Source organism: Phascolarctos cinereus, unplaced genomic scaffold (assembly GCF_003287225.1).
Source record: "Phascolarctos cinereus isolate Bilbo 61053 unplaced genomic scaffold, phaCin_HiC Scaffold_3;HRSCAF=262, whole genome shotgun sequence".
Lineage (NCBI taxonomy): Eukaryota > Metazoa > Chordata > Mammalia > Diprotodontia > Phascolarctidae > Phascolarctos > Phascolarctos cinereus.
In genome coordinates, this window is record NW_027555736.1 from 243468892 (window position 1) to 243540980 (window position 72089).

The 72089-nt window shown below is 38.3% G+C and overlaps 1 protein-coding gene across 1 annotated transcript; it reads right to left on the minus strand.

Annotated features, from left to right (window-relative positions):
- Positions 1-2837: 2837 nt before the first annotated feature.
- SGPP1 (sphingosine-1-phosphate phosphatase 1) lies at positions 2838-49393 on the minus strand. Its single transcript, XM_020986517.2, has 3 exons — positions 48611-49393; positions 13157-13246; positions 2838-5200 (listed from the first exon to the last, which is right to left on the minus strand). Exons 1-3 carry the CDS (start codon positions 49289-49291, stop codon positions 4649-4651), a joined length of 1323 nt encoding a protein of 440 aa, XP_020842176.1. The 5' UTR covers positions 49292-49393; the 3' UTR covers positions 2838-4648.
- Positions 49394-72089: the final 22696 nt, after the last annotated feature.

A 72089-nucleotide genomic window follows, 5' to 3' on the forward strand; every position in this document is an offset into this window, starting at 1 on the left:
TCATTTGGATAGAAACCACATTTTGTACAGTGGATATATAGTACTCACTACATGCAAAGCTTATTTTTAAGTACCTGAATCACTATCAGCCCTTAAATATTTACATACTCAAAGTGACAAAAATCTTATACAGAATTTGAAGTATTTGTTTACAACTGAAAATCAGAAAAAGCCAACTATTTAGACTAATGAATAAAGAAAACTGAAATCTGAAAATACTGCTGTGGTTATTTTTTTTAAACCTCCCTAGTATATAGCGAAATCGTTCAGATTCTCAACAGAAAAATATCAGAGTATAATAAACAAACTTGAGAAAAACCGAAACACTCTGGTTGATTAATTACCTTGAATTTCTTTCTTAATTTGTTAATAAAGTGTGAGCAGCTAATAAAATGTGAATTACCTTACACATATTACAGAAATTTCTTAAAAGTTTAAGCTGCATTTGTGCAACTTTTAAAGAAGAAACATGAGTTTATAGACAATATGAAACTAGTTACCAGAATCCACTTTTGAAAAAAAGATCTTGTTCCTATGAGGAAAGTGGCTGGGAAAAACAATTATAAAATTCCCTTACAATTCCCAGAGGATATGTTCTACAGATTCCTGAGATTATAGTGAGAATTCTGCAAAGGGAAACAGCTAAAGCTCCTAAGAAAGGTTAGAAAAAGCAGAAACTGTCTAGTCTACTTAATAGGAAACTTTAAGCAAAAATAACTTCCCAGCAAGGAGATTCAAAAATGAATTAAAAATATTAAATGGTAGTTGTTATAATAGCAAAATTAAGATTCTGCCTGTCTGTACCTTTTAGCTACTAGCTGTTTGGTCCCTATGGGAGAAAAGTACAGGTAGTAGCCATGAGAAAGTTGGTCCTAGGGCTTATTAGGAGACAAAAGTAACAGGTGACATCTCTCTAATGGCAGATGGGCCTCAAGTAACCAGAAGACCTTCAAGGGGTACTTTTTAATATGTAGAAGTTCTATGTACAGACAGTTTTGAAGAAGGAGAAAGAAGGAAAGAGAGCATCCAAGCATTCTAGTCTGGAGTTCCATGGTACAAAAACAATCATATTCTTAGTATGTTATAAAAAGTAATGTAACAATGCAATGTACAGTAGAGTCTACTGAATGTAAAAGTATACAAAGTTACTTTTTTAAAAAGTCTCCTTATACTGAATGGGAAAGGAATATAACACACTGAGATTATTTGAAACCCCAGAGGGTTTTCTATTCAGGGTTCTATAGACCTTTCCAAAAGTGCCCGTTAAAATAGCATGTTAATGCCTTTTCTTTTTGTTGTGCTAAATTATTTACATCTTATGTAATCACTCAAAATTGGGTGCAGAAACTCATTTCAATTTGAAAAACTAAAAACAACTTATTTTACTCTGAATGGAGATGTAATAGTTTAAAAATCTGACAAACTGTCCAGCTTAGCAACCTGGAAATCTTTCAGACTGCCTCACAAGTTTCTTCAGTTTTTCTTAAAATGTCCTCTAATCATGTTTTCTAAAAAATTCATCAGCAAGAAAGCCTCAGAGCACTACTTCACCTTTAAAGCTATATTTAAAACATTTTTGGTATAAGCTGACCAAAACATTTTTATATATGTTCACTAACAAGAATAAAAGGGCTTTGAGTAATTTTTTTAAAAAGCTCAATGTATTTCTAGTGATAAGCATTAATTATAAACAGCATGTACTAAGTAATTTATGATGTTTGGCTGTGTTTGAATTAGGTTCACCATTTGTCAAATACTTTGTTGAAGATTTTCATTTTAATTCTGTACAGATGACTGGATCACTGGATGTATATTATGTTATATTGCCCTTAAAAGATACGTGTTATCTTTTATAATTTAAAAGATCTTATAATTTTGCTTGTTATGAAGTAGACAAGATTAATAATTTACATAAGATCTTAATTTGAGTTTCCTGCATTTCTTTAAAAAACACAAGACTCTAGAGTCATAAAATAAGAGTTTGAATCCTAGCCTTGCCACTTGCTTACTGGGTACACTTGGGTGAGTCACAGCCTTTGTGAGCTTATATTTCCATTAGTAAATGAGGTAATACAATTTACATATGCTATCTACTTTCACAGGGTTATTGTGAGGAAAATGCTTTGTAAACCATAGAGGCCTACTTTGCATTGAGTTATCATTTTTCAATGATTATAAGGAACTAAAAATTTTTCTAATTCCTCTAAAAATCCACCTCGTTATAACTTCATTCTATTTGCAAAAATTCTCTTTTCTCAGCATGCTGATTAATTTGGGGCATTCACAGAATGCTAGTAATATCAACTACAAATACCAAAACCACAATTTTGGAAATCAATCCATCTTCTTTATTCCTGTAACTGTTAGCTATAGATCTAACAATTTTTTAAAAGGGTACCTCTGAAACAATACATTTCACTATAATGCAAGACTGTTACATAAGAATAAAAGGAAGACCCACTGGATTGCTAAGGAAGTGCTTCACTTCCCACCAAAAAGATGGTTACTACCTCTGTGACCTACGACAAGTTCACATATCCTTACAGGGTCAGGCCCTCCAATGCTTAGCATAGTACCTGGCCCAAAACAGGCACCACATAAAGACTAATTAACTAATTGACTAATAAGTTTCCTTAACAATAAGAGGAGTTGGACTAAATCACCAGAGGTCTCTTATAGGTACAGAACTAAGATCTGACAATGACAAAAACTAATGGTTTAATCTTGAATGAGCTACATATAGGCTGTTCAGGGGAAAAGCCTTTTTGAATGAAAATTCTAACCATCTATTCAAGATGTCTACCAAATAGTACAGAAACAAATCTGTAGAAGGAAGAAAATCTTAAATGTGGTTTTTATTTTTAGATACATTTAGCATAGGATAGAAAAAAATAAAACACAATGAATATGGTCAAGCTAACGTTTTAAACTCAACATAAATGCATTGCATAGTACAGAACTGAATTGTGGAAAATATTCCCTTGAATTCATTCTTCTGAACTCCAATTTGGAAAAGAAAAGTTACTTTCTCATCTTTAAAAGAACAGATATCATTTAGTGCCTGTAAATTTTAATGCTTGAATTGCAATTAACAGATTGAATGTAGGCCAGCTGCCATAAACCCAAGCTCCCAATTAGAAGACTCTGTTGCTGCAGTAGCTATTATTTATCAAAACAAAAACATTTTTAAGGCTACTCTTGGGTCTACAGTACAGATATTACAGTAAAATCACCAATATGTTACCCTGATGTTTATGTAGTAATTCCTCATATATGAAATTTAGTTCTAGGAAACAGTGTTAGCCTAATTTCAAAGGAAATTAAACCTCAAAGTATGAAAAGTAAACAGAATAAATGACAACCTAATACTGTATCCACGTTTTATAAAGAGAAAAAAATAAAACTGAAAAATTGTAGGATCTGGAGATATAACTACTTTCTTTTAACTTATTTATTCTGTCTTAAGTCACTAGTAAATGGTTAAACCAGAAAGATTAAATTAACACTGTCAACTATAAGCTTCTGGAAATAATTTAAGAATGTTATAGATGCACGCTGAGTTAACATTCCATCGTCCCAGTCTAGATTCCAATTATGTTTCCAACTGCTAGAAATACTAACCTGCAATATGATCAAGACAATGTACAGAAAAATCATCTTCTTCCTCTAACTTATAATGCAGCAACAACCAAAAAATCCTACGGACCTCACAATCCATAGCTGTTAGGTTACCGAGAAAGTTTAGGTCATTCTATTTATTAACATATAAGCTACCGTGTAGAGTTTACTTCTAAACTACTCAGAATTCTTCTCAACATAAATTAAAAAAATATTTCCCTAATTATGTGTCTTTGAAGATAAATTATCAGTCCTATTTTTACATCACAGTATACATGGCATTTCTTAATTCAGCAACAGAAAGGCACAATTAATAAGCATTAAAATACAGTACCTGAATCATTATAGAGATATCTAGAATGAATGCAAACCGAAGTATTTTACACTGTACACAGAACTAAATAAAACAAAAAACAAAACATTTTGAATGCACAAGTTAATTTTACTTCAAATTTGGTCCATTAAATGCCTCCTATACAAATCAGTAAGTATAGCAAGAAAGGTGGTAGGAGGAGGCAATAAACAGATAAGTGGTTTGCATACTAATTCTGTTTTCATTAACTGTGTAATTAAATTAGGAAATGGCTCACATTCTAGGTACAGGAAATTTTTTTGTCAGGTAATCACAACATACCTGGGTTAAATCGAAATACAAAGGCATAACTGTATGCATATTATTTGTTTATTTATAGAGCTCCCATAGTTCATTAAGACTTACATATAATATATATTAGGTACATAAGTATCTATTATGTACCTAATATATATTATATGTAGATCTATAACCCGAATTATACATAGCAATAAAACACCCCAAAACATCATACTTAAGGGATATCCATGACTTTCTCCATGTTGAAATTGCTCAGCATTCTCCAAAACAATATCCAGATGCAGTGGTAAAAAGCACTGTATGTTTCAGGTTCACTTAAATACCTATTTAAGTAAAATTCCTGCAAAAGCATTGATCTGACTTTTGCCTCAGAATTATTCTCACATACTGCCATCCTTCCTCGTAAGGGACAGGCCATCAAGAAAGGCCAATGAAGGAAAATAAGCAAGGAACCAGAAACGTGATAGAGAAGCCAACCATTCCATAGGTTATATAACGATAAGTAAGTTCAACTTCCATGCACTGTCTTGCTTTTCGAACATCATCACTTTTTATACCAAACATTTTACAGGCTAATGGGATAGTGATCTTTTTCATCACAATTCTCATTAGTAGCAAAAATACCATTCCTATTAGAATCCGTAATATGACTTTTCCAAAACGAGTCACAGTGATGGAGGGAATAGTTAAAGGTAATGTATCAAGAGGAGGATCTGACATCAGACCAATGTGGTAAGCAACATGAGATCCACATGCAATTCCTGCACCACTGCCCAGGATCTGAGCTGTATCTCCTCGTGATGTACTCCAAGTATCAAGGGTGAAGGAAAAGATCCCCAGGGCTAAATGCAAACTGATGATAATTAGTGGAGAATATTTATAAATCTGGTTGAAGTTATCAATCAGCTCCACATACGGGTAGAAGACAGCTAAGATAAAAATAGCATACAGGAATCCAGCAACAATGTCCTGAAGATAGAAAGAAAAAATAGTTTTAGTCATGTGTAATTTTGCTCTTTTAAAGTTAAGGCTTTTTAAAATTCAGAACACTGAAGGACTATTAACTTTAAGAAAACACTAGTGAACAAAATAAAATCTACACAATGAGTGTAATGAAGAATAAGTAAAAGATAAAAAAAATTCTGCCATTTTTATAATTAATCAAAGCTTAACAGACATAATCTCAAATAAATGAAATTATGTCTAAAATTTAGGATAAGTTGTCACAATAAAAGAAAAGTCTGATATATGAACTGTTAAAGGGTTTCAAAGAAAATTTCATTTTCATGTTTCAAATATAAAAGCATGAGCATAGCAAAATCAAATAACCAAACAGTTTTTTACTGTTATTGGGGGGGGAAAAAGATGATATTTAGAAAATATCCCCATAAAACTTCAACCGATATTATTCTGACTGTAGTATGCAGTAATTAAGAAGGGACTGAATCTTTGGGCTACATACTGCCTGGAGGAGGGATTTGGCTCCTTCTTTGTCAGAACTGGTCTGAGGTTCAGTCCTGCTATAACTGTATACAGCCTTAACCTCACTAAAAAATTTTAAGAGTTAAAAGTGAGAGGAAGAGGGAATAATTACTATAATTATTCATCATCTTATACTAGAGTGATGATTTCTGCCATAATTTTTTCTTAAAAATATATCAATTTCCTTTTTTAAAATTATCACTTTAAATTTCCAGTGGTCCTCCTCTGTCCCACTAAGAATTCTCCCTCGTATAGCTGAATAAAACAAGTCAAACATATGGCTCATCATTCCCCAAATGATAAATGGTTAAGGAATATGAATTGCAATTTTCAGAGGAAGAAATCCAAGCTATCAATAGCCATAAGAAAAAAAATACTTTAAATCAGTAATAATTAGAGAAATAAAAATTAAAATAATTCTGAGATTCCACTTTACACCTTTCATTCAATGAACATTTATTAAGCCTACTATATGCCAGGCACTGTGCTGAGATCTGAGGATACAAAAAGAAGTCCCTGCCCTCAAGGAGCTTACTATCAGATTGGCAAAGGTGACCAAAAGAAAAAAAAGGGAAAAATAACAAATGCTGGTAGGGCTATGAGAGAATAGATACAATAATGTACTGCTGGTGGAGCTATGAATTTATCTGACCATTTTGGAAAGCAATTTGGAAATAGGCCCAAAAAGCTATTCAACTGTGCATACCCTTTGACCTAGCAATACCACATTAGGACTACTGTATACTAAAAGGCTGGAGGTAGTTAGGTGGCTCAGTGGATAGAGCTTTGGGCCTGAAGTCAGGAATATGTGAGTTCAAATCTGGCCTCAGACATTTTCTAACTCTGTGACCCTGGGCAAGGCACTGAACCACTGTTTGCCTTAATCCACCAGAGAAGGAAATGGCAAACTACCCCAGTATCTTTGCCAAGAAAACCCTATGGACAGCCCTGACTTGCTAGGGTCCATGGGGTCACAAAGGGTTGGACAGAACTGAACAATAAGACCAATGTTTAAGAAACAACAAATGTGATGAATACAGAGAAATATGTAAAGATTGACACGAACTGATAAACCATGATGTGGACGGAGAAAAGAAAACAACCTACACAATAATGACAATGTAAAGAACAACCCCAAAATAATTAAAGACCAATGTTCAGAGATCATAAAAACAAAACGAACTGAAAACATTTTCTTTTTTTCTGGCTAGGCAATGGGGTTAAATGACTTGCCCAGGGTCACACAGCTAGTAAGTGTTATGTGTCTGAGGCTGGATTTGAACTCAGGTCCTCCTGAATCCAGGTCCAGTGCTCTGTTCACTGCGCCACCTAGCTGCCCCTAAAAAATACTCTTAAAGAATGAAAAATTGTGAAAAATTCACAGATGCTCATATCCTTAAATTGCCTAAAGGTTTCATATGATTAAATTCCAGACTTAAAGATTTCACGGTTATAATCGTTGCAAACACTCATAACAGTTCAATCTTACAATGTGCTTTACTTATATTACCTCATTTATTACTAATAACAACTCAGTAAGGAAAGCAGGCAACTATGAAGAGGACTAATGGTCAATCTTATCCAATTATATCTACTTTGTAGATGAGGAAACCAAGGCTCAAAGAAATAAAGGTGACAAGTCCTAAGACACACAGCTAGCACTTGTCACACCTGCAATTTCTGGGCTTCTAAGTTCAATGGTCTGGTTTCCACTACACCACGCTCTCTATCTGTTGTTTCAAACAGAACTTTACCTGACTGCTACAGTGGTCTGAGAAGGAAATACTGGTAACATGGAGCTCTAGCTTTATTCTTTAAATCTCAGACTCCAAATACTAAAAATAAATACATAAACAAAGACCCCAAAGTTTACTCTTCTACAAACCCATGTGTGACTGTCTTTTGTTTACCACTGTGTTCTCTCCTACCCACTACGTGATTTTCTATGGAAGAAAAAGAGCCACAGAGACAGGCAAATGTATCTGAATATTTGGTTATAACAACAGAAAGCTGTTATTAACTTCTTCTTTTCACCTTTAATGATGTTTTAGACTTAAAACCCTGGCTTAGTTACCCGGCACTCAGCTTGGAACACAAAAAGTTCTAGGCACCTCTCTTAAGGCTCTGAAGTACAAAGCAGCTGCACATCTGCACCAAGAGAGGGTATTTCCTTACCTAAGTTTTACATGGCAAATATCTAATACCTAGTTCAGCAGTGGGGAACCTGCAGCCTCAAGGCCACGTGTAGCCTTCTAGGTCCTTGGGTCCGGCCTTCTGACTGAGTCCACGTTTTACAGAACAAATCCTTTTATTAAGGGGATTTCTTCTGTGATGTTTGGATTCAGCTGAACTAGGCCCTAGTTCATTCTTCACATACTAGCTATCACAAGGATTTATACTTCCATGAAACTACACTTTTTATAAAATATATGTTTTATAAGATTGATACAAATGAAATTAACTATATTAAGAATTTTTTAAAATTTAAATGCCTATCTTAGGTAGTATGTATTTCCTCTAAAAGGTTTGTTTCATATTACCTTAGTAAAATAAAAAAAAAAACTGGACTCATTGAAATGTCTTTAAAAAACTTTTTTTAACCATTGAACTTTACCATTAGAAACTTTCAAAACTGAAAGTTACAGTCAGCTGAGTCAATTTGTACTTTAACAACTGCATTTTTCAATATGACAAAAAAATTCCTTATTTCTTTTCCTTACTTTAAGTTTTTTATGGTTTCATGACAAATTTTCACAATGTAATGTTATATTCAGTATACTACAAAAGCACTTTACATAAAAATATTATCTGGTGGCAATACTGGTTAAACTATTTAATCATTTAAGACAGTGTCCCTCCCTGCCTGTGAGAGGAAAGTAAACTTTGATAAAATTGGCCTAGAACCAAGGAATAATCAAGATCATGTGATGAACATGAGGGACCCTGTATTTGAGCCAGTAAAAGTCCATCTGACAGCAAAAATTGGTGTGAAAATATAAATTAATAATAAAAAGCTCCCTATTCTAGTTAAATTTAATAAGATTTCTACAAATGAACACTCCAACAATCAAATTTATGATAAAAAAAAGTTTTTAAAAAGTGAAATTTATTGTATATAGTTAAGGTAAGTATTGTGGAAAACTTTTAAAAACTCTAAAAATGATCAAAGGAGGTCACAGGATAAATGAGCTGGAAAGCTTCAGAAATCATTTGTCCAAACCATGAATCATGAACCTTCTTGTGTATGATTTCCCTGACAAATTATTCATCTAGCCTCTGTTCAAATGCTTTCAGAACACTATTGGTGCATATACTGTTTCCAAAAAATATCATATCATAGATCTCCAGAAGATTCATGGAATGTTAAGGCAGGAAAGGACCTAAAAATCATCTTATTTTATAGACAAGGAAATTGAGGCCCAGTGTTACTTTTCTCTATCTCTAGGAATGCAATTGCTGATAATAAAGTATATTGTTAGAGGACAGCTCTTTTATTAATAGAGGTACTACCACAGCTTGACAGTTGCAATAATCATAGCTATTTTCCTAAAACATTTTTTCTCTGCTGCAATTATATAAAAACTTTTAATATGCTGTAGTTATAGGCCCAATGTATAATACATTAACATGTAGTGTTAATGTCACAAATGCAGAAGTATAAAATAATTCTTTGGAGATAACTTGATTCAAATAATTTTAAAATAAGATTTGTTTTTTTTTTAAGGAAATCAAAGTTTGAAAGCTTGCTTTAAAAAAAAAAGTTATACTAAAGCTCTTCTACTACTTTCCCATAGACTATGGAAACTGTTACAACTATCAGCAACATTGAGGAAATATAATAAATGATTATGTTGTTTCCCCTCAAAAAATGTCCTTAAGGACAAGAATTTCTTCATTTTTGTCTTTGTATTTCCAGTGAGCAGCAGTACTACTTAGTAAGAGCTCAGTAAATATTGTTGATTATATTTTAATAAAAAAGACAGCACCAAATAAATGCTGAATAAAGCTGCCATTGTGGAATTGAGAGGAGATTGCTACAGCTCCTTCACCACTGAGCTCAGATGACTGCTTTAAAAAGTCATGTAGCCATTCATTAACAAATTATAGAAAAACCTCTGCTTGCTCTTCTGAGTTAATTTTTGAGTAACCATTGAAGAGAGTAAAAAAATATACCAAAGAAACTGGTCTGAATTAGAAAAGATGTTAAAATTTAAAGCACTGGCAATTTAGGAAAAGTTATCATTTGTAGTTCTGTCAAGTGCCATAATGTAAATAAAAGGGCTTATCAGTAATAACTCAAATATCCAGTTATAAAAGTGGTAAGATACAGAACCTTGATGACTTTTCATAGTCATGTGTATACTACTATTATTCTTAATACTTTCAACTTGTCCTTGATCTAAACTTTTTAAAGTCAAGAAAACAGAGGACACATTCCACTGGTGATAACACACAAAGACCCAAAGAAACAGTAGCTCTTCTGACTGATAGGCTGTTCTGTAGAACCGACCTTGAACAGTCAAAGGGGGAAGATGGTCAGAACCATGGGTGATGCTATCATATATTCACTTCATTCATACATCTTTTTCAACTTGTTCAAAGACTTAACATCACTGAAGATGTAAAAAATAGAAGAAAAAAAGATCTTGGATCACAGGATCAGAAATGTCTCATTATTTCACTACAATTATGTACATTAGTACACACAAAGACAGCATAATCTTTGGGAACCGTATCAATGTCAACGCATATTTCCCTTCTACTAGTTGTTGACCCCGTCTGAGTCTCAGTTTTGCCACTTGTAAATTGTGGATGAGATTTACATGACCTCCTTCACACAGTTGTGAGGAAAGCCCTTTGTAAGTTCTAAAAGTCTAAATCTCAATATGCTATATAAAAATTGGTTATTATAACTATTACCTTCTGATTCAAAATTTAAAGGAGAACACAAACTTTTGAGGACACAGATCATTTAATTTTCATATTCCCAGCTTCTAGAATAGGACCTACCATATAATAGGTGCTTAATAAATGTCCATTAAATTTAAAGAGTATAATAACCACTCAATCCACAAACATTTATTAAGCACCTACTTTATGCCAAGCACTGAGCTAGGTGCCTGGGAAACAAAGACAAAAATAAAGCAGTCCCTAGGCAGCTAGATGGGGCAGTGCATAGAGCACCAGCCCTGGATTCAGGAGGACCTGAGTTCAAATCTGGCCTTAGACACTTGACACTTACTAGTTGCGTGACCCTGGGCAAGGTCCCTTCACTCTACTGCCTCACCAAAAAAAAAAAAAAAAAGAAAGAAGCAGCAGTCCCTACCCTCCACGGATTTTATGTCAGCAGACATATACAAAGACAGGTAAATGAAAAAACATATACAAAACAGAAGGTAATTTGGAACAAAGGCGCTAGCAGCTGGGGGATCAGGAAAGGGTTCATGTAGAAGGTGGCGCTGAGTTGAGGCTTGAAGGAAATAAGGCATTCTAAGAGGAGGAGGAGGAGGAGGAGACAATGAACACATTTCAGGCATGGGAAACAGCGACTGCCAAGGCACAGAGACAGATCTACCTGAAGGTGAGTGATGTGTCATGAGGCTTGAAAGAGAAGTTGAACAAGTTGTAAAGGGCTTTAAAAGCTAACAGGTAATCACCTGATTTTACCATGCTGGGGAGTAACATGGTCAGAAATCACTTTGACAGTTACGTGTAGGTTGGAATGGAGTGGGGAGAAACTATACTTAAACGTGGCAGTTACGGGGCCGCTAGAGACAGGCACAGTGGATAGAGCACTGGACCTGGAGTCAGGAGGCCCTTAGTTCAAATCCGGCCTCAGACACATAACACTTACTAGCTGTATGACTCTGAACAAGTCATTTAACCCCAATTGCCTCACCAACCCCCCCAAAAAGTGGTAGTTATCCTTGAGAATACGTAGTGTTATGTGTCTGAGGCCACATTTGAACTCAGGTCCTCCTGAATCCAGGGCCGGTGCTCTATTCACTGCACCACCCAGCTGCCCCTATAGTTGATTTTCTAGAAATATATGCAAACTTTGCTAATTTTCAGAGAGAAACTAAAATAAGGCACACAGGGCATTCAGATTACACATTCACCAGTTGAAACATATATACGTGATAAAATTATTCTGACCATAAACTTAAGGTTAAGAATCAGGAAGAAAAAAAAAGTATACCTGAAATAAAATGGCAATTCAGAGGATTTACAGATAACTTTAATTAAAAGCAAACAAAATTGTCATTAGAGTAGGTTTTGATGCCTTCTAGAGATCCCTAAGTGACAGTAAATGCTACCTGGGAGTAAGGAATCTGAATGAGAATTGATGATTAAAAGGGATATTTTTTATGGGAAAAAAAGTAATAGAAAGTATTAAAAAAAAAAAAGAACACTATTAGATCATTAAAAGTAAAGAAACACTGATTATGGCAAATAAAAATATCAAGGATCATATATTTAACTCCTTGGAACACAATCTCTTCATCTGCAAAATGAGGGAGCTGGGATTCAATCTAAAGTCCTTTTCCTTTCTAATGTTTTATGATTCTAACTAAGCACAGCCATCACCTGATGCTCTGTGTGATGGTTGGACTGCATGCAGTTGCACAGTCACATAGGAGCTCTCACCTACTACAGAAAGTACTGAGCTACTGCCAATTAACAGGACCTGAAATGAGATATTTTTAAAGTATCAGGATACTTTGGGCTCACTTTTTCAGCTAATCACTGAACTCAGGACTTTCCTTACATTGCAACTCTCAGTCAATTGAACCAGAACAAGGCTTGAATAAAAAAGAGAATTAAAATCTGGAAAATTTGGGGGGGATTTCTGTAGGGGGAGGGAAATTTGAAAATATCATCCTCATTCTCAGGCATTACCCTCCCCCAACTGATATTGGCTGATTGTTACTAACAAATACTTGGGTATCCATAACATATAAAAAGCTAAAGTCTTTACCTTTGAGAAGTTTATATTCTAAATGAGACAAGGCAGATACACAAGTATCAAAAAAGTGCTTTTTCTTCTGTTCCTATTTTTCCTTTTCACTTTAAATTTTCATTCAGTTGCTTTAACCTACAAAAAAATTTGGATATCCAAGGATATGTTTCCATTAGATTTATTTAAAATTATATAAGTCAAATTTTCTTTAAAACTTTTGGCAAGGTTAAAGTATAATTACGGATTGACTTAAAAGGTATTTCCATCACTGATTTAGAAGTCTATTTGGTGAAGGGAAAAGATTTTAATTACTGTATATAGATCTTGGCAAGCTGCTCTACATGTTGATATTTTTGGAAAACAAAATTAGAAGAATTTCAAATTATTTTCCCATTTAGATTTCACATGAGTTTATCATCATGACAAAATTACTTGTTAACGTTACAAGACATAAGAGGTATGAAGGGAAACATTTTCCTTACCAGAATGGAGTGCATTCCCAAGTAAATTCTACTTAGGCAAACCAGAGAACACCAGCAGGTGGCAATAACCAGTCCATACACAAGAGGATACTAAAGAGGAAAAACAGAGAAAAGATTTACATTTGAACTGAGCTTAATACAATAAATGTTCTGGTATTCTAAGATGTAAATTAACTGGGAACCACTCCTTGTCAACATTTGTCCCTAGAAAGGGCTCCAGACCATGCCAGCTCACCAGTCCTCTGAGGGGACAGGGCAAATAAATACGCCTAATAACAGAACGGAACTCTGGGGGCTCCTGTAGGGATACGACATCAAAACGACTCAGTTCCTGGGTGCTCGTGGAATCTTGGCTTCCCACCTCTGACTTCTCAGGTCCGAACCCACTAACCAGACTGCATGCCCATCTCACTCAGCCTTTGGATCCTGGTGCTCTCCAGATAAGCTAGCCTGGCTCCTCCCTTTATACTTTCTCTCTCTCTCTCTCTTTTTTTTTTTTTAACACAGATGCTTTCTCCTTGCTTGCAGGCAAAGATGGGCCCTCCTCCGACCTCTGAGATTTGCCTAATGACAAGCACTCGTCTATAATGCCTCAGGTGGGATATGACATAAGTAAACCATTGATATTATCCATGATTACTTGCACAGCAGAAGAATCATAAAACATATCATTAAAGACATGCAGGAGAACAGAAGGATTAATCAGAGCAGTCCTTGTTCAATGTGAAGTGTCCCAATCAATCTGACGAGACTAACTTTGTTAACTGAATTTGTATAACTATGTCTGAGAGTAAGTATCATCTTCTTCAGCTATAGGAACTCTGGGTCTTCAAAATATCCTGTTAATTTGAATTGAGGAGTTCCTAAGAACTGTGTATCTTATAGACAATGGGGAAGGCAATCAAGAAGAGGACAAAGGCTGGAGCCTCCCCAAGTCAATAACAACAACAATAGCTAGCATTTCTAAAGCCCTTCAAAGTTTGCAAAGACTTTACAAATATCTTCTCTTTTCTCACAACAACCCTGGAAGGCAAGTGCTAGTACTATCCTCATTTTACAGATGCAGAAACTGAGGCAGAAAGAGGTTAAATGATTTGCCCAGGGTCACAAAGCTAATAAGTTTCTAAGGCCCAATCTGAACTCGGGTTTTCCCGATTCCAGGTTCAAAACTTAACCAACTCTATCATCTAAGATGAAAGAGAGCTACTCCAAACTGTCTTCCCCATGGACCACTCTGCCTCAAAGCACCAAAGTTTGATTTTTTGGAACAGCAATTATTTAACAGAAATGACAGTATAAAGTGTAGTGGGGGAGGGGTGTTAATCAGTGGAGACTCTTCAATTTGATGAGTTTCCTAACCTAACTGATGAGATCAAGGGATGTGACCCTTTTTCTGGCAGCATCGGAGAGGCACCTTACCAAGGAATACAAGTATAAGTCCTGGAGCTTTAAGTGATTGGGTTTCAACGAATGGGGCAGCCTTAGAAGTTTTGAGATTTTGAGAGAAGACTTGAGGGTTGGGAGGATGAATTCCCCTCAGAGGAACCTCCCCTTCCTGTGCTCCATAAGAGTGAGCTAACAGTTGGTTCCTATCTCTAAGAGTCAGGAAGTAGAAGTTTAGGATTTAGGCCAAAATGGTGCCTTGCAACAGAAGTATATGCCTGAGAGGAAATATCCTGACAATAGACTCTCCCAGCTCAATAGCTGGTAGTAATCGGGAAACACGGATTTCAATAGAAGCACATGGCAGAGGCAAACAAATGTGTGGTCTTTTCAGCATATGAGAAATTCATGAACAATGTTTGTAGCAACCAAAGACGGAGATGGAGGCTTTTGGATTCCCTAGCCAGTATGATGATTGTAGAAGCAAGAATTTTAGCTGAGGAGGGAAATTTTTTGAATAGCACTAGTTTTGGTAATTACCTTGTGGGCAACCCAACTTCATGAGTTAGAGGATCTTATATTCAAGAGAAAAGAAAAGTTTCTGATTCAGAAAGCACCTCAGAAAAAAGGAAGACATCCAGAGTTACAGCATGGCGGCCAACATGGGTAGCAAAGCCCATGTGTTACTCTGACAGTGCAGTCCAATGAGAAGGGAATAGTTCAGCAGTCCCTCAAAGTATGTTTATGGTGTGGTCCAACACTTGGCGAGACTGTATAAGTTGGATTTGGTGGGAATGAGGGCTTCACTGGAATGTCTTCTTCTCCTTGACACTTTCTTCTCTCTCTAGATTTTCAGACCACCACTCTCTCCCAGCTCTCCTCCTGCCTATCTGATCACTCCTTCTCTGTCTCTTCTGCTGGATCCTCATCCAGATTATACTCTCTAACACTCTCAGGTGTCTCTCTGGGTTCTATCCTGGGTCCTCTTCTCTTCTTCCTCTATACTTCTTCATTTGGTGATCTCATCAACTCCCACGGACTTAAATCTACCTATCTTGCCCTCTACCTGTCTCTGCTGACCTCCAATCTTGCATCTCCAACTGCCTTTATAAGACATCTCAAACTGGATGTCCAGTAGACATTTAAAACCCAATGTGTCCAAAACAGAACTCATTATGTTCTCCCCTAAACCTTCCCCACCCCCCACTCCTAACTTCTCTATTATTAAGGCAACATACCATCCTCCTAGGCCCTCAGGCTCACAATGCCCATGTTACCCTGGACTCCTCACTATCGCTTATCCCCCATATCCAATCTGTTACCTAGGCCTGTCAATTTTATCTTTGTAGCATCTTTTAAATACACCCCCTTCTTAACTCTCCCACAGGCACCACCCTGGTGTAGGCCCTTATCACCTCATACTCGGACTACTGCAAGTGTGTGCTGGTGGTCTGCCTGCTTCAACTCTCTCTCCACTCTAATCCACCCTACATTTAGCCACCAAAATGATCTTTCTAAAGCTCAGGTCTGATCATGTACCCTTGCCTCTGCTCAACAGATTCCAGTGGCTCCCTACTGCCTTCACGATCAAACACAAAATCCTGTATTTGGCATTTAAAGCCCTTCATAACCTGCCCCCTTCTGCCTTTCCAGTCTTTTACACCTTACTCCCAGCCAGAACTATCTGATCCAGTGACTCTCGCCTCCTGGCTGCTCTACAAATACAACGCTCTTGGCTGTGGGCATTTTCTCTGGCTGTCCCCATACCTTGAATGCTCTCCTTCCTCAACTCCACTCACTGACTTCCCTGGCTTCCTGTAAGTCCCAATATATTTTTCTCAACTTTTCTTAATTCTAGCACCTTCCCTTTTGATTATTCTTTATTTATGCGGTATGTAACGTATTTGTATATATTTGTTTGCAGTTATATTCCCCCATCAGCTTGTAAGCTTTTTGAGGACGGGGACATTCTTTTGGCTGTTTTTTTTTCCCAGTGCCTAGCGCAATGCCTAGTACATAGAAGGAGCTTAGGAAATGTTGATTAATTAGTTGATGTCAGAGGGGTTTCCCAATAAAAACCCCAAATTCAATTCTTTTCTTGGGGGGAACTGATGGGTTGAATACTAAATGTGTTTTCCATATATCTATCTGTTCCTGGGCTCCTGTGGGTCTTCTGCATTTTAGGCATTTTCTGTGAGATAAAATAAAGACTATGCCATACCCAATTTCTTTATTGTACTCTGGTTGTTTATATGGGAGCTAGAGGTCCCTTATATCCACATTTGGAGAAAACTAGAAATGAGCTATATACCCTGAACAAACCTCCAGTGAATTCAGTAGCTCTTTTATGAATACTATCTAGAAAGCCATGGATAAGAATTTAAACAGGAGAAAAAGGAATTATGGATGAGATGCACCTGTGGGGAATGGAGCTCTTCCAATGAAATCATTAAACAAGTTACTTGTATACATGCTTACGTACACTCTAATTGCTCTCCAAAGGTAAATTAGGGTCCAAGAAATCTTACCATATGAAAGTGGCTATACAGTCCAGTGGATGAAAACTTTGGACAATGGGTCTGTTTAATAAAAAACCAGCTATATGACACTACCCACAGAAGTGGGTAGTGAAGAACTTAGAACTCAGGAAGACATGAGTTCAAATCCTGCATTAGGCACATATTAGCTGTGTGACTCTGGACAAGTCATTTAACCTCTGACTGCCTCAGTTTTCTCACCTGTGAAATAGGGAGAAAATGGCACCTAACCTGCCAGGGTTGTTGTGAGGATCAAATGAGTTAACATGTATAATGTACTTTGCAAACCCTAAAAGTGCTATATGTTATTATTTTAGCTATTCATATTATTACCTGAGTTAGGATAAAATATGATAGTTAAGATAAAACATAATAATACATGTAAAAGTATTTTGTCAAATATTATTACCAGATGAGAGAGAACTCCAATAAGTCTGTCACTCAAGAAGGAACTTTTGATACCTGAAAGACTTGAAATGCTGTATGCTAATGACCCGATCAGCTCTTTTCTGAGAAGATCTTGACATTTCTAGTCGAGGACAGTTCAACTAGAAACGAAATGGACAAAGAGCATTTTGGCTCTATCACATCACTTACAAAAAAAACCCTTACTACTCTGTGGTCTGATGCCAATCTCGACATGACTTGAATAAAAACTAACAGCAGTAATCCAATTTCAGTTACGCAGTTTGACTTTAACGCTCCTTTTACTTATTCTTTGGGTCAATTAGAAATTGGATCTTCTCTAAAAATGTATTTCATCATATATAATATTGCTCAAAATCAGGAGAGCTGTAAATTCCACAGAAGAATAGATTTAGAACTTAGAGGAAAAGGAAGCAAGAGTAAAAAGCTAAACTTGAAATAACATCAGTTAATCTTTCTTCAGTGTTTCTCCACTTAGAATGTGTTTCATTTAAGACAACTAATCCCTACTAAAGGATGTCTTTCCATCATGCGTAATGAAGTGGCAGCCTCTTAGTGAATTCATGATCACCTTCTGCTGTTTCTTCTACTACATCTGTGTACTAGTTCTGTTGATCAGGTGATAGAAGAGAAATCTCAGCCTGTGCTACAGAAACATCATTACTTAGGAACCACTGTTCGCAGTAAACTAGAAATGAAATATAGGAAATTTTTACACACAACAAAGATCAACCATGAAGAAAGCCTAAGAAATGTGTCTTATTAATTATAAAAGCAACTGAATCAACTTAAATAAATGTTTGATTACTTCTCTGTTTCTCTCCTATCAGTCTGTCCCTTCCTGATTTTCCCCTAGATCTTTACTTGAATGACAAAATATTTCTGGGCTAACTGGTCCAGTTTTATATTTATTCAATAATTAAACCAGGATTTTTTTTTTTAGTTGCTGGTATCATACTCAAAGCATTCCATGTAGTCAAAAATCTATCACAGCTTGTGCTATACCAGTTTAAGTATTCAAGAATCCAGGGTCCTCCCCTTACAGTCATGAGGCACAGAGCACAGTCTGCTTTTCGACGACCAGCACAAATAAGTATAGAAAGGCTCATCACCAATAGGCTACTCATGACAACTTACAAAATGAGGAAAAATAGCAAACAGCCCACCCTGAGGGCAAAGGGTGCTCAGAATCCCACCTATAAACATCAATTTAGCTGTTGCTATTCTAATGACCAATGACATAACATAGCATTGCAATTTTATCAAACTTGACATTCTCAGTATAAATGAAAGCAATCAACTGGTCAGTATTAAGTGCTTACTATGTGCCAGGCACTGTGTTAGGTGTAGAAGAAAAAAGAGCTAAATGGTTTGCAGACTCCATTTAGAGAAGTAAATAAAAAAGACTTGTGTTCAAAGACAACAAGAAACAATTTCACTGGTCACTTGGTTATCTCATATGGTAATGCTTCTTATGATAAGCAATTATATAAAGGCCACTGTGAAGATAATTGTAACATGAAGATAATTACCAGTATCTATGGCAGAGGATGAAGAGGTAAAGAAATACTTTGAAGAAATCAGTAAGACCTTCCAAATTAAATTAACAAATATTTCAATACTTGATGATTTCAGGGGATATTTGGCATAGGGGAGGAAAGCAAAACATAATCATTACCTTTATATAGTGCTCAAAGGCTTACAAAGAGCTTTACACATGTTATCTCATTTGATCCTCACAGCAACCCTGTGAGGTAGGTGCTATTAGCATCCCCATTTTACAAATGAGGAACTGATGTATCCAAAGACAAAGGTACTTGCTCATGAGCACAGAGTAGAATTTGAACTCAGGTCTTCCTAACTCCAAGTCCAACACTTTATTCACTGTGTCCTACAGTGCAGGAAAAAGAAACCATAAAGAGTCCAAGGACTTGTGAACTATATCACGCAATTATAACAGGAATATTTTCTACAAGAGGAAAGTCAGGAAGCGCTGGACACGGTGGACACCAAGTAACACTGTCCTTCCCCCACTGAAATAGCTTATATTTTATTAGATAGGCAACAGTTGGTTACTCATATGAGAGTCATTTCTTCACGAATTCATTCATCATTTAGTACATGCCTGTTATGTACCAGGAGTTATGCTATGCTGCAAGGACCACAGAGATCACAGTGAAATAATCCCTCTTCTCAAGAAGCTTACATTCTATGGTGGAAACAATACATACAAAGAAAAGTGAGCATAACATACATAAAATGTAACAACAAAGTAATTTCTTGGGGCTTCAGTACTGGGATGGGTTGGGTGGGGAGATCAGAATGGGCTTCCTGTAGGAGGTGGCACCTGAACTGAGGATGGAAGGAAGCTAGGAATCATTTTTAAATCAGCTATTCATGTAACATTCACCCACTGAGCTGTTAGAGCAAAAGCCACAATCAATAAGAAGAAATAAAAATGAGAAGCTATGGCACACAACTGAGGTAACCAAGATCACCTATTTAAAAACTGATGGCAAAAAATCTGTAAATTGTTAACATAATGAAAGTCACAAACGACCACTTCATCATTTTCTAAAGAAATTTAGCCAGTGTGAGTCAACTGCTGCAACAAAGACAGCAGGAATAGGCAGTCCTCATCCAGCAGACAGCTGGTCTTCCTGCCAAGCAGGATGATGTATGGCCAGAGCAATACTGCTTTAGAATAATGGAAGAAGTATGGGTGGAGTTAATTACCTCATGAACAAAGCATTAACTGATAAGAAAACAAGTCCAAAGAGAGCTTGATGAGAAGCTCAACTAAGCCAAAGCATCTTTAAATCGTTGAAAAACGAAGCTAGAAGGTAGATAACGAACAGACAAAAAATGGCAAAGACCTTAAAACATTCCTAACAAACTCCTTTCACCATCAATGTCAACAGAGGTACCACATTTGGTCTCTAAGACTGCAATCTGTGATGTGCTGTATGAAGAAGGTGAAATGGCACTAAAGAAAGATAAGACTGGAAGAACAGCAGAATGAGACAAAACATATGCAGAAGAGGTCCATCCTGGTAATAGGATCATTGTGAAGATGTCATGGGATCAATTCTGAAAGCACTGTAGAGAAAAGGAGACCAAAAAGTAGGAGGAAAAAATCTTACACCTAATCGCTGCCACACCCACACACACCCACCCACACCCACCCACCCACCCACACACACACACACACACACACACACACACATACCCATAGAGCTTCAATGACTTGCATACAGTCCAATGGCCAATATGTGTGCCAGACTCCAATCTAGTCCTAAATCCAGGCTAACTCTAATCACATCTCATGCATGGTACACAAAATATTTTCTTGATTAAGAAAATCAAATTAAGTATTTATTATACAGATTCTAAAAAGATTAATTAGCATGATGAAGCTTTTTGGGAAGAATTGATTTAAAAACTACTAAAAAAAGACCTATGAACCCATGAAATCTAAGAAACTAACAATAACAAATATTCTGCTTATCTTTTAAAAAAATTAGAGATACTTTATCTTCCCATCATTTTGTTCTTATTTGTATCTCTAGTGTTCTTATGCATATATTGGGGGGGTAATGCTATTTTCTGTAACAAATTTTAAAATCTGGTTCGCTTGCAGGTTTCCCACAGCAATATTCCACAATAGAGCACATCGCTGTCAACACACAACTGACGGAAAGATGTAAAGAATACAAGATCCCATTGTAATCATTTATTTATTTTTTAGAAAAGCTTTAGATTTATCAGAGCAAAATGCCATCTTAAAAATTTACTACTGGGGCAGCTACGTGGTGCAGTGGATAGAGCACCGGCCCTGAAGTCAGGAGGACCTGAGTTCAAATCCACCTCAGACCAAACACTTGTTGCTTACCAGCTGTGTGAGCCTGAGCAAGTCACTTAACCCCAATTGCCCCCCTCCAAAAAAAATTACTTCTAACAAAATATTTCTTCACCCAGACATCAAGATCATTCAAAATTCCTTGAAAGATTTTTTTTAAAAAAAGGAATCTTGTTCACTAACTCTCTGATTATAAGCACCGGGTGAGATATAAAACGTATTTGTCAAAAAGTGTTCACTATTGTGATTCTCTTATTTGCAGATGACATCTGGCTGATCTCAAACTCTGGAAATCTGCTGAACCTCAAGGAAAGGTAACCATAACCACTCAAGAGTTTAATATGCTTATCCACAAAGGAAAAAAACCAAGCAGAAAAAGAATGTCTGTTGCCTAGAGGGATGCAGTTGTATGGACAACCTATCAGGCAGGTTCATCAGTATTATATCTGGGACAAATTACAAATGGCAATGAACTGAACCCAGAATTAACCTTATGGAAAGCAGACTGGATGGCCTTCAGGAAATTGCAAAGTTCCTTTATTAACTCCAGACTTCTCCCAGAAATAAAGGGCCACCTCTTTAATAGCAATATTCTTGTAATGTTCAAAGATGATTGTGGGACATGAAACACAATGGTTTTTAAAGAACTGAAATTGAGTACTATATGGAGGAGAGAGGTACGTGATGGGTGGGAGCAGGTAGAAATATATTACAAATAAAGAAATCTGATTAAGAACAGCATATTAAGGGATGTCAGCAGGGAAATGTATGATTGAGAAAGAAGATGGGTGGGTCACACTGGGTGGAATGACAAGTAGATAGTCTGAATGTTCCACTGGTTATCTTTCAACATCAGGAGAAAACCAGTATGGCCTCCAGCATGTTCAGTATATCTCCTGGGATGAATTTATGGGAAGACATGGGCAAGAACTAGGGAAGAAAATGGCAAACCACTTTAGTATCTTTGCCAAGAAAACCCCAAATGGGGTCACAAAGAGTTGGACACAACTGAAAAATGACTGAACAATAAGTGGGCAAGAATATACGGGCTGGGCCGACATTGCTGGGTTGTAATCTGCATCCCAATCTATTAGATCGTATGCCATTTTACACCACAGCCTATTCAAGTATTAATTTTGTCAACTTATTTTAAAAGTATTAAGATAAAGGGGGAAAAAAGTGGAATTCATGAATGAAACAAAGCCTATCACCACAGTAACTGCAGTCTTTGGGCCATGACTGCAAAGCTGCCAAAACCCAAGCTCATTTTTAGCCAACTCTCTGCTTTAAGCAGCTTGGTCACTTGCAGTATCTGACCCACTTTTCAAAACTTTCTTTTCAATTTCACAATCTGAGAATAACTAAATGACGTATAAAGATCCCCTCTATCAACAGCTACAGAATTTTTCTCAAAAGTAAATGAGTAAGAATTGTTTTATCAGAGGATGATGCATAAACTCATATAATTACATAGCGAGAGGTTTTAGTATCATAACTTTACAACTGGGAAGGATGTTAGAGATTATCCAGTCTAACCTGATCATTTTACACCTGAGGAAACTAAGGCACAACGACTTTCCCAAAGTCAAACAGACAAGTGGGAGAGTTTGTACTTGAAGCAGAGTTTGTGATTCTAGCCCTGGTCCTCTGATTTCAAATCTAGTGCTTTCAAGGTTTTAACTGCTGAATAAATTTTGGTTTCTAGGTTATTCCAATACTTCCCAACATCTAGGAGTAATCCTACTATGTGCATGGAACAGGAAAAAACAAGAGCAGGATCTTGGATCTGGAGTAGTTGTGAGAGTTTCTAATATAGCTTCAGAGTAGGAAGGCCTAAGCCTGGCACTTCCTTGTAGGCCTAACCACTGAAATGAAGTTAAACCAAGGGTACTGTTGGTCACTAGGGGGCCCCAGTTCCACATATGCTAACTTGGGGGACAAAAGCCCCTCAGGACCTTTGATTCCTTCACTCAGACTTGTTATATTTTATTTCTAATAATACAGAAACATAACATCACAGAACGTTATTACTGAAAAGGATCTTATAAGGATCTTTATTAGCCATAACTAATTACAGTTCAAAATAACTTCCAACAAATTTTGAAAAATGTCTAATTCTTGTAAAGTTGCAGTAGATATTAGCAAAAGATTTTTAGAATTAGCATTTCCAGGTAGGATTTAAATTTATAGTAATTTTAAAACATATTCATTCTATGCATGTAAGAAAAAAAAAATGAATCCTGGTCACTGTGTATTAGTGAAAACAGAATTTCCTTGAATACTACTAAGTAAATACTTACCTGTTCATATATTGTACAGGTTCCTATTAGAATGCAAGCTCCTTCAGGAAACAGACTTTTAAATTTTGTTTCTGTGCCCTGGCACTTACTTATAAGCGCCCTTCACTTAGTAAGTGGATTAAATTATGTCAAATATTACCAAATTTCCCGTACTAAAAGCATAAAACAAATGAAATAAAGAGATATAACCTCAATTGAAAACTTTGCTGATAGTACTTTCTATGCCACTAAACTCAGACATACAGTTTTTCCATTATATTTAACAGAGTTTTAAAAAGAATAGGTGGGACATTTAAGTCGACAAAAGTAGGAAAGTCAAATATTAAATTTACTGAGAAAATTTGGAATGAATAATTTAGTCAGCATAAAATAAGAATTCAAAGTAACATTTTTAAACTATAGTCCTGAAAAATTATAGTTTTGATCTATGCATTAGCCTGGCTCCCTTTCAAACAAGTAAAAAAAAAACCCCAAACTACTAGTCAAGTAGTAGGTTAGATTCTGCAGGAATATACAATATAATTTTATATGAACTCTACAATGTGAGGTTACAGATTGGTAAGTATTAGTCTAGCAGTGATACTTGTTGATATAGGTCATGAGGCCTTCTTTAATAAAAATTACTGAGAGGTGGGGGAAGGGTATAGAGAGGGAATCCCATGCCTCATAAGCATCTTCTATCCCAAACTGGAACTGTTGTTTCCCATTCAGTACTGACTACTTCCGCAAAGGAACCCTGGCAGATTTCCTGGCTATAAGATTAGTGGTCAGTTTCCTGAAACAAGCTTATTATGGGCTCCTTCTTGATCTACCCTCCCTGGTCAACCCAAAAAGACAGAGAAATAGAGACTACCCCAACAGGTCACCATTTTACCCAACGGTCCTACATGCTACTACTTAACTCCACCTGCAGTACAGTGGTAACAAATCTAATCTGAAGCTCAGAAAGCAGCACTCCAGGCTCTTGGAGTCCTTGCTGGAGGGGATGGACAGGAATCGTTAATTACTTTTCAAGGTATAGAAATAGTACTATAGAACAAATCTAGCTCCTTCCAGAATAGGAAGTTTGGATGTTCTAAGAGAAGGGTGCTAAGGGAGAAAGGCAGAGTTGGTTTAATATGTAGTGAGCTTTCATCAACCCTTTTTTCCTCTCTTTGGTCTCATCTTTGTTGGCCACTCTCATTTCTTCTCTGTCACTTGGCAGTTTCTTCCTTCAGTTTTTTTTTTAAACTAATCAAATGTTTTATTCTATTTGTATTTAACAAAAGGGTCATTAATGCAGGTCCCATAGGAGTAAAGACAAAATTGCCTGTAACTTTTCTTTGCCCAAAAAAAAGAGGGAGGAGGGGGAAAATTTAGGCTTAACATCTAGGAGAATGAACTACCAATTAGAGCTGCCTAAAAGGCAGAAATGTTTAAAGAACACAAACCATCTGGAGGTTTACCTAGAGAGATGGTGGGTCCCCCATCCTGGGAGAGCCTGACACAGGGGCTGAATGACAACTTGTTGGGTATGCTATAAAGTGGGGAATCCTTTCAGATATGGCTGGCTGCAGAGGTCCCTCTTCTAGCTCTCAAATTCTGTGATTCTGGTTTATGACCTGCCATCACTGGAGGGACTATCTATATCAGTGTGATCATGTATTCCTGGAGTAGTGGAATATAAAATTACTCATTCATTTATTCAACTGCAACTAATTAAATTCTTCCTGTTGGAAGACTATAAAGTCAAAGCTCCAGAACTGGAAGGCCATCTACTCTACTCCCTCATTTTACAGATAAGGAAAATTGAGGCCCAGGAAGGTCAAAAAACTTACCCTCAAATCACAAGCGCTAATGGTTAAAGGCAGAATTTGAACGGAGGTCCTCATTCCCAGCCAGTGTTCTTTCCACTGTAGAACTGGAAGGGACCTCATGCCATCCAATGTTCAACATAACTTGTCAAGTGGTCATCTAGCCTTTGAGTGAAGAAGAACGTATTAACTCCCAAAGCAACTACTCTGCTTTTGCAGAGCTCTCGTTGTTGGGAAAACTTTTCCTTATCACAATCCTAAATTTGTCTCTTTGTAGCTCATTCACATAGCTTCTTAGAGCCACAAGTGAGAGTTGGGTGACACATGGACACCAAGGGTGGATAAGGAGCCCTGAAAAGGGCTTGGCAAGCCGTCATTACCAGAGGTGCTAGGCCTCTCTGGACACCCCACATAACCCAAGAAGTTGTAGTATACACAGCTGCCACACCCCAGTAAACTGTCTTGGCAGAGGGACTAAACTAATTTGAGGGTAACCAATAGGCCTCAAACCTGCCTGTGAGTTAGGGGAATGTCTACCCCAAGCATGTGAAGACTTCCCTGGAAGAACGGGCAGATTAAAACAATTTGTTTCAACTGGTGAAGGTGACTGAAACAAGATCTGTGAAGTGCTAAGATCTTGATAAGACACTGAAGACGCCAAGGTCACTAAGATCTTGATAAGACATTGAAGACGTCAAGGTCACCCACTGCCTCTCAGGCCATCATCAGCCATTTTGACTTTTGAATTGCCACTGAACTTCTATGACTTTGGAAGAAATAGTGAGGCTGACAACTTTGTGTAACTCTGCCTCACCTAAATCCAATTCACTCAAAAATCAAGACATCACCCCATGATGTCACTGATCCTCTTTGAAAAAGGAAGGGTAAACAATATTGCTCCTGCTTCTGCCCTCCAGAGCCAAGGAGAACACATCTCTAATCCCTCTTCTACAAAAAACCCTTCACATATATGAAAACAATTGCTGCATCCTTTCATTAGTCTTCTCCCCAGGATAAACATCCTCAGTTTCTTCAACCAGGCTTCAGATGGTATGATCTCAAGGCCCTTCATCACCCTAGTAATTTTCTTTGGATGTTCTCCAGCTTATCAATGTGCTTCCTAAAATGTGGTGCCGATAAATGAACGTGATACTCTGGCTAATTAAAATATGGCCTTTGCTTTCAAATAAAGTTAGCATACAACATTGGATATTTTTAAATGTTAGTATGTTCAGCTTAATGAATAGTCATTCTCTGCTAACAAATCATAAAAATGTAGCAAACAGATGGAGATTATTATCCATAATAGTTTTTGTTTACATAACACTTCTAAAACACACATATTTTATTAATGTCTTTTGCTTGTATCAGTTATTTCTAATATACCAAGTTCCCCTCTCCCATCCCCCATGATTGAATCCCTTTTTGTAATAAAGAAATAGTTAAGCATAAATTCACAAAATATGTAGCACTTCTTAGAGCTAGAACCTAGAATGTTATTTGCAGAGCTGATCAACAAGTATCTAGAAATCACACGAGAAACTGCAGTGCCTCTTACCACGGGTGACACTGAGTGACTCTGGGTATTGTATCTGTTGATATAATATATAGTAAAGCCTTGGAATAGAGAAGGAAGAAGTAAGAAGGAGACAACAGATCAAATCTGGGTTCTCACACCTACCTTCAAAATTTGACTCTTTAGTATGATGAAGACATAAAACTAAAACGGCTAGAGGTAAGAGGTAGAAATGTTTTAAAGAACACAATCCATTTCACTTGCTGCCTGTCTCCCCCAATACCAGTAAGAAATTGAGTATTTATAAAGTGAACATTGGAGGGGGAAGGGTATCTACAACAACTGGTACTATCAAGAAAAAATACATAATGTAAACATAGCCACAAAAGATAAATGTAAAGCCTATAGTCGGTGCCAGTGAGTAACTTTAGAAGAAAAAATTCTAACCATTTATTACCCTAAGCTAATCATTTGAGAGTTTGAATTTACATCAACAAGACACAACTTGGTCTCCAGTCAGTCAGTTAACAAGCATTTATTCAGCCTCATGTGTCAGGCACTATGCTAAATGGTAGAGATACAAAGAGAGGCAAAAGATGGAGTGGCCCTTGAGGAACTCACAATCTCATAGGGGAGACAACAAAGAAATATGTACAAGCAAGCTATATATATAGGATAAATCAGAAATAATTAACTGAAGGAAGCCATTAGAATTAAAAGGGATTGGGAAAGGCTTCCTGTAGAAAGTGGGATTTTAGTTGGCTTTTGAAGGAAGCCAGAGGAATTAGGAAGCAAAAATGAATTCCAGGCATGAGGGACAGCCAAAGAAAATACCTAGAGCCATGAGATTGAGTGTCCTTTTTTCTGAAACAGCAAGGTCAGTATCATTGGATCAAAAAGTAAGAAGGGGAGGAAGTACAGTATAAGAAGATATGAAAGACTGGAAGGATAGGTTAAAAAGGGCTTTAAATACCAAATAGATGATTTCATATTTGATCCTAGCGGTGACAGGGAGCTGCTGGAATTTAGTGAGTATCCAGTTAACATGGTTGGACAGAGCTTAAGGAAACCAGAACACAGCCTGGTAGAATCTCCTGTTTTATATATATGTTCTAGTCTCTTTATTAGAGTTCTTTGGGGAGCTTTGTAGTACTGAACTTCAAGTCCTTGATTCAGAGAATGACTCACTTTCTACTCTATTTCTTTCATAATCATGCCATGACTAGAACTGTGCCCAAAGCCTTTCCTCTTTGGTAGCACCAGACTGAGATCACAGCCCATAGGCACAGTCTTCCAGAACTCAGGCACATCTCTGTGCCACAATGAGACACCAGAGAAACATACACTGGGAGCGTGGGAGAAAAACATGACATTAAAATTGTAAGGTCTGCAGAAGTATAAATCAGCATCCACAGTACTTACAATTACTATGCTGCTCAAAATACTGTGGAAAGGGAACAGATTCCAGCACTTTGGATAGGCTCTCTTTTTAAACACATTTTCCCATCAATTCCAAACTAATTCAAGAAGCATTTCATTAAGTGCAAGGTAGACAAAAAAAAAAAAGACTCCTGACCCAGAGCAGCTTAAATTCTACTAGGGGTGGGATGGGGATACTAGTAAAAAGATAAATTATACACATGATAATCTGAGAAAAAGAGAGTACTAACAGCTATGGGGAACAGAAAAGCCTTTCCATAGATGGCACAAGAGGATGAATACATTCTAGGTATGAGGGATCTCTAGTGAAAGAGACAGAAATGAGGTAGAGTGCTGAGTTGAATTCATCCTAACAGAGAGTAAATAACCTTTATTAAATGTAAATAAGCCACGCCTCTTTCCTTAAACTCTGAACTCACACTTCCCCAACTGGCTGATATACTTATCTTGCAACTGCTACCAAGAGTCCAAAACAGTCTAGATCCCTCCCATTCCAATAGTTCATTCCTAGAAATCACACAGTCATGTCTTACTCCAAGCATTTCATCTATTCTGAATAGTTGCTCCACATGTAGAACACCCTACTGCACCTAAACTAATCTACCTCATACTCACTCCAGCAACACCTTGCTATTCGTTGTTTAATAGTTAGTTGGTAAATTATAGTTACTGTACTTCTCCTGAACTTTTTTTTTAATCTCTCCAGTCTGCTTCTTTTTTTTTCCCAGCGCTTCCAATTTTCAGTGAAAATGTAATCAAATAAAAATCTGACTTGGGGTTTTAAAATGTAATCTTAATTGTACTAATATGGAAACAGTCACAAGTTACAGAGCAAATTGGCTTCTGCGAATAGTGAAAAGGAACTGTGGGTTGAGTCACTGTTTTATCCTTAACAAAAGGATTGCCACACTCAAAGGGAAGCATAAAAGATGAAAATCCAAGGAGAAAAAATCTGATCCACTGTGTTTCTTCTCAACTTCCGAAGCTCAACATTACTACTTGGGCGATGAGGACTGTTGAGTACATAGGTCTTATGCCCAAAGAAGAGGGTCCAGAGGCAGTTAGGCAGAGAAGTCGATAAAGTATAGTTCCTGTAATCCAGAAGACCTGAGTTCAAATTAACACTTATTAGCTGTGTGACCTTGGAAAATTCACAAGCTCTGACTGCTTCAGTTTCCCCATCTATAAAATGTGGCTAATATAACACTTACGTGGAAGGCTGTTGTGAAGAAAAAATGATTTAATATTTCTAAAGTACTTTGTAAACCTGAAAGTGCTATGTAAATGCTAGTTACCTTTCTAGCTTCTCAAGCTGCTACTGTGTGGAAGAGAGATGGTAAAAATGAGAGTTAAGGAGAGAACAGGTTATTGGAGAGCAAAGGTGAATGAAGAAGAGCAGAAAGGAGAAGAAAGGAAATAGGAAAGGTCTTTAATAGAAGATAAAAACTCAACAATGAAAAATAAAGAAATAATAAGGGAGAAATAAGGGGAGGAAAATATGAGAGAAGGAAAATATGAGGAGAAAGAAAATATGGCGGTGAAGAAATGATAGAAAATGTGAAAAGATCCCCATATGTTGGTTTAAAAAACTGGCAAACTGAAGGGGCAGAGTCAAGATGACAGAGTAAAAGCAGTGACTTGGGGCAGCTAAGTGGCACAGTGGATAGAGCACTGGCCCTGGAGTCAGGAGGATCTGAGTTCAAATGTGACCTCAGACACCTAACACTTACTAGCTGTGTGACTCTGGGCAAGTCACTTAACCCCAATTGCCTCACACAAAAAAAGAAAAAAGAAACCAAAAGCAGTGACTTGCTTGAACCCCTCCAAATACCTGTAAAAAGTGATTCTAAACAAATTCTAGGGCAGCAGAACCTACAAAAAGACAGAGTGAAAGAAATTTCCAGCCTAAGACAACCTGAATGGATGATAGGATAGGTCTGTTGCTCTATGCTGGGAGAGAAGTGCAGTTCAGTGTGGGCTGAGAAGGCAATGACAGGGCCCCAGCAAACCTGGAGTAGGCCTCAGAGGACTGAATCATGAACAGCTGTGGCTGTTTCCAGATTTTTTTTTTTTTAATTTACAAACGCCAAACACAGCTTAGAAGTTCAATGGAAAAGGTTTGTCAGCCCTGGGGGAGAGAGGAGTGTGGCCCAGCCCTAGCTCTAGCACAGCCCTGGGGCGGTGGCCAAAGACACTGGGGGAGATGGAGAGGCTGATCAGAGGGGGACTGCAGGGATCTCTTTGCTGGTGCTGAGGCAGGATTCCCTTGCTTTGCCTGTGCTTGGATCTGGGTCACAGTCCCAGGTGGTGGTACTGGGGCAAGGAGAAGCACTGGCATGGCAGACCTTACGGCATCAATGGAGAGAGAAAATCCTCCTCACAGTTCCAAGGCAGAAAAGAGTGCTTGTGATCACTCACAGACCAGAGCACAGGCCAGGAAAGGAGTAAATACCTCTCCTTTGATCACACCACCTTGGAAGAACTGAAAATTTACAGGTCCCTAGAAGTATCTCTGAAAACGGCTACACAAAATCCCTGAAGCTTGGGACAGTACACCCTCCACACTGGAAGCAGAGCTCTACCTTAACAAACAGTTAAAAAGTCAAGTAATTGGCTGAGAACATGAGCAAACAGTGGGAAAAAAGTCAGAATACAGAATCTTACTTTGGGTGACAAGATCAAAATATATAACCAGAAGGAGACAACACAGTCAAAACTTCTACATCTACAGCCTGCAAAAAAAACCCAGGAATTGGTCTTAGGCCATGGAAAAGCTCAAAAGGAATTTTGAAGATCAAGTAAGACAGGTAAAGGAAAAATTGGGAAGAAAAAGGAGAGAGATATAAGAAAATCATGAAAAATGAGTCAACAGCTTGGTAAAGGAGACACAATAGAAAATAATACCTTAAAAAACAGACTAGGCCAAATGCTAAAAAAGCTCCAAAAAGCCAATGAGGAGAAGAATTCTTTAAAAAGCATAACTGGCCAAATGGAAAAGAAGGTCCAAAAGCTCACTGAAGAAAATAATTCCTTGAAAATTAGAGGAACAAATGGAAGAGAAATTAAGAAACAATAAAACAAAGCCAAAAGAATGAAAAAGTAGAAGACAATGTGAAATATCTCATTGGAAAAACAACTGACCTGGAAAATAGATCCAGGAGAGATTATTTTAAAATTATTGGACTACCTGAAAACCATGATCAAAAAAAGAGCCTTGACATCATCTTTCAAGAAATTGTTAAAGAAAACTGCCCTGATATTCTAGAATCAGAGGGTAAAATAGCAATTGAAAGAATCCACAGATCATATCCTGAAAGAAATCCCAAAAGGAAAATTTCTAGGAATATTATAGTCAAATTCCAGAGTTCACAGATTAAGGAGAAAATACTGCAAGCAGCCAGAAACAATTCAAGTAATATGGAAACACAAGATTTATCAGCTTCTAAATTAAGGGATCAGAGGGCTTGGAATATGATTTTCTGGAGGTCAAAGGAGCTAGGATTAAAACCAAGAATCACCTACCCAGCAAAACTGAGTATAATCCTTCAGAGGAAAAAAATAGACATTCAATGAAACAGAGGACAACTTTCAAGCATTCTTGATGGAAAAGACCAGAACTAAATAGAAAATTTGGCTTTCAAATACAATACTCAAGAGAAATATGAAAAGGTAAACAGGAAAAAGGGACTTATTAAAGTTGAATTATTTACATGCCTACATGGAAAGATGATATTTGTAATTCACGAGACCTTTCTGAGTATTAGGGTAGTTGGAGGGAATATATACATACATATATCTCTCTCTCTCTACATACACACACACACACACACACACACACACACACACACACGGAGGGCACAGGGTGAGTTGAATATGAAGGGATGATACCCCAAAAATAAAATTAAAGGGTGACAGAGGATTGTACTGGGGGGAGGAGGAGAGAGAGATAGAATGGGGTAAATTACCTCACATAAAAGAGGCAAGAAAAAGCTCTTACGGTGAGGGGCAAGAGGGGGGAGGTGAGAGGGAATGAGTGAATCTTATTCTCATTTGGGTATAGAAATCTATCTTACCATATAGAAAAACAGGACGGAAGGGGATAATAGAAGGGGAGATGATAAAAGGGAGGGCAGATTGGGGGAGGGGTAATCAGAAGCAATCACTTCTGAGGAGGGACAGGGTCAAAGAAGAGAACAGAAAAGGGGGGGGCAGGATAGGATGGAGAGAAATATAGTTAGTCTTTTACAACATTACTATTATGGAAGTGTTTTGCATGACTACACATGTATAACCTATATCAAATTGCTTGTCTTCTCAATGAGGGTGGGTGGAGAGGGAGGAAAGGAAAGAATTTGGAACTCAAAGTTTGAAAAACAAATGTTAAAAACTTTTTTACATGCAACTGGGAAATAAGATATACAGGCAATGGGGTATAGAAATCTATCCTGCCCTACAGGAATATAGAAGGGGAAGGGGATAAGGTCGGGGGAGGTGATAGAAGGGAGGGCAGTTTCAGGGAAAGGGTATTCAGAACGCACATCATCTTGGGATGGGGGGAGGGGAAAGATGGGAAGAAAATTTGGAACTCAAAATCTTGTAGAAGTAAATTCTGAAAACTAAAAATAAATTCATTAATAAAAAAGATAAACTGGCAAACTGAATTTTGAATACGGTAAAATTTTGTTTCTTACATGAGCCAAAATGAAATAATTTATCAAAATTTCAAAAATAATTTCTAGTTTTTAAAGTAGAAAACTAACAACCATTTGTCAAATAGAGATATTACATACTTTAAATTTCTGATAAATTTTCTCATTTGACAGATATTTTATAACTATCTTTTTGCTCAGGGAATTGAATCCTTTAGCCTGCTAAATTTATTTATACACACTCTGAAGCCTTTGCATAACGAGATTGGGGGGGGGGGCAGTGGAAAGAAAGAAGAGATTCAGGACCTGTGATTTTCATTGTCATAGGGAATTCCCAACAAGGTAACCAAGACCAGGGCAGATGTGCAAATGCTTTGCAATTTACAGACTTACACAGAATGCATGGACTGCTAAGGTCATGTGACTTGCCCTGAGTCACACAGTCAGTTCGTGTCAGAGGTAAAGACTTGAATCCAGGACCTCCTGACTTTGAAGCTTGCTTTCTACTCACTAAGCCAGACCACTTCTCAATGGATTTTATCTTTTCCCCCCAACAAAAATCTTCTGTATAAGTGTAAAATTATTCAATTATTAATTCACAGAATATTAGGTAATAACTATTTTAATAATTTAAAATTTGTAAAATATTGTCCAAAGTGAAACCAAAATTGTCAGTATCATTCCCTGCTAATTAAAACCAGCTAAACCTAAATGAAACTAGTTGGATACTTTCAACTTTTTTAACCGCTATCTAATCTGCACAGAGCATATCCTATAAAGAGTGGGGACTAACTTATCGAAACATTTCCTTCAGTTATTGAACTAAACAGTTTTCTTATCCCCATGTATTCCAAAGTATACTATGTTTTCTACAAATATTTGCCATACATACTTGGGATTCACATAAGCAGCTTCCACTTTTGATTTTAAAGGTAACTGAAGGCTATTCTTAATTTCTAATTATCTACCTTGCATAATCACAACGAAATTATTCATAACATTTTAAACAATTATGATAAATAGCTATGTTTACTGAGGAGTCCTTTGTACCTCAACCCATATTGTACCAAAGCTTATACTGTATATTGAGTGTTGTGTAGGATATGGGGAAACTTTTACCTGTATCTACAGAAGCCTTTTAGAATGAATTTCCCATAATGATTCTAATATTAAAATAGCCTAGAATGTAAACTTCTTGTAAGTAAGGATAATTTCATTTTCTATTAATCTCCAGGACCTAGAACAATGCCTTCTTCAGTAACTTTAAAAGGTTATTGCTTAATTAACCTATCTAACCATTCCCATTCTATTTTTTAGTGAACTGCTTTATTTGACTTATGTATTACAGGAGTGGATAATATAGAGATAATAGAAACAAAAAGTAAAAAATTGAGTTACCTTAAAAATGAGCAAACTTTGAACAATAAAACAAAATAAATTTAAGCTTTCAGTGGAGCTTTATTTCTGAATGGGACAGCTTTCCTTCATTCACTTTTTAGCAGAGATACCAAGGAAGGGCTAAAAGGCAAAAAGGCAAGAGACAAATAAGAAAAAATAAAGAGTCTGGGTGATTCACAAAGTATAAGTTGTTGGAAAAATCCATTTAAGCTTTAGCTTAAAACTGCACTAAGACTTTTGGAAAACTGTGTATATAAAGGGCCCATGAATAACAACCGAGGGAGGTTTATTCAGAGAAGCTGTCAGGTCCCCATATCAACTTGATGTACAGGGCATAGAGATTAACTGAAAGAGCACCTTCCGTGGAGGTAGACATGTGCCCTGGCACCTTGTAAACTGACAGTAGACAGGGAATGCTCTGATTGGCTTCTAGTGTCTGGTGCCACCTTCCAAGAAGATTGACAAGTGCAGCAGGGAAGATAGATTCATTTCAGAAGAGCTGCCCCTCCAAATGTTCTATAAAAGTAAACTGTGAAACTACTTGGCCCTGTTTCAGGTGCTCTCTTTCCTTGGACTTCCCTCCCCTACCCAAAAGAAAATGGTGATTTGTAGAAGAAGCATATGGTCAGCAGTTATGTGTTGCCCGATTGGTCTGAGGTTCCTGGCTCTCAGGTGCCTGGCCAGTTTCTACTTTTGTTTCCTTTCCTGACAAGAAGTCAGAGAACTGAGTTCCTGAGAAAGGGCTTCCCATGCCTTGGGAGTTACTTCATAATAAACCCCCAAGTTTGAGATTCTGGCACCAGGTATCCTCAGTGGTATTCTTGGAGAAGAAATAAGAATGCCAATGTGGGCGATGGGGCTGGAAGACCTAAATCATATCAGGGTTGGGAGAGGGAAGCAGGAGTTACAGGCCTTGACAACCATTCCCTGTTATAGCAGTAAGTTACTCAAACCAAACAGGTCCAAGATGAAGGATTGCATCAGCTGCCTCCAAACTGTGTTTAGGTTCCAGAGAGAGCTTAATGGGCTAAATGCTTTATGTTTCTGTGGTTATTCATGGATTCCTGTGACTGCTTTGTATCCTAGGCATTTTCTGTGTTATGATAAAGGCTATCCTAAAGCCAAAGCCCATTTAGTGTATATACTGAGTGTTATATGGGCTGTAGAGAATCTTTTACCCACGTCTGCAGAAGCCTAAGCTTTATTTTGGAGATTTACCCAAAACAAAGCTCTGATGCCGAGGCAATAAACCAAAGAGAGAATGACCCTTTGAAGTCAGGCTTCCAGGATCAGATATACCATTCATGAGAGTCTATGTTTGGCGGAGGAGGCCTGCTACAAATATAACAACCAACTGTATTTCCCACTAGAAGTTACCTTGCTTAATTTTGGCAACTTTGTTCTAACTACATTTTGTCATGTCCTTAAAAACACTTTATATCTAAATTTAAATACTCAAAGATTACATGGACTTCCCACTACTATAGCAAACTAATTGCCTCATAATTTCAGAGAAATATTAATTGTGAACAGGAATATAAATCTGGCAAGAAATACATTTTTATATTATGAATAATTTATCAATGGTGGGAATAATGATTTAACTCTGAATATTACCTTCAAACTTTTTAATATATCCAAAAATACACATAGATCTATGATGTCATCAATGTAGGTATTCTCTCCATCGGTAGAGAATGCAGCTCATCCATGCCTGCCCATCTTGTCTATCATTATCCTAGGATCACAGATTTAGAGCTAAAAGGGACATTGGCAGTTATCTAGTTCACCTCCACCCCTATTTTACAGAAAAGGACCTGAAGACAGGAGAACTTAAATAATTTGCAAGGTCACAAAGGTAGTAAATGGTAGAGCTGGGATCTGAACTCAGGTCCTTTGACTCTGAGGGAGGAGGAGTTCCTCATTCTCTCCTGATAATAGGAGTATAACAGTGAAGCACTTGTCCTGACCCCCTGTCATTCCTCTCTCTTGCCACATGACCAGATCATCTTTTTTGATCATCCACTACCCTAATGCTATCCTTTATTCTAGCATTTTTTCAAAGGTTCTCATTTGTTTTATGTTGCTTCAACATAATCACTATGGTTTTTTTGGTAACACTTGAGAGACTGTAGTATTCCATGACTCAGTCATATTCTATATAACACTGGTAGGATGATGGTATTAAAACATGAACCTTTATTATATACTGATAGAGGAGCTATATCGATCTTTCAATTTCTGATTCAATTCAATACACATTTAAGTGCTACTATGTGAAAGGCACTAAGATAAAACTGAAACTGTCCCTCAAGAAACTTAATTGGGGAGGAAGTGTTACAGCAAAGGCACCATTTAGGAGGGGGCACCTGAACTGAGCCCTGAAAAATGTTAGGGATTCCAAGAGGCAGAAGTAAGATAAAGAACATTCCACGCATAGCTGGCGGAGTAGGAGATGGACAGAGCTCAGGAGAAAGAAAGGGATAGAAATCTAGATCTGGGAGTCATCGGCACTGTTGGGGAAGGGGGAGGAAAGGAAAAGGAAGGGGGAGATAAAGAAGAGGGCCCCGGACAGAATGCTGGGCTAATTAGGACATGGCTGATGACCCCACAAAAGAACCTGAGAAGTGGTTAAGTAGAAGAACTGGGATCATATGAACACAGATTTAGAGCTTCATGAGACCTTATAAGCCATGAGTCAAACTTCCTCTTTTTTACAAATGAGGAAACAAAGGTACATATAAGTTAAGTTTGTAAGTCAACAAGCACTTATTAAGCATTTATAAAGTGTCATGCATTGTGCTAAGGGCTTGGGATACAAAGAAAGGAAAACAATTCCTGTCTTCAAAGAGCTCCTATTCCTTTTTTTTTTTTTTTGCTTTTAGGCAATTGGGGTTAAGTGACTTGCCCAGGGTCACACAGCTAATAAGTGTCAAGAATTTGGTCTGAGGCCACATTTGAACTCAGGTCCTCCTGACTTCAGGGCCGGTGCTCTATCCACCGCGCCACCTAGCAGCCCCCAAAGAGCTCCAATTCTAATGAAGAATTTAGAATGCATTCTAACATGCAAAGAAGTACAAGGTATATAGAGGATAAATCGGAAGTAGGGGCACACAGCTATTAAATGTCTAAAATATGAGTTGAACTCAGGTCTTCCTGACTCAAAGTCCAGCCCTCTATCCTCTATACTGCTTAGCTGCCTCCTAAAAATAAGTGTTATCATAAAATCAAAGGAATAAGAAAATATGTAAGAGGAAGGGGTATGAAAAGCCATGGAAAGAGTAGAAAGGTGTAAGACTTAGAAAAGGTCTTGAATTTGTCAACTAAGAGAAAGCTCATTAAATACTGGATCCAGAGCAAAAGAATGGGCATGAGCTAGGATGTGAATCTAAGTTAAAATCAGGAGAAAGGTATAAATTATGCTTCGAAGCTAGTGAGAGAAGACCTGGAAGGAAAGAATATGCCTGCAGGGAATAGTAGGGTACGGTGCTAAGAACTCCACAGCCTCACAAGACCATCTGGGGAAAAATGGGAAGATTGGATGGAAAAATATTTTGGACAGATTTTGGGAGAAGGAAACTTTGGATGGTCTTTTCCACATCCCTTACCAGCAAGTAATCCTTAAAGGACAAAATCAGATTGATTTTTAGGACCAGTCAGAATCAGTCCATTATGAATTCTGGGGCCCGAAAATCCATAAAAATCTACACTTTATGCTGATGCCAGAAACTCTTTTACCAGGGAAAAAGTTTTTCATTATCTACTTAGAGACAAAAGACTTAAAACATAAATGCATGTTTAAATTAATACTTGAGCGTGAATAGAGTGATAATTTAACTGAAGCTCAAGGACGGATAAAAAAACATCCTAATCATGTCATCAGATTCCTTCCCTTTTTTGACAGGAGGAGGAGGAGAAGATATTTAATATAAGCAGAGAATTGGTTACAGGAAATGGAAAGAGGGATTCACATCACAATAGTAGTCCAAGGATGGGAAAAAAGACAAAACCTCTCAGAAAGCAAGTTAGTCCAAGGTTAGCCTTTTACCTTCCATTTGGCATAGAGAAAATAGAAGCCAGGTACTAAGGTATTTTTTAATGCAGCTTCACATGATTTATGAGGTTTTTTACCTTTCTCTTAACACATCAAATAAAGGACTTTTGTTCCCAGGGAATTCATTAATCAAAATATCACTGTAGTATAGCTGACTCTCATACAGCTTATTACACATCGGTGATTTTTTCCCCTTTTTTGTAGGTTCCAAAGATCTATTTTACTTCACAGAAGACTGTCTTGTTTGTCTGTCTGTCTGTCTGTCTGTCTATCTATCTATCTATCTATCTATCTATCTCCTTCTTTAAATAAAGTTAACATGTAAATAGCAACATTTGAGATTTTTTTTTAGGTGTCAGAAACCTCTAGGGTGGGAACTTTCTTGACCACTGCTAATAGGAACTTGCCAATAACTTTTATACTTGGAGTGTGGCCTGAAGCTGAGAGGCTGTCCTTTGCCCATGGAAACTAATTAAGTGTCAAAGCAAGGAAGTGAACCCTAATCTTCCTAACTAGAAGTGTAGAACTATCACCCAAGCCATACTGTCTCAAAACTTTATTTTTACTCTGTGCTAAATTAAAAATTTTCTAAAATTTATCACAATCCTCCTAGTCCTATTAAGCATAGCAATGGAGTACCAGATCTGCAGTACAGTTAAAATTCTACCTCCAATACTTGCTGGCTATGTGACCTTGGGAAGTAACTTAGCCTCTCTCAGTTTCTTCATTTGTAAAATGGGGATAATAATAGCATCTACCTCACTGGTAGGTGAAAATATAATGAGATATTTTGAAGCCCTTTGCAAATATTAAGGTGCTATTTAAATGCTAGTTATCATGAGGATGAAATGAAATTCTATCTGTAAGGGGCTTTATGAACTTTTACACACTATATCTATGTGTGCATATACACACACACAGAGTTAACTTTTTATTACTGTAAGACTCTTCCACTGTTTTCATCTTTCTTTTTAACTTTTTCTTTCTTCCTAGTTTTTCATGACTACCTAGTCCCATGCCCTTCTCCCACTTTGGAAAGATCTGAATGGTGGTTTAATCAGCATAGATCTTAGAACTATTCTTTAATATTTGAATGCTGTCACTATATTAAAATATTAAGAGTGTAGACAGTTCTTGCTTTACATAAATTTGCATTATACAAATTTGACTTTGCAAAAAGAATTCTGAAAGAAATCCATATTCCAAAAAAACACCTAGGTTAATTTTACTGTACAGTACTGTGCCTCCTACCCATCCACTTGGCACTCAAACCTTCCAAGTCAAAGCAGAAGAACAGACGATGAGAGAGACCACCACTGGCTTGGCTTGAGACTTCCTGCAAGGACAGAGGAGACCTATGCCCTGTTCTGCCCACCCACCCATGTTCACTCCACTCTTCCAGTGTATTTCTTCTGTCTCAGCTTGGGTTCTGGGCCTCCACTCCCCGGTTACCAGACCTCTCCTGTTTGTGTCTGGCTCCAAGGTAGCTGGCCCCACCTCCACTCCACCCCTCCTCCAGCTCTGGCTCCTCTTTCTGACCCCTGCTATCCCTGAACCTAGTGCAGACCCCCTCACTCCACCAGCTCCTGGGTCCTCTTCTTACCTTCTTCAACTCTCCCTCCCTTCCTGGCCTACCTCAGCAGGCAAATTTACATTATGTAAAAAAAATCACTTTACATAGAGGTTTGTGAAAATGTCCATTTACATAAAACAAGAACTGTCTTATTATAACCAATTCTATTTTTTTAAACTTGTACTATACCACTCTGGGCCTCAATTTTTTTCATCTATAAAACAAAAATATTTAAATAAATGATCTGTAAAATCACTTCCAGGTCTAGATCCTACGGTACTAGAACATGCTTAATGCTGTGCCTATCCTTTAAAAGGGAATGTAAGAACTGGTCTTGCATAATTGAAGCCACATGATAAAAATATACAGAAAATACACATATATACATATATGAGCTGTACATGTGATATATATGTATATATGTGCATATAGATATCTCACAATTACTGAAATTTATATACTTATAATACCTGTGACACTATTTGCCATGGTTATACCTAACTGGTAGATTCATCTTAGATCCCAGTGTTTCCGAGTTGGTAGGAACCTCAGAAGCTATTTACATGATTTAAAATACAGAGATGAGTGATTCCTAATGAAGGATGATGGAAAGCCATTTGGGTAAAGACAAAAGGAAACCGAAGTAATTTTCCTCATTGGAGTATATATACTACAGACCACTTGAGCAGAAAAAGGAGTAAGATGAGGAGCCTGTATAACTGATTACAAGCCTTGCACAGAGGCAAAGTATAACAATGATAGGAGACTCCAATTATACAGAGATTGCCTGGAGTTCTTTCTCTGCCCAAATGGTCTCCAGTTCATGCCATATTAGGATCAGTTGAAAGATCTGGTTATATTTAGCCTAGAGAAGAGATGACTCAAAGGAGAGGAAGGATCATGATAATGATGTTCCAGTAGTTGAAGAACTATTACATAGAAGAAGGACTAAACTAGGCCTCAACAGACATTACCAGAAACAATGGGTAGAAGTTACAAAAAAGAAAATGTAAGTTTGATGTTGGGAAAACTTTCCTAGTCATTGTTGTTGCTCAGTCATTCAGTTGTGTTTGACTCTCCATGACCCCATTTGGGGTTTTCTTGGCAAAGACACTGAAGTGGTTTGCCATTTCCTTCTCTAGGCAAATAGACAAACAGAGGTTTAATGACTTGCCTGCGGTCACATGGCTGGAAAGTGTCTGAGGTTGGATTTGAACTCAGGTCTTCCTGGCTCCAAGTCTAGCACTCTAGCCACTGAGCCATCTAACTCTTTCCTAGTTATTGGAGCTATCCAAAAAAATGCAATGAAGTCCTCTGGGGGGAGGGAGATCCTTTTCCTTAGAAGTTTTCAAATAGAGGACAGATGCATACTTGCTATGTGTCAAGATATTAGGAGACACCCTGTTTTCTAGAGCTAAGACCCAGCAAGCAGGCTGTGCCCTGAGCTTGGCATAACAACAGTCCTTTGCACTCACCTTCTAGAACTGACGATCTACAAGCTCTGGCAAGCACCAACAGGCCCAGACATGAAGCCCTGCTACGAATGGATTTTTTGTCACTAGACAACCTTGCCTTACTGTTACTGTTGTGCCTCACTACTCTTGCTACACTACAGTGTTTGACTCTTTGGTTAGCCACAAACGTACAAATCAAGATTCAGCCCCACTGCCTCAGGACCTTCCATTAAGGGCAGGGCCCTGGCACACACGTCTAATCTGCCTCCTCGCTTGCAAGCCATTTCCCTCAATTTGAAATTAAACTTCTGTTTGATTCCAGACTCTCCTGTCTCTAACCTGCTTTGCTCCACTTCAGCCACCAAGGGGTAGAGGCCAGTTCAGTCCAGTTGATATTATGTCACAGTGGGAATTCCTTTTCAGTTTGGGATTGTGGGATTCCAATCTAACCTATACCTGATCAAGAATCTTCTCTGTAATATGCTAGCAGTCACCCAGCTTTTGCCAGAAAACCTCTAGGCAAGGAGAAACTACTATCTCCCCAGACAGCACATTCCACTTTTAAAAATATCTAATCGTTTGGAAGCTTTTCCTCAGATGAACCCTAAATCTGTTTTTCTGCAATTTCCATCCATTAAAATCAGTTCTTCTCTCTGGGAGCAAGCAGAAACTATTATAAACATTAGCACATGTACCTGTGACAGAGAAGTTGGGTCCAGAAGCAAACAGGAGAAAGAAACTTTTATGGACTGAATTTGGGAAAGTGCTTTTAACAATCCCAACCTCTTCATAAACAAAACCAATGTGGCCAAGATTAGAAGGAAAGCAGGAAACTGGTGGGGAAATTTTTTATAGCTAGTTTCTCTTATATTCTCAAATATATGGAGGATATGAATAGTCAGTTTTCAGAAGAAGAAACCAAAGCTATCTATAATCATGTGAAAAAAATCTCTAAATCACTACTAATTAGAGAAATGTAAATTAAAACAACTCTGAGGTACCACTCCATACATCAGATTGGCTAATACGACAGAAAAGGAAGATGATGAATGCTGAAAAGGGAGGTAGAAAAATTGGGACACTAATGAACTATTTGGTGGAGTTACTGATCCAATCATTATAGAGAGCAATAGAGAACTATATTCAAAAGGCTATATGATATGAAAGGATATGATAATTCATACCCTTTGACCCATCGATACCACTACTAGATCTGTATCTCAAAGAGATCAAAGAAATAAGAAAAGGTTCTATACATAAAAATATATTTACAGCAGATCTTTTTGTGGTGGCAAAGAACTAGAAAGTGAAGGGATGCCCATCAACTAGAGACTGGCTAAACAAGTTGTGGTATATGATTGTGATAAGAATACTATTGTGCTATAAGAAATGACAAGCAGGATGATTTCAGAAAAACCTGGGAAGACTTACATGAACTGATGCAAAGTAAAGTGAGCAAAGCCAGGAAATCACTGTACACAGTTAACAGCAATACTGTATGATGATCAACTGTGAATGATATTGCTATTCTCGGCAATATGATACAAGGCAATTCCAAAGGGCTTATGATGAAAAATGCTATTCACCTCCAGAGAAAGAACCTATGGGCTCTAAATGCAGATAGAAGCATACTTTTTTACTTTCTTTGTTTTTCTTCCTTTCTTTTTTGGTTTCTGTTCTCTTTTGTAACATGGCTAATATGGAAATATGCTTTGCATGCCTGTACATGTATAATCTATATTAAATACTTGCCTTCTCAAGGAGGAGGAAGGGAGAAAATCTGGAACTCAAAAAATTATTTTAAAAAAGAATATTAAAAATTGTTTTTACATGTAATTTAGAAAACAAAAACAAAATAAAAACATTCTTAAACAGTCCCAACCTCTTTCCTAGTACCAGAGAAAGATGGAGAAGAAAAAAGCCCCTAACCCCACACATTGTTTTAGCACAAATGTTCTCCCAGTGATACTACATGTAAGTACATCTTTCCAAGCATCAAAATTGTGGACAACTGAGGGATTAATGGCAGATAAAGTAGCCGACAGTATTGTCCAAGGATTTAAAAACTGCCATTAAAGATGTGTTTGAGAAAACATATGATTGGAAAAGAAAGTTAGATAGCACAAATGGACAGTATGAGTCCTGCACTGATATCAATGACAGGTAATAAGACCCAGAGGAAGACCTTCAGCACATAGGGCAGATCATCTGTAACAGAGCTATGGGAGAACACGACCCAGAATTACATAGGATGAGAAAGCATGAATGTGTTGCACTATACATATAAGGAAGAAATAGCCGTGTTCATGAGACTGTACAACTACTGAAGAATTATAATTTTAACATTTATATAATGCTTTCAAGTTACAAAGTGCTCTATCACACATCATCCCAATTGATCTTATCGACCTTGTGGAGATGATAGGGCGTGTTATTTTTATAATCGCTACTTTACAGGAGAAGTTATTACTGAAATACCAAAAAAATTAACTTTTGCTACTTCTTGCATTTTCCTTTCCACACATGGATCCCAAGCACTGTATTATGTCAACTACTATGGTGACTGGCTTTTAGGGTTAACTTTGTATTTTATTTTGTTGTTTTGCTATTTTAGTTTTCTATTTTTAAAATCTGTTGAAGTTGATGATGGGATAAAAGCATAAGTTTTTGGAAGAAGCAAAAACTGTTATTTACACTATCTCTTTGGGAAAAACTTCTTAGATGAAATGTGATGTGAGAGGGTTTCTTATATATACCTATGGAAGGGGCAGCTAGCTGGTGCAGTGGATAGAGCACTGGCCCTTAAGTCAGGAGGACCTGAGTTCAAAATCCAACCTCAGACCAAACAGAGTTAAGTGACTTGCCCAGGGTCACACAGCTAGGAAGCTTTTCAGGCCAGATTTGCACTCAGGAAGATGAGTCTTCCTGACTCCAGGTCCTGTACTATATCCACTGTGCCACCTAGCACATAAAAATCACAGTTAAGTGCCTGACAATAAGTAAATATTAAGTGACACGTTCATAAAGAGAAATGTGCTTTCCAATTCATGTTGCACACAAATCCAACTAATAAAATAAGAATAGTAATCCCTAATGTTAACATAAGGTAACGGCTGTCAAAATTATTCATCCCAGAACCACCCCTGTCAATGACTGTACCAAATACACTAACACAAAAAATTTAAAAAATAAAAATAAATCCCGCCCCATTAACTGCTTGAGGCACTACAGTTTCAGTCTCCTTGTGATGTCACAAATAACTCGTAAAGGCTAGCAAATCAGGAATGCAGACTTAAATAGGACAGCAGCCCAAATGACAGCAGAGGATTATTTCCAGAGCCAAGAGAAATTTCTCCATAGGATTAAGGAGGGTGGGGCTCAAAAAGGAATACTGTTGGTTGGGGGAATCAATATTTTTTCCTCAAAATTTATTTCTGGAATATATCCACAAAGGAAATAATGCAGGTAAATGTATACACATAAAAGTTCAGTCATTTTGTGCAGGTGTCAAGGATGTAGAATAAATGGGTTCAATGAATATAAGATTAGGAAAGGCTAATCAAAAAAACTTCAAACACATTCAATCTTGAGTAGAATTTTGACAGCAGAAAGAAGTGTTATTTCAGATAAGGTAAAAGGGATGGTATTATGATAACTCAACTTCGAGAACAGAGCCCATGGGAAATAGATACACAGAAACAGAAAACAGAGCCCAGCTGATGAACAGAGGGCTTTCAAATCAAACTTGTGAACTATGGGTTCATGAAGCATTTTTTTTTTTGCCTTCTGATTCCTATCTTAACAATTTTAAGGTAAGAATTCCCTTTACCATCCATCCCTAGAAACATGAAAACCTTGTGAGTAGTACCAAAGTAGCTTACCTGCTGTAGCATTTCAAGAAAAGACAGAGCAAGCACATGGCTTTTCACTTCACTAAAAGACTAGAAAGCTATAAAGATCAGGCAGGTTTTTTCTACTGCAGTCACACGCTGGTACTGATAGAACTTTCACTACATGAACTTTCAAAATGACAAAGTTAAATCTTTCTTCAAATGCAAAAGCATTTATTTTTGAAAACAGATTTTTTAAAATGTAAAGGTTTTAAAACTAATTTTACAAGGCTTATTTTTAGTAACTTTAAAGTCAATAAAAGCCTTCATTATAACCACCCCCCAAAAAAACTTAAAAGGTCAATTTACAAATAAAATATACTAGGTCGGACAAAAAAGTTGCACCTTGATTCAAATAAACCTGGTGTCCAAATATCAAGATTTATGCTCCATAAATGTTAGTATCTAAAGACCAGTGAACAGCATTTGCTCTGCATGAATGGACAAAAACACAACTAGTCTTTCTTACCTGTTAACATGAATAGAACACAAATAACTACTGAATGAAGGCAATTAAGAAGAGGTTCTTCATAGAAGTACCGTACACAATGTAAAAAGAAAAGACTTAGGATGGACACAAGACCTATCTTCAAGTGTCTGAAGGGCTATAATTAATGTGGAAGAAGGGTCAGACTTGTTTTGCTTAGCCCAGAAGCCAGAACTAAGATCAACAGGTGTAGTTAGATAAAGGTAAAATTTAGGCTCGATATTAGAAAAAACTCCCTAATAGAGCTATCCAAAAGAGGAATGGGCTGTTTTAGGTGGTAGTTTGTTTTTCCTCACTGAAGGCCTCCAAAGACCAGATGATTACTTGAAGGGTACATAGTAGAGGGGATTCTTGGTCAGGGAGGTATGGGATTTAACTAAATGGCCTCAGAGGTCCCTTCTACTTCAGAGTTTCTAGGATTCTGTGATGCAAAAATACGAGTTTAGGAAAAACAAAAGTAAAAGCCCATCAACAGATATAAGTAGCATTCCAAGACATTCTAAACCCCATTCTTCAATGACTAAGCTTAAATTAGGAAGTATTAATTTTACTTTGAAAGATTTAGTGTTCACCTACACAAGCAAAAAGATGTGAACACCACTTTAAGATCTGAATTATCACTTAAAAACTGCCACCTACACAGCAGAAATCTGTTGCCATGTGTGGTGGATAGATCACTAACAAGTTAGAATCCTGCTATTAGCATAGTGAATGGGACTCTGTACTGGAAGTCAGAAGAGCTAGATTCTAGTCCCAGCTCTGTCAAACATTACCTTTGTTACTACTTTCTGTGTGGCCCTGACTATGCGGCTCCACTTCTCCAGGCTTCTGTCTCCTCAAGTCGTAAAATGAGGTTGATTAGACTACATATAAAATTCTGTAAATAAGTGATTAATGTTGAGAGATATTTTTATAAGCTATTGTTACATCAACAGAGATATACTAGAATACATAGGAGAAATTATTTCATCTACCAGTATCAATCAAATCTATGATATAGTGAGGCAGATTTTAATGGGGGTTTTAGTGAGAATGCATCCCTCAACTTTAGGTGATTTGTTTGTTTTTTGAAACAGCAAAAAGAAAATAAAAGTTTGCATCGTAAGAAAGATCATCCTATTAGATATAATATAATGCATTTTGCTGTTAAAGCTTGATTGGTCTGCAGTACCTCTTTAGAATTTAGGAAAGGGCATAAAAAGCAGACATAACATTCTACACATGTACTTTATGAGGGAAAAAGGTGGTTATAAAAAGAGGAACATTTATGAAGAAGAAAAAAGGCAGTACAGGAGGGCAAATGGGATAATCAATTTTAAAAATCCACTCTTTGGAGAAAAGTTTGTCCATATTCTTAAGTAACCAGTCTAAATAAGAACCATATTTATTATCCAATCTGTGGATTCCTTAAAATTATCATAGCATAACTAGTTTGAAGTTGGAAGGCACACCCTACTCAAAATACATTTTTTAGAAACACATTTTACAGATTCTGCAACAATAAAAAGTAGTTCAGCAAATTAAACTAGTGATCCAGAAGTAAAATGTTCTTAGCCTATAAGCAAACCACCACACCCCTTTAAAAAACAGTTCCCAAGTCTACTGTATTTCATGAACTCTAAGTGCATTTTCAGTCTGAACTGAACTTCAGTTCTTCATAGTATGCCTAGTATTAACATTCCTGACTTGTAGAAGTACATTTTGAAATTATACTCCGGTTGTATTGTCACAGAAAAGAAAGCCTTTGCATCTTAATTCATCTCATGGGCTGAGTCATATTGCTTGGGTCTTAACTTCACCAATTATCCTAAGAGTTCGGACATTTATGTGTCTTCCCTATGTAAACTTAATCTAGGATCAGAAGTTTTAGTAAGAGCATCTCAACAAGAAGCCCATTAGCATATTTAAGAACTTTTCGCTTCCCTGAAATCTACGGGAAGATTTGTTTTTTTGATGTTGGGACCTATAAGTTGCTCCTACAATAATTACTCATTGACTGGCTGCAAACCTACGGGAAGGAGAGCATTTGGAAGGAGGCTTGTCAAAACTCAAAGGTGCAAAAGTATGCAACTTAATGCGGCGGGTTTCAACTAAACTCCCCACCCTCCCCATCCCCGTCTCTCCTCATTAGAGCCTCCACGCTTCCCTGATCCCTTCAGTCTGCTAGGCTCAAATCCTGCAAGAAGCTCTCCCTAGTGCTTAATCTTAGTGTCTTCCCCCAGAGAACAATCCCAATTTATCCTGTAAAGACCTTGTTTGCACCTAGGTTTTGGGGGGCTTTTTTTGCACCGTGGTTTTCCTCCACGAGACTGTGAGCTCCTTGAGAGCAGGGATTGTCTTTTGCCTTTCTCCGTATCCCCAGCACATAGCTCAGTGCCAGGCACAATGCTTTAGTTGACTGACTTCTCAAACCACATACGAACTCCTCCTCCCCCCCAGTTCAACCTCAACCATACAGCCCGATACGAATCGGACCCCAAGCAAACCCTGTCCTTCCAGGAAGACAGAAACAGATGGGAGGGGAAGGGACGAGAAGGTACTGGACCAGATGGGAAGCGGAGGCAAGAGAAAAGGGAATGAAGAAGAAGGGAACGGAAAGGACGGGCAAGGAAAAGAGCAGAAAAGAAAGGAATAGGGAAAAAAGAGAAAGGGAGGGAAGAGCAAAGAAGGGAGGGAGTGGGAAGGGCACGCTTACCTGCCAGCGGCCGTAGGTGAGGAGGACCAGGGAGATGGGGATGGCTGTGCCAGACATGGCATGGGTGGAGGGCATGCTGTATTCCGAGTTATAGAAGACCTCTAACTTGACCACGGGCGGCGAAGCGGGCCGGGGCCATCGGATGACGTCTTTGGCACACTGGCCCAGGTACATGACCAGGACCCACATGATCACGAGCCTCCGGCCCACCAGGGCATCCAGGTTCCAGATCCAGAAGGGGAAGAAGGTGATGTAGAAGAGCTCGTTGCCCAGCTCGGTGCCAAAGGAGAACAAGTAGAAGAGGAGCCAGTTCCGCACTCCGTACACTTCCCCTTCCTCCCCGGTGAGGGAGTTGCGCCGCAGACCCTGCACTCTGCTGTGGACGGTCGCCTCGCTCCCGCGCTCCCCCGCCGTGGATGTGGCCGTCGCCGGCTCCCCGCCGGCCTCCGGCAGCCCATTCCTCACGCCGTTCCTGGCGCCGCAGCCTCGCCGCTTGCCCCCGCCGCCGTGCGGTTTGCGGCCGCCCCCCTCCTCCCGGGCCGTCCCCGGCTCCCCCCGCGGCGCAGCGTCCGCCCCGGCCGGCCGCGGCTCTTCCACCCCGCACAGCCGCTGGAAGCTGGCCACTTTCTGCGGGTCCCGCAGGCAGACCAGCAGCGCGGCCAGGCGCTGTCTCAGCGACATGATAGCGGGATCCCCCGGCGCTCTCGGCGCTGCCGGACCGCCCTGCCCGGGGGTGGGGTGGGGGCTCTGTCCCGGCGCCGCGCAGGCGGCGGCGGCGGCGGCGGCTGAAGCGCGAGCGCGAGCGGCCGCAGTGCCTCCCCCCGCCGGCTCGGTGGTTCCGCCGGGTGACGACAGCGCCCCAGGCCTCACCGGCGGCCGCCCGCGCGCCCGCCCTCTCCTCTTCCTCTCCCCCTCCGCTCCCTCCTCCCCCGCCCTCTCCGCGCCGACCTGGCCGCCGCCGGCGCTGCTCGGACAGCACGCGCTCGCGCGCCTCCCGCCCGTTCTCTCCCCCACAGCAAGGGCGGGGGCGCGGGCCGGGGTGGGGGAGGAGTGCGTTTCTGCGCCGCGATTGGGGGAAGGGATTGCTGCTCCGCGTGGGAGGGGCGGAGGGAGCGGGTTGCTCGGTCGCTGCCTAGTCTTGGTTCTTGGTTTTTGCTTTACTTCCAAGCCTCGAGAGGCCACGCGGGGCGGGCGCGATACAATTGGCCGTACTGTACCGGGGCGATTTGCTTCGACAAATAACTGTATCGCTTCTCTTGTCCTCGCCTCCCTCCTGGCCCTTGTCCCCAAGCTCACAGGGTTCATTGGTTTCATTTTGTAGGAGGCTGGAGAAGAGGAGTCACAGCAACCTCGGCGCCGGTTTGGGGGTGCCGCTGGAAGAGGGAACAGGCCCTACGCTGACCTCACTGCAAACATCGAGGTGCCTTTGCACCTCTTACTGATGTAGAGGCAAAGGCTAAGCAGGACTGAGGAGAGTAACTAGCACGCACCCGCCGCCTGCTATGACGTGGGTGACTTGCAGTGGATGTCTCTAAAGTGCTAACTTGTAACCGCGAAGATGAAAGCAACATCGGAACTCTGGAATTTACTGCACTAGAAGGCTCTTGTGTGGAACGCTTCACTTAGAAGACAGCTTCTGGGGAAAATAAATAAATAAATGAATGAATGAATGAATGAATGAATGAATGAATGAATGAATGAATGAATGAATGAATGAATGAATGAATAAAAGAGCTTCTGAATGGGGGTTGGGGGAGGGAACGACCCCCGGTTTTCAAAAAGTTCATTTCAAGAAAAGGAGCTTGTGGAGGTATAAATACCTTTGACCAGATGAGGTTTTGGCTCCACAAGCTTAAGGCATGTTTGTTTCATGGAACTGGCCAGTTGGCCCAGACTGGAATGTATGATAGGTACAGTTTCCCATTCAAAAATTCGTTTAGCTGAAGGCACTGCAGTGATGACAATAGCCTACATATGGCACAAAGTGCTTTAGCGCTTTTGATCTCATTTGATCTGACAGCCCTGTGAAGTTAAAGATGAATATTAACCCAGGTTTACAGATGAGGAAACTGAGACTGAGAGGTCGAGTTGCTTGTCGTGGTCAAACAGCCAGCAAGTATCTGAGGCAGGATTTGAACTCAAATCTCCCTGACCCTATCCACTGAGCCTCCTAGCTGCAATGCAGATATGCAGAACGTGACTGAAAACTTTGAAGAAATTTTTGGATTTGGATTTGCTAAATCTCTTTCAGAGACAATATGATAATTTTTACTTGAAAATCCCTGTCTTCTAAAATCCCAAAATATTAGTTCTTTTGCTTTAGTTGAGTAGTAAGAAAAACATTTACCTGTAAAGGAGAACCAATCTTTAGTTTGAGCTCTGCTGTTAACTGGCTATGTTATCCTGGGCAAGTCACTGAGCACTTCTGGGCCTCAGTTCCATCCTTTGTAAAATATGGAGTACAGATAATATTTTAAGTTACAATTAGGGAGAGACAGTCTGAATCCATTTCATCACTGTGAGGGAACTTGAGTGAACACCCCTAAGAGGCAGAGAAAACTATTTAGTTGCTCAAGAAGTGTCTTTTTTTTTTTTTTTGGCTAGGCAATGGGGTTAAGTGACTTGCCCAAGGTCACACAGGTAATAAGTATCAAACTGTCTGAGGTCAAATTTGAACTCAGGTCCTCCTGACTCCAGGGCCAGTGCTCCATCCACTGCACCACCTAGCTACCAGGTAGCCTGTCTGTCAAAAATTAAAAGGTTGGAGTTGATGGTCTTTGAGGTTTCTTCCATAGTTCATTTGGATATCGTCCCTTCTTTCCTCCTTTCCAAAAATACAAAAATCTGATACTAACTCACCCTGCAAATACTGGAATAGTCTGATTCCAATGAGAAAATACTGTCTTTGTAATTCAGTGGAATTAGCAAAATGTAGGATAAAGATATGTAAAGATGTAAAAGAAGCTGTAAACAAAGATAGGTGGAAAAGCTGTATGAAGTTGTAAATGAGGTAGTAAGAGAATGAGATCACTGGATATGAGTGGGAATGGTTATAACTGCCAGCTAGGTGCACCGTGAATAGAGTGGTAGGCCTGGAGTCAGGAGGATTCATTTTCTGGAGTTCAAATCTGGCCTCAGACATTTAAGTTGCTTAACTCTGCCTCAGTTTTCCTCTTTTTTAAAATGAGCTGGAAAGGGAAATGGTAAACCCACTCCAGTGTCTTTGTCAAGAAAACCCCAAATAGGGCCACGAAGAGTTGGACGTGATTGAACATGTGAAACAAGAAGTTATGCCTGGCTTCATGAAGCAGATTAACTTGTGGACTGATATTTGAAGAAGAAAAGGAAGGAAATTATTTTGGTTGTGAGGAAAGGAAGGGCCCTTTAGACAAAGCCTTTGTTTTCAAATTTTGCCCAAGGAATTCTGAATCACATGCACTTTTTAAGACCAAAGATGGTAGAGAAATAGGGAAGGACTTAATTTATAGTGGACTGACCTATTCTGTCTCTTAGGGCTAAATTCAAGTTGTTTTTATGCCAGCAAATTTTTTTCCAGAATGTAATGTTCTCTTTGAAGTTAATGGGGACAGAAAATGAGAGAGGAATGAGTATCTGGACCTATGAGTTTATTGAAGAGGAAAAATTACAAGCTCTGTACTTTGGATTTGCTTGACAAAACTTGAAGTGCCTGATATCGTACTAAGAACAAGCGCTATTACTTTTACTTTTTTCATATTGACCTGTTCATAACAAATTTATATTAAAATTTAATTGAAATATATTATTGGATTCAAATACATATAGTTCTGTGATAGGCATTTTTTTTTTGCAAGGATGAATTCATTTCTTATTATTTTTTAAAGCAATTTGTTTCCAAGTAATCTATGCTTGATTTGGAGAGATCCTTGGTGGAGAGATTTTAAGACTAAATGGATTTAAGTGTATTAGTAAGAAGGCCTGTGTCCTACCCACAGGTCTGCAACTAGCTCGTTAAATAACCTTTCACTATTTGAAGTAAAAGCTGCAGTATAAAAATGGAATATTGGAAGGATGACTAGGATATTGTATCATAGAACTTTGATTCCCTTGGAGGGAAATCTAAAGGCCAAAAAAAGTATTATTTTGTTGTTTTGAGTTCTCTATGGATACTATTTGAAAGCAACAGGCAAGTGTGAAAAAAACAACACTTTTAGCCTTGAACAATTTAATTGTCTTCTTAGGAAAGCAACTTAAAAAACTAAAACGTAAATTTATCTTACTTGACTTCTGAAGATCACTGTCTGTACTACTACTATACAAGCATTTTTTGCAAAATGAACTCAAGGAATACTTTAGAAATATACCTTTAAAGAACCATTAATGTCAAATTCAAAAAGACATTATTCAATAGGAAAATATAAATATGTAATTTAAACAGGGTTTGAAGTTTAGTATTCATCTGTTACTTGCTGCCCAACAGAGAAATTTATCCTGTGATGGTTAAACTATAAACTTTATTTTGTCATTGTGTCATTTTCAGTCATGTCCAATTTAAAAAAAAAATTTTTTTTTTTTAGGCAATTGGGGTTAAGCGACTTGCCTAGAGTCACACAGCTAGTATCAAGTGTTTGTTCTGAGGCCAGATTTGAACTCAGGTCCTCCTGACTTCAGGGCCAGTGCTCTATCCACTGTATGGCCTAGCTGCCCTGTGTCCAATTTTTTGTGACCTCATTTGGGGTTTTCTTGGCAAAGATACTGGAGTGGTTTACCATTTCCTTCTCCAGCTCATTTTACTGCTGAGGAAAATGAGGCAACAGGGTTAAATAACTTGCCCAGGGTCACAGAGCTAGAAAGTACCAGAGGTCACATTTGAATTCAGGGCTTTCTGACTCCATTGCCAGCACTCTATCGGCTGCACCCTTTAGCTGTCCATGAACTTTCTACTCTGAAAAAAAATCCACTCCTATTCCCAGGATTCAAAAAAAAGACAGTTATCAATATTGTGAGGATTAAAAGTATCCATGAAGAGAAATAAAAAGTGACAAAAGCTTGCATTTTCATGGCACTTTATGATGAAAAAGCATTCTATATACCTTATCATTTATTGTTGGAAGACCTTACCTATATCTACAAATCTAGTTAGTATCAGTTAACATTTTGATATCAGTCCTTTGATTATGTTTTTACATTATTTTTCAAGATTTAGGATCACCTCTGAATTTTCTAATGACAGATTATTTTCAAATTGTCTTAATACAAAATATAGATAAAATTGGGAGAATTTTGCATATAAATTTAGAATTAATGGGAATGGACTAAATAAATGTTAAGACTGTCATGCACTTAGCTCAAAATTTTATAATTCTCATAAAATTTCTCTCTTTTAAGTATACTGCTTTCTTATTTAAGCTCCATCCTTATAACAGCCTTCTTCCAGAGACAGATTCTATAAAGAAAATGGTCAAAACTATGTATAGACTCATAAGCTGTCCCCCTGACTCTCACTTCCATCCCATACAGACAGAAACAACCAAGGAGCTGCTTCATTGCCTAACACACCATTTAAATTTTCCTTTATTCCTGTTCCTTTCACACCTTCCTGTTTCTCTTTGGAGCTCCTTTCCCCTTCATTCTTTTCATCTTTATCACTATCTACCCCAGCCCCACTAAACTTCTTTTAAAACTCTGGCCATACTATTCTTCATAAAGAAAGGAAATGAACAAGCTCATTTTGTTTTCTATTACCTTTCGTATATTATTTTACAGATTTAAAGACACATATCCTTGTCACAAGCCTTCACATAAAAGTGTCCTAAAAGTCTTAGTGCTTTTTTTGGTGCTTAAAACTTCACTCAGACTTTTGGAACATTCTGAATTACTAGAGAGCTTTTTGAAGAGACACTTGAAGAGTCTCAAGCAAGCCTTTTCTGCCAGCTAATGCTTTTAAGCTTGAACCCATAATTAACAAGTAGCATCCTTTGAAGAGGATAAACAAACTAGCTTCCTTCAAAATTGAGCTCAGATCCCACCATCTACTTGAGGCCTTTTGTGACCCCTCCATCTGCTAATGTCTCCCTCACAAATTACTTTCTATTTATTTGGTAGGAGCAATTTGTGTATGTGTGTGTGTGTGTGTGTGTGTGTGTGTATGCTATTTCCTTCCATAGAATGTAAAGTTCTTGAAGGGAAGGACTATTTCATTTTTTTGTCTTTGTATCTCTGGAGCCTAGCACAGTGGGTTGGCACACAGTAGGTGTTTAGTGAATGCTTGTTGATATATGATAAATTGATTGATTCAGCTAAGGGTCTGAAATCTATTTTTTATCTATTTTATTCAGTCTGGTTAGGAATCAAATTGTTCCTAGTCTTTATATTTATGATGATAATGCACTGAAACTTGAATTAGCTTGAATCCTTCAACAATGGAATATTCCATTTTTTTAAGTCTTGTTAAAATATTTCCATACTTAAAGGAATTTGTTTGTATTGTCAATGTGTCGCTATCTCCAGCAACACAGATTACAGTCTATCCAGGACTTCCAATTCTCTTCCATTCTCTTCAATATTATCTTAATAATCTTCCACAAATGACCCACTTATTTTACTAAAGGACTCTTAGAGCTTTTCACATTTTGTGGGTACCAGGCTGTTTACTGGATTATTCTTTATTCTTGCCACATTCTCATTGCATTTCCTTGATGATACTTCGGCTATTTTTTTGTTTAAAAAAATTCTAAAAGGTTTTTCTCGACTTTTCTAGTTAATAAGTACTGCATGGTAAGCATAGCTGAATTCTTTCTTTAGTACTTGAGAAATTTCAGTGCTTTGGCGTCAGCAATGGGAACAAAGAATCATAGAATTGTGGAAGTAGAAGGAATCTTAAGAATCATTTCAGTCAACCCTATCATCACACTTCAGTGATCACTGTAATGTGATAATAATACTATTATACTATTATAATAATTCTATCATGTAGTGTTGTAATAATACTATTTTTTTTTGTATAACAGGATAGATGACTTGGAGTCATCTTCCATCATTTCGACCTCCTACACAAAAATCCACTACAGCTTGCTGTTTCTTATTACATCAAATCCAGACTCCTCTAACTGGTTTTCAAGGCTCTCTACAATCTAGTCCCACCCTATCCAAACTTACTTCCTACCATTACCTAACATGTATCCTCTACTCCAACCAGGCTGGTCTAGATCATGGATAATAGAATAGTGTCATTAAAAGAACCTTAGAAGTTAGCTAGTCAAATCCCTATATTCTACAGAAACTGAGACCCAGGGATGTGCAGCAATATGCCCCATATCGCACCATAATAAGTGGCAGAGGTCTCCTGACTTCTTGTCCAATGGACTTTCTACCCCATACCCATCATGCTCAGTGCCTTTGCTCAGGCAACTCTCTCACACACCCCTTTGCATGAAATAGTCCATCTTTTTGTCCTCTATCTAAATCTTACTCATCTCTCAAGAATCAGGTCAAGTGCCAGGAAAGTCCCCCATGAAATATTCTCTTACTGCCCCAATCCATGTTAATGTCTCTCTTCTTTGAATGCCTATTGTGTTTAAAGTGCTAAATTGAGGCTCATTGACTAAATTGTCATCTGTTTTTATAATTTTTTTTCTCTTTCTCCAACTAGATTTTAAGCTTATAGCCAGGGAACAGGTCTTGTTTGTTTTGTGTCTTCCATTTGGCTCTGCACAATGCTAGGAACAAAGTAGCTGTAGAATAAAAACTCAGCTGATTATAGAGGTGTTCCTAATAGGCATTTAAGAAATATTCTTGAAATATTAAATGTTTTGGGCCCCAAGATTGGGGCCTTCAGTTCTAGTGAGAAGAAGAGGCTGGAATGCAGGCAACGTAACATGAAATACTTGGGAAGCGACTCATATGATTCCAATTTGTTATGGTACATTATGAAAGCATTTATATCTTCAGTACACCTAATGGGCACTTATGCTTTGCCAGGCTTAGTGATCAGTGCTGCCTGCTCTGAACCATTTCCAGCAGGTGTGGTGTTGGTATCATTGATTTGTTCTACGGTATCTTGCCTTCTTGCGGTACTGGAGCGTGAAGGAATTGTTCCCCTTTTTTTCCATGTCACGTTTCTCATTATGACAGTTCTGAATAAGGCCAGACCATGACCTTATGCCATGCCACTTATTTGCTAATCTATTCAGGAGTATTATGGAAGCCCAAAGGGCCAATGTTTCAGAGTTCCTGCCAGGCCTTCATAGATACTTTAATGGTCTCAGGGTACATAGTGTCTACACGGTATATCACCCTGGCTGGCATTCTCTTACTTTTCCATTCCCTACCCACTCCACCTTCATTTTATGATCCTTATGAACTATGATTATGGATTGGATTTTGAGGGAACTATCATTATTAGTAATAGTAAATGATAGGAACGGGGACTGAACTTGTGGTTTCATTGTCATAGAGAATTCCTGATCAGAAAACTTCCTTCTCCACAACTTATAGGCTTAGAGAATTGCCTAGAACACTGAGAGTTTAAGTGACTTGCCCAAGGTTATATGTTGTTCAGTTGTTTCATCTGTGTCCAACTCTTTATGACTCCATTTGGAGTTTTCTTGGCAAAGATGCTGAAGTGGTTTGCTATTTCCTTCTCCAGCTCATTTTACAGATGAGGAAACTGATGCCAACAGGGTTAAAGGGGAGATACAAAGAAAATATTCTCAGATAAGCTCTTCCTTTGGAACAAAACAGTGTAAACAGCTTCAGAAATTTTGTGTTTAGATACACAATACAATAAAGACACATATACTTTTAGACCATATGAGATTCCTAGCAAACAGTACTGGTATTAGACTAAGTGTTCTTTGGATGTTAATCTTAGACCAACTTTAGTATCATTTTAAGTTTCTGACTAGATTTCCCCTCTCTTGCTTGCAAAGAGGCATATTACACAAAAAACTCTGGCAATTTGAAATTTTATTTAGAATATAATCATTCAATTTCTGTCTAAACTAGGTTCATGGCAGTTCACTGCCTAGGGCTGGTCATGTGATAAGAATGGCTACTAAACAGCTGCCCATATGCTCTAGGTTGTCCCTGAAAGATACACTGTCTTTAGAGTTGCCGTGCCCAATGTGAACAATTGATATGCTTCCAATCTGTCATTTTAAATACTATTGTCTTGATATTCCTAACTCAGTAGCAGGGTGAGGTGATTGGTAAGAAGTAATCTTTGATTTTCTTATATTAAAGGGAGAAAAAAGCTATTATGATAGCTGTGAAGTTAAGAGACAAGCATAACAGCAACAGCAAAGCATCCGGGTAAGTATTCAGATGTTGAAAATTAATAGCAGATTCATAACTCATATATAGTTGATTACAGAATAAATATTTATCTTTAACATGCTTTATGAATACTTTACTCTCCAAAGGGAGATAGTAACATTTTGTATTACAATTGCCCAAGGCAGAATTTGAACCATGGTCTTCCTTGTTCCAAGTCCAGCACTCTATCCACTATTCCTCAAATCTATTTTGATAAGTGTCAATTGGTATTCTTGTGCTTTTTAATGAATATATTGATGAAACTGACTGACTTAACATTTTCCATTTTTAATGTCATCTGTGGGCATCTGTGGTGTGATGATGATTTATATTTATAGAGCACTTCAAAGTTTATAAAATGCTTTCTTCATGTCCACCATATGAAGTAGATAGTACAAGTGCTATTCTCATTTTTCAGATGCTAAAACTGAGGCATGGAGAATTAAAGTGACTTCCCCAAGGTCACAGAGATAGAAAAATTCAAACATTAAGTCTTTAAACTCTCGTGGTTTGGGGTAGTGGAAGGGGTGCTAGACCAGGAGTCTAGATACTTAGGTTTGCATTCTGGTTCTAACTGCTGTGTGACCATGTGGAAGTTACTTTCCCTCTCTAAGCCTCGGTTTCCTCATCTGTTAAAAAACACAACTATGGTATCTATATACTATCTATCTCACAAGGTTATGGTGAGGATCAAAAAGAAAATGTAGGAAACACTTTGACTGTTGTAAAGTTTTATGTAAATGTGAGGCTTTTATTTTAAAATTTAATAATGATGATTAAAGTTTGTTGCAATGACAGTTTTGCTGAAAAGTTTTAATTGAAATAAAGTTAAATTAAGTAGGTTTATAGCATAGAGTTTTAAGAAAACTAGAATATAAATAGAATTATATTCATAATCAGAAAAATATTCTTGTGGAAGTGCAGGATCAGAATATCACAAAGACAGATTATTCTGCATGTTTTGTAGCCATTCCTTAAACTACATAATCTCCACATAGTCCACAAATGTACACTTGCAGATAGTAGGTGGAGGTAGGAGTCTGCTGGCCTGAGCTCAAACTGACTCCAGAGAGCCAATTGTTAAATTTTCAATGTGGCCATTTAAAACTTGGAAATCTTCAAATGCTGCAAATCAGGACTTGATTTTTTGTCTCGTTGGTTGTCTGAACTTAAGAAAGCGATAGAGAAAATGTTAATGATGTAGATTAAACTTAAAAGTCTATTGAGTATATCACCCTCGCCCAAAAGGTTGTTAAATGTGTGCCAGCATGTGCCTGTTTCCAAATGATTAGAATCTGAAGTACACCTGTTGGGGTACTATAGGAAATCTTTCTCTTTAGGTATGGGTTGGACTAGATGTTTTCTGAGATTCCTTAATCAATTCTGAGATTCTGTGAGATACAATACTTTGTGCAAGCAATTATATAAAAGATTATGTGAGGAACCCCTTGTGTGGAAATTCCCTCCATGAATACAGTTCACAACGTACCTATAGCCTAGTAGATAAGTCCTAGGGAATTACTTGCAATAAAATGCACATTATGCTTGGCAGAATAGGGTATATTTAAGCAAGTGCCATTATAAAAGTTGTGACTTGCTCAAGGTCATTCATCTGGTAATTGCCAAAGGCAGAATTTAAACCAAGTCTTCCTGGTTCTAAGCCTAGTACTCTCTCCACTACTTGTCATTTCTATTGTCATATGTGTCATTTGGCATTCTTGTACTTTTTTATGAATATATCGATGAAACTGACTGAAAACTTGTCTTTGGATAGGCTCCAATTATGAAGTTGAATGCAATGTCTATATTTCCCATTCTAGAAAGGTTATATTTCTAGGAACGATTTTTTTTTGGACTGGGCCTGGGATTTCAGGTTGACTGTGATTTCTATGGATAATGACATGAGACAATCACTGTTGCTAAAAGCCAAAATATTGTTACCAGAAACATTACTTTGAATTAGAAGGGCTGTTTACTCTGAGAGTCAGTATTATTCCTAGGGCAACTAAATTTAGAGACCTGAGACTCTTATCTTTCTGTAGGTGGCCTTAATTTTTTTTAAGTCATGAACAAAAGCAATTTCTGAAATGCTTTATTATTTGTTATTAATTAAAGCAAGACTTACAGGTTTGTGGCATTCATCAGAATGCAATTAAAATGTAACAAAGAATTCTGCAAGTTATTGATTCAACAAACAATTATTCAATGCTAAGAAATATACACATTTATATATATATATATATGTATATATATATGCATGTGTATATGTATATATCCAGCAAATAGTCTCTGTACTCAAAAAGTTTGTCATCTAGATCAGTATCTAAGGAAAACATCGGCTCTGTTTCTCTTTAGTCATTCAGAATTGAGGAAACCAACAATAACCTAACCATAGAGATTTTGCAGCTCCAGTTTTATTGAATCAATATGTCGCTGAGAACATTTCCTAGAATAAGTATAGACATCCAACCTTCTGTGATTAAGTGTGAAATTGTGCTCACTAAAAGTGTGGGGTGAAAAAAAATATTTGTGTGATATGATGATGCAGGGATTCCCAGATTTTCCTGACTGGTTATTTCACTTGCATAGATAACTGTGTGGGGCTGGATATCTACCCTGTCAGGTTGTCTGTGAGGTATCAAAGCTTTACTAAAAATCTAGGTAAACTATGGGACAGGTAGGTGGTGCAATAGATAGAGTACTGGGTCGGGAGTCAAGAAGAGCTGAGTTCAAATATGGCCTCAGATACTAGCAGTGGGACCTTGGCCAAATCATTTAACCCTGTTTGCCTTAGTTTACTCATCTGTAAAATGAGCTGGAGAAGGAAATGGCAAACTGCTCTGGTATCTTTGCCAAGTAAACCCCAAATGGGGCCACAGATAGTGGGACAAGACTGAAATGACTCAACATCAAGGTACACTATATCCACAGCATTGCCCTCCTCATATACTTGGTTAATAATCAAAAAAAGAAATGAAAGCTAGGTCTTGAAGCCATGCTGGCTTGTTGTAATCACCATATCTTTTTCTTGATGCTTGCCAACTATCTCTTTAATGATTTGTGATAGACTTTTCCCAGGAATTGAAATCAAGTTCACCAGCCAAGAGTGTGCAGGTTGTTTTCTTTCTTTTTATGAAAATTAGAACAAAGTTACTAATTTTCCAATCTTTTGATGCCTCTCCCGTTTTCAAGAATCTTACAGATGTCATTGACAGGAGCTTGGCCACTCATACCTGACCCAAAGATTTCAATCATGTGAATCAGGTCACTTGTGTTCATGAAGAGCAGCTTACCATCCCCCTACTGATCTTCGCAGCTACTCTGTGAAAGTCATTTTGTTCTGTTGTTTCTGGTGCATAGGTTAATCCTCCTGGGCAGAGAAAGCAGAAACAAAATAAAAAGTGAACAGCTCTGCTTTCACTGTTGTCAATTATTACTGTTCTGTCTTCCATAAAGTTCTTATTCCTTCTTTTGTCTATCCTTTTCTCTAAATATAACAACAACAACAACAAAAACCCCAACTCTTTTCGTTGTCTTTAGCTTTCCTTGGTCATTATGAGGTTTAGCATTCCTGACACTATTTTTATGGCAGAACTGTGCCACACTCTTACATTCATCTCCTGATCCTTGGCCTTGCTACTGTGTGATTCTTCTGTGTAATTCCAATTAAATCTAATTTGGTCGGGTAGTTTTTTGTGCATCCCTATCAGTCTCCAAACAAATTGCACTTTTTTCTTTTTGTGTCTTCAGAATTTCATTCTTGACCATGCCCCATGCCTCTTGGACCACCTTCCTCTGAAGATTGTAGTCCATGGGATCCTACTGTCTTTCCTTTGAATCCTTTGAAATCTATTTTCCCAAAATCTGAGATATCTGTCAGACTATGCCCAGATTTTCTCCTCTATCACAGACTTTCCACCTCAATAACTAGTTGAGTATTGAAGGAGCTAGGCAAGCTTAGCATAGAGGAAAGGAGACAGAGCTGGAGGACATCATTGTTGCATTCAAATATTTAGATACCACCATCACAGTGTCATAGCTGGGAGGATGCACATTTGGCATTTGGAGGAGGGATTAGTATTGTTCTCTTTGGACCTACAGGGGAGAACTATGGATGGAAGTCACAAAGAAACAAATGTGGGCTTGGTGTTATGAAAAACTTTGTAACAATTAGACTTGTCCAAAAGTAGATTGACTTGCCAGGGGAAATGGGGGCTCCCTCTCCTTGGAAACTTTCGGGTAGAGGCAGGATGACCTTGTGTTGGGTCTGATACAGTGAGAATCCCTTCACAATTCACTATATGGGATGGACTAAATGGCTGATGAGATCCCTTCCAATTCTCAAATTTTGTGATTCTTCTGTGTTGGTGAAAATCAGATCCCAGATAAAATTTCCCCTTGTTGATCACCTTTGTGAAGAAAGAAATTATGGCAAATTCAAGTCAGGAAGTTATTGGCTGCTCTGCTTTTGGCAGAGATAGCTCCACATGATGTCTAGCTTATTGCACTACTCCGTCACTATCATATCATGACTGTGCCTGGCTTATGATATTTTCCCCAGACTCCACATCTATTTCCTCTTTCTGTTCAAGTCATCTGTAATGTATTCTAACGGCAAAAATATTTTTGTTTCTTCTCCATTTGGCCTTCACCCAAATACCTTCCTTCATGCTTCCCTACTCTGGTTCCTAGATTTCCTTACAAGTGTATATCTTCTTAGTAGGCAATGCTTCCCCTCACCCTCTTTACTAATCCTATTCTTTTGGATACATTATACCTATCCAGAGCCATTGACCAACGATGGGTTTCATCCCACCAAATCTCAGTGATAACTATGAGGTCAAACGTTCCCCTTGTGTTAGGAGCTCTAGCTCTTCTTTCTGGTGGCCTAAATTTTGCACCTTTTCATAGAGTTATTTCAGACTATGGGTTTTACTATCTGTTCCTTCCTTAGATTTTGTCTCTGTGAGTTTCTGGGACTAGTTATTGATAGGAGTTGTCCTTGAGTAAGCTGTCTATGTATGGTCTATATTGACTCTTCAAGCCAAGCTCAGAATTAGTATGTGGCCCCGAATTAGCATGGCCAAACCAGACTTTCATTTTCTGGGCTGACTTGCTTACCCGACCTGCTGGTCTGACATCCCTAGGAAGGGACCACCATCACAGTGTCACAGTTGGGAGGATGCACAGCAAGCGTGCTGTGCCCCAGACTTGGAGTAACAGCAATCCCCTGCATTGAGCCTCTGGATGAACTTTCCTGTAGTGAAATCGTAGAATTGGCTCACACCAGCCCCAGGCCATCTGTGAGTTGGGACAAGCACCTACAGGAACCACATTCTAGTCGTGAAGACCTGCCATGAGTAGACTTTTTGTGACTAGGCAAAACCTGCCTCATTGTGGCTGTCGCCCCTCACTACTTTGGTTCCACCTCAGTGCTTGGTTCTTTGTCTAGCCACGACTATATGTGTCAATGCTTTGCCTCACTGCCTTGGGTCTCCTAGAGGAGATCCTGGCACATATGTCTAGTTTTCCTCTTCCAATAGAATCAAGAAAGCTTTTTGCCTATAATCCTTGTGAGCTTTTTTGGTTTTATTTTGGTTTATTTTATTTTTCAGAATTAACAGTTGGTCTAAATCTTTTGCTATAACCTCTGTGGCTCTTTGGTTTATTATTTTATTTTTCAGAGTTAACAGTTGGTGCATAATCTCTGTGACTCTTTGGTCATTTATTTTCAGAGTTTGATAGCCCTGACCAGAGCGCTTTCCATTTATGCATGATCAGTGACTGACACAATTAGCTCTTTTTTAAAAAAAATTTTATATCTTTTATTTTTATATTGTTTAGATTTCAACTTGTATCCTTTCTCTCTCCCAGATATCAATCTATTATAACAAATCTTTTCTTTTTTCAAAAAAAGAAGACGAAAAGGGAAAAAAGGAAAGTTAATCAATATAGGGAAAATCTGACATTGTATGCAATGTCTCACACCCATCGACTCTCCACCTTTGTAAAGGGACTAAGTTTGTTCTTTGTAATTTTAGAATATTAATTTTCAATTGTTTTTTTGAAAACTATTACCCCTAAGGACCTGAGTTCAAATCCAGCCTCAGACACTTGACACTTACTAGCTATGTGACCCTGGGCAAGTCACTTAACTCTGGTTGCCTCACCACAAAGAAAAAAAAAAGAAAACCATTACCTCTTAGACATAAAATTTTTACTAAATGATGAAGCAAGAACAATAATTATAATATTTACTCAATAGAAGGCAAGATTAATAACAATGTAGATCCGGTAAGCTCTGAGGCATCCTTTTCCTAACTCAGTCTCACAGATGAATTGGGTTCTTCAGAGCTAGGCTGGCTGCATTTCCCCCTCCAGATTCTAGGGGTAAACCAGAGGGGTCAGGAGTGATTATCTAATGGCGCTGGCTCAAGTCCTGATTAGGGTGGTTCCCTCCTCTACAAAGAATACCAGCTGGGAATCATTTAGTCACTCAGCTTTAAGGAGGTTTTAGAAAGGGGTATTTATGAAGGAGGTACAATAAGAGCAATTGTTTAAAAAAAACCCGCACCCCGAGTATCTGCGATACCTCCACAAACACATGCTGAGATTGAGGGAGAGTGGGCTCAAGCTCAGAGAACTCTTGTGATGGGAGGTAACAGGGCTCCCGGTGCTGGAAGTCCTTCTCTCTCATCCATGTGGCACTCAAGAAGTTTCCCTTAGGCATAGTTCCCTTGCTGTGCTCTCCTTAGCACTGTTAGTCCCATTGGTCCTTGGCTCCCAACATCCTCCAGACCCCTTAAGAGTCTGGGAAGTCCTCCTCTAGCCAAAAGTAGGGAGGAAGAAAACCCAGCCAAGGTCAAATCTGAGGTCTCTTCCCTACCCCCATCCCCCAAGTGATTCCTCCTCAAAGATGTTCTGGAAAATCATATTTGCTCCAGTTTCTGGAATTGAATCCCTTCTTGGGGAGGTAGAGTGGATAGATCACTGGGCCTGGAGTCAGGAAGACCTGAGTTCAAATCTGGCCTCAGAACTTACTAGTTGTGTCATTTAACCTTGTCTGCCTCAGTTTACTCATCTGTAAAATGAGCTGGAGAAGGAAATCTTTGCCAGGAAAACTCCAAATGGGGCCACCAACAGTGGGACATGACTGAAATGACTCAACAACGAGGTAAACTATATCCACAGCATTGCCTTCATGTACTAGGTTAATAATCTTATCAAAAAAGGAAATGACGCTAGGTCTTGAAGCCATGCTGGTTTGTAGTAATCACCATATCCCTTTCCTGATGCTTGCCAACCATCTCTTTAATGACTGAACAACAGTGACGATGACAACAATCCCTCCTCAATTTTGTTAATAATATGTAGAGGATCCCTGGGACATGACCCAGTTTTCTTGACCTATCTGAACATGTTTTCACACTTCATCACAGTTTAAAGCACTTAGTCTAAGACCCACGAGTGACTGACTGAGACAATTTCTCACTGATCAATTCCAGAATGGGATAGAGCGGTTTTGACCTCATCTTTAAAATAATGACACAGTACACCCATAAACCTGGGTCATACTCTCCCACCAAAGCACACACTGTCTACAGAGGAGAGTGGGCATACTCTTACAAAAACACCTGGCAGGGAGACACATGAATGGGGGAATCATGTACGTGGGGCAACTCAGAACTCAGGACAAGAGGCCTCGAAGTCCTTTGTCTCTTCAGGAACAGTACACTATGCTGAACTCTTCCCCTTTCGATCCTCATGGATCTTCTGCTAAGCAAGGCTCTTCCTTTTTTGCTCTGGCACCCATAAAGCGGGGACAAGCTCTTTTCACTCACAATCACCCTCAATAAAGCTATGTCGAGTTATAACTCCCTGCTTAAAACTGATTGCCATTGTTAGATAAGATTAGAACTGGGAGTAAATGGGGCCTATTCACTTCCTTGAATCAATTGAAGTCACTGTGTGAGAGACCAGATCACACCCTAAGGAACTTGTGTATAAATGAAGAGCTATCTTAGAACCTGGCACAGAAAAATAGAAAGAAAGGAGTGGTCTTACTGAGCTGAGCTAGAAAGAATCTGGAGGAAACCAGGAGGAGCAGTTAGAAGAGAATGAGAAAGTAGGGCTGAATTGTGTCTGAGAAGGAACATACCTAGGAGAACTATTATCTCTCAAGGCATCTTGAAGCAGAAGACTTGGGTGGACTTGGGGGGAAATAGTGATTTCAGTTTTGGAGATGTTGAGTTTAAGATGTTTCATGTTAAACTGGACATCAAACTGGACATTCAGCTTGAAATATCCAATAAGTAGTTGGTAATGTTGGATTGATGCTCAGGAGAAAGACTGGCCGGAGATAAATATATAGAGATCTATATACATCTCAATCTCTAGATCTCTATCTCTATATATCTATCTCTGGACATAGAGTTTTTCTCTATGGTACATAGGCCCCATTTCATTCTTTCTCTCTCTTTCTCTTCCTCTCTCTCTCTCCATATACATACATACACATAGATATACACATATATCTGTGAGTCATCTGCATATAGTACTTTAAGGTTTACAAATTGCTTTTTATACGTTAGCTCATTTGACTCACAACAGCCCTGTGATGTAGGTGTTATATGTACCCATTCTGCAGTTAAAACTGAAACTGAAGATGAGCAAGGTTAAGTGACTTGCCCAGGGACACACAGCAAGTAAGTATCTGAGGCAGAATCCAAACTCCAGGTCTTTCTCATTTCAAGTCTAGCACTCTATCCACTAAATTCATTTGAAAAATCTCACAAAGAAGGATGATGTATGATAATGAGTAATACTGCTTCATAAATCAGAGAAAAGCAATGAAGTGTATGATCATTTTTAAAGACTCTTTGGTCAAGCATAAAAATAAGCAAAGCCATCTCAGAGGATATCGAAGGTCGAAAATGGAAGGAAAACAAAAAAAAAAATTCCCTCATCTGATCACAGTCACCTGTCATTTTACCTCTCCCTCTGCCTTCCAACCCCAAACCCTGTTCATCATGTACACTCTGACTTCCAATTCCCCCATCCCTCAGTTTTTTCCATGCCATCAACCCTGCATTGGCTGCACTCTCCTCCTGTCACCATATTGACCCCTTTAGTGAACCAGTTCTATTCTATACCACCCTCTTCTCTTGTGTGCCTTGTGCCCCTTATAGTACCAACAATCTTGCCCTACAAAGCCTTACCTTTGGATTAGTCATCTACTGCCTTTGCTCCTACAAGCATTAGTCAATCAATAAATATTTATTATGAATGAAGTGGGCATATAATCATGAAACCACGTTGACTGGGTCCACTACAAATTTGTGTTATATTTCCTCAACTGGGTCCTCACTAATGTAATGAAATCCTTTTAAACCTTCCTAATTAACTCTATCCCACTCTATTCTCATCCTTTCTTCAACCTTCCATGGATCTCCCTCTCTACAACCTCTCACTTGAGAACTTTGAGTCATATTTTAGTGGAAAAAAAAATGAGGCCATTCACTGAGAACTCCCCCTTTTACCCTCCTCTTCATCCCACATCATCCATATGCCTTCTTCCACTATCTCATCTTTCATCTCTGCCTCATATAGTGAAGTAGTCCTTTTCCTTCTCAAGGAAAACCTATCTACACATACAAGTAATCTTCTTCCATTTCATTTTCTCTAGCAGATTGCTTCCTTCATCATTCCTACCCTCTCACTTATCTTCATTCTCTCACTGTCTACTGGCTGCTTCCCTACTGCCTACAAACTTGCCTATATCTTCTGCATCCTGAAAATCCTCACTTGATCCAATTATTCTCCCTAGCAATCATCCTATATCTCTCCTCCTTTTTGTGCCTAAACTCTTTGAAAAGGACATCTGCATCAAGTGCTTCCACCTCCTTTCCATTCACTCTCTTCTTAACTTGAAAAGTCTGACTTCCAGCCTCATTATTCAACTGAAACTGCTCACTTCAAAGTTACTAATGAGCTCTTAATTGCCACATCTTTTCTCAGTCTTCATCCTTCTTGACCTCTCTGTATGTAGCTTTTGACACTGTTGATCACCCTCTCTTTGATACTCTCTTCTCTCTAGGTTTTTGTGACCCTATTCTCTCTTGATTTTCCTCCTGTCTGACTGGTCCTTCTTAGTCTCCTTTGTTGGAACTTCATCTAGGTCACGCTTGCTAACCATGGTTATTCTACAGGGCTCTATTCTCTTCTCCCCCCCCCCCCCCCCCCCCGTGCACTTGGGGATCTCATCAGTTCCCACGGATTCAATTATCCTTTCTATGCTGATGATTCTCAGATCGACCTATCCAGCCTTAACCTCTTTTATGACCTCCAGCCTCACATCTCCAATTGCCTATGTTAGACGTCTTGAACTCAATGTCCCCTAGAATTTTTTAACTCCACTTCTCCAAAACTGAACTCATGATTTTTTTCCCCAAACTCTCCCCTCTTCCTGACTGCCTAATTAGGGCACCACCAGCCTCTAGTCCCATAGTCTCACTTCTGCCCAATCCGTTGATAAAGCCTATTGATTTTGCCCTTGTAATGTCTCTCAAATGTCGCCTCTTGTCTCCTCTGACACTGGTGCAGGCTCTCTCTCATCATGTTATGCTTGGACTACTGCCATAGATTGCTGGTTGGTCTCCCTACCACAAGACTCTCCTCACTGAAGTCTATCCCCCATTCAGCAGCTGCCTATCAACTTACAGGACCAAATATCAAATCTTCTGTTTGGCATTCTAAGACTTTCATAACCTGGCTCCTCCTCTACCTTTCAAGTCTTCTTGTACCTTAGACCTCCCTCCCACCATGTCCTCTGAAATCTAGTGACACTGGCTTCCTTGCTATTTCTCAAACAAGATACTCCATTTCCCAACTCTGGGCATTTTCATTATTTATCTCCCACGAATGGGGGATCTTATCTCTGCTTCCTGGCTTCCTTGGTTTTCTTCAAGTCCCAGCTCATTACCTCAGTCAAACAGACCTGGGAAAGACCTTAGCTTAAAAAGGCCAAGATCTCCCGCTACGTTCAGGGCCATCTCTAGTTGTCCTAATCTGTATCTTGCCACTGGACTCAAATGGCTCGGGAGGAAAGAGTGAGGCTGGTGACTTCGCACAGCCTCATTTATTTAAATCCAATTTACTTGCAAGTCCTGACATCACCTTCCTTATGTCATGGTCCTCTTCCAGAATGAAGGACAAATAATGAAATCCCAGCTAAAATCTTAACTTCCACAAGAAGCCTTTCTTGATCTCCCTTGATTTTAATCCCTTCCCTCTGATAAATCTTCCATTTATCCTATATATAATCCATGTACGTAGTTGTTTGCATATTGTCTTCCCCATTAGACCATGAGCTCCTCGTGGCCAGGGATTGTCTTTTGCCTTTCTTTGTATCCCCAGTGCTTAGCACAATGCCTGGCACATAGCAGACACTTAGCAAATGTTTATTGATTGATTGACCAAAAGAAAACTAGAAAAGATGTGTAGCTATTTTTTTCATCAAGGACAATAGTACCCATACTTAGACCTTGTAATCAAAGTCCCACATGTGCTTACAGGGGAGGGGGAAATGGCACCAAAGAGAATAAACACAGTAAAAGCAGTCAGATAGGGTTAAGAGAACATCTATACTGGAGGTAAAACAATTGTGAGAATATTGAGGGACTAATATACAAGGCATCTAAAGTAGGAGAACATATTAAAGGCATGGGAAATTTATCATTCCTTAGTAATACAAAACAAAAGACAACTGAGAATATCAATAACTACTGACCTATATGCCTAATCTTTCATCTATGCAAAATTTTTATGAGAATCATCAACAAGAAGTAAGGGCATCCTTGATGAAGGGGAAAGAGATGGAAAGGAATAAGCATTTTAATCTCACAACAATTATGTAAGGTAGGTGATATTGTTATCCCCATTTTATTTTATTTTATTATTTTTTTTTTTTGGTTAGGCAATGGGGCTAAGTGAGTTGCCCAGGGTCACACAGCTAGTAAGTGTCAAGTGTTTGGTCTGAGGCTGGATTTGAACTCATGTCCACCTGAATCTAGGGCCGGTGCTCTATCCACTGCGCCACCTAGCTGCCCCGTTATCCCCATTTTAAAGATGAGGAGACTGAGGCAGACAAAAGTTAAGTGACTTGTCCAGAGTCACACATCTATTAAGTGCCTGAGGGGGATTTGAACTCAAGTCTTCCTGATTCCAGACCCAGAGCTCTTTATCTATTGCATCACTGCTGAGGCTATCAGTAGGGAATCAGCAAGCTTTAGCAAATGATATTCAACAATGAACCACATCTTTACCATTTCACAACAAATTAAAAAAAAAATCAAGAAGGCCAGTGGCTACAGTGTTTGTTGTTTGTTGATCATAAAGATATATTTGATTTGGCAAAGCAAAGCACCACTTTAAAAAACTCTTTAACAACAAAGTTTCTCTTATCCATACATCAAAATCATTCAATGTTCCATGAAAGGTATTGAACATACTTAAGGAGAGAAGTCTATAGGACAGAGATGTGTGACTGTAGCTTAGGAAAATGATCCATGATTATGGTTTTAAAATAGCTGATAGCAGAACCAAGAGGACTCTGTACACAATGACAGCCACGTTATGCGATGACTAATATTGTTAAACTGAACCCTTCTCAGCATTACAAGGATCTAAGACATCTCCAGAGTACTCGGGATGGAAAATGCTGTCCACATCCAAAGAAAGAACCATGGAAGTCGAATCGCTATCACTTATTTTTACCTTCTGTTGAGTTTTGTTTCATCTTTCTGGTGGTTCCTCCTATTGGTTTTAATTTTTACTTACAACTTCACTAATGTGAAATATGTTTAATGGGTATGTAAATGTAAAGCCTATGTCAGATTGTGCGCCGTCTTGGGGTGAGGGAGGAAGGGGGAGAAAAATTTTCAACTCAAAAGCAGATGGAAGTGATTGTTGATAAATCAAAATTAATTAATAAAATTTTTTTAAAAAAGGAAAAAAATAAAATAGCTGGATAATTTTGGTGGTACATTTGATAGTATCGTTTTATGAAGTCATTATTACAGAACAAAACTCTTATTCTCATTCATTAGATTTGATCATAGATCCATTTGTTCATAAAACCTTGTCTAGTGTGAACCTATATCTTGTACTTGCTTTTTATAAAATTAAACTCACGTTCTAATTTACTATTTTTCCTTAGATTATTCAACCTTAAAGTCATTTGTTCTCCAGAGGATTAGTTTTCTTCTTATTGTGTGGAAAACATTTCTTCTTATAGATCTAGCAGGTACCCCAGATTTTTGACAGTCCAAGAATCTTCCCTGCTAAGAAAATTCCTCCTAACGAAATTCTGCTATAGCAGGACTTAAGAGATGATTTATAATTTGTCCAAAATCAATCATAAATTTTCCTGATTAGTTGTTGAATGACTTCAATTCGGTGAACAAATCTTTCCCTTGATTTTACTGCTTGCTCCCCACCCAGTCATTTCATGTTTGTCTGTATTAGAGGTCCTTACATAAGAACCTGACAAGTGGCAAGGATACATCACCGTATTTTAGAGTTCTGCTTGGAATCAGTTTCCTTGACTCACTCCTTATTTTTTGATTTTTTTTATATTCCAAATCTTCTCCTTCTCAGAATCTAAGCTTTCAATGCATGTTGACAAAGTTTTCCACTACTTTTCTCCATAGACTATAAATTCTTGCTCCTTTCTGCCCAATATTCACTCAATGAAAAGATATCTCACCAGTAAGTGGTACTAATTGTTGATACTGAATAGGGAGTCCCTACTCACTGACCAACCCTGTCTCTTTTTAAACATGTTGTATTTCAATATTTGATAGAAAAATAGTTTTATTTTTCTCATTTTTCAGTTGTGTCTGATTCTTCATCATCCCCTTTGAGGTTTTCTTGGCAAGATACTAGAGTGGTTTGCCATTTTGGCAGCTGAATGGAGGATAGAGTAGAATGGAAGGAAACTTGAGGCAGAGAACAACTACAGAAAACAATTGCAATAGTTCAGGTTTGAGATGATGAGGGCCTGTGGAGAGGGTGGAGAGAAAGGGTCATAAATGAGAAACATTGTGAAGGTCCAAATGACTGTACTTGCCAACGGACTGGATATGTGGGATGAGTGTGAAGGTTTTGAGCCTGAGTGATTGGGAGG

Coding starts and splice junctions, on each gene's coding strand:
- SGPP1 (XM_020986517.2), bottom strand. CDS start 49,291: ATGTCGCTGAGACAGCGCCTGGCCGCGCTGCTGGTCTGCCTGCGGGAC. Junction 13,247..48,610: donor TCACCTACGGCCGCTGGCAG/GTAAGCGTGCCC, acceptor TTTCCTCTTTAG/TATCCTCTTGTGTATGGACT. Junction 5,201..13,156: donor TGGGAATGCACTCCATTCTG/GTAAGGAAAATG, acceptor TTCTATCTTCAG/GACATTGTTGCTGGATTCCT.